Source organism: Abrus precatorius, unplaced genomic scaffold, assembly GCF_003935025.1.
Source record: "Abrus precatorius isolate BTA unplaced genomic scaffold, Abrus_2018 Scaffold6, whole genome shotgun sequence".
NCBI lineage: Eukaryota > Viridiplantae > Streptophyta > Magnoliopsida > Fabales > Fabaceae > Abrus > Abrus precatorius.
In genome coordinates this window covers 19,703,065-19,757,649 of record NW_020874406.1, presented here as the reverse complement: position 1 = coordinate 19,757,649, position 54,585 = coordinate 19,703,065, and the positions used below count along the sequence as shown (strand labels likewise).

At 30.8% G+C, this 54,585-nt stretch overlaps 4 protein-coding genes across 14 annotated transcripts; 2 read left to right on the top strand and 2 right to left on the bottom strand.

Annotated features, from left to right (window-relative positions):
* The first annotated feature begins 5,476 nt into the window (after nucleotides 1-5,476).
* Nucleotides 5,477-7,801, top strand: LOC113869046 (transcription factor HHO3-like). Its single transcript, XM_027505162.1, has 5 exons — nucleotides 5,477-5,879; nucleotides 6,027-6,322; nucleotides 6,658-6,952; nucleotides 7,064-7,140; nucleotides 7,322-7,801. The coding sequence occupies exons 1-5, from the start codon at nucleotides 5,747-5,749 to the stop codon at nucleotides 7,679-7,681; spliced, it is 1,161 nt and encodes a 386-aa protein (XP_027360963.1). The 5' UTR covers nucleotides 5,477-5,746; the 3' UTR covers nucleotides 7,682-7,801.
* Nucleotides 7,802-17,920: 10,119 nt separating this feature from the next.
* LOC113869365 lies at nucleotides 17,921-22,292 on the bottom strand. Its single transcript, XM_027505659.1, has 8 exons — nucleotides 22,066-22,292; nucleotides 21,895-21,988; nucleotides 21,233-21,358; nucleotides 20,961-21,119; nucleotides 20,549-20,667; nucleotides 19,920-20,111; nucleotides 19,329-19,419; nucleotides 17,921-18,308 (listed from the first exon to the last, which is right to left on the bottom strand). Exons 1-8 carry the CDS (start codon nucleotides 22,203-22,205, stop codon nucleotides 18,228-18,230), a joined length of 1,002 nt encoding a protein of 333 aa, XP_027361460.1. The 5' UTR covers nucleotides 22,206-22,292; the 3' UTR covers nucleotides 17,921-18,227.
* A 2,890-nt stretch (nucleotides 22,293-25,182) lies between these two features.
* On the bottom strand, nucleotides 25,183-28,366 carry LOC113869453 (apoptosis-linked gene 2-interacting protein X 1). 2 transcript variants are annotated; one of them, XM_027505775.1, is made up of 7 exons: nucleotides 28,215-28,366; nucleotides 27,383-27,550; nucleotides 26,663-26,939; nucleotides 26,405-26,571; nucleotides 26,194-26,224; nucleotides 26,075-26,112; nucleotides 25,183-25,623 (listed from the first exon to the last, which is right to left on the bottom strand). In XM_027505775.1, the coding sequence occupies exons 1-7, from the start codon at nucleotides 28,257-28,259 to the stop codon at nucleotides 25,279-25,281; spliced, it is 1,071 nt and encodes a 356-aa protein (XP_027361576.1). In that variant the 5' UTR covers nucleotides 28,260-28,366; the 3' UTR covers nucleotides 25,183-25,278. The 2 variants fall into 2 exon arrangements, with proteins under 2 accessions (XP_027361576.1, XP_027361575.1); XM_027505774.1 differs by having other exon boundaries at nucleotides 26,075-26,224.
* Nucleotides 28,367-30,257: 1,891 nt separating this feature from the next.
* On the top strand, nucleotides 30,258-51,666 carry LOC113869535 (mediator of RNA polymerase II transcription subunit 25). Of its 10 annotated transcripts, XM_027505901.1 has the most exons (17): nucleotides 31,439-31,923; nucleotides 32,201-32,435; nucleotides 32,957-33,106; nucleotides 33,893-33,923; nucleotides 34,317-34,380; nucleotides 34,777-34,907; nucleotides 37,548-37,757; nucleotides 37,893-37,958; nucleotides 40,382-40,589; nucleotides 42,778-42,845; nucleotides 42,947-43,771; nucleotides 45,765-45,818; nucleotides 46,019-46,047; nucleotides 49,130-49,198; nucleotides 49,310-49,394; nucleotides 50,318-50,404; nucleotides 50,494-51,479. In XM_027505901.1, exons 3-17 carry the CDS (start codon nucleotides 33,057-33,059, stop codon nucleotides 51,007-51,009), a joined length of 2,493 nt encoding a protein of 830 aa, XP_027361702.1. In that variant the 5' UTR covers nucleotides 31,439-31,923; nucleotides 32,201-32,435; nucleotides 32,957-33,056; the 3' UTR covers nucleotides 51,010-51,479. The 10 variants fall into 10 exon arrangements, with proteins under 10 accessions (XP_027361700.1, XP_027361701.1, XP_027361704.1 ...); XM_027505900.1 differs by lacking the exons at nucleotides 31,439-31,923; nucleotides 32,201-32,435 and adding an exon at nucleotides 30,364-30,792; XM_027505903.1 differs by lacking the exons at nucleotides 31,439-31,923; nucleotides 32,201-32,435 and adding an exon at nucleotides 30,364-30,792 and having other exon boundaries at nucleotides 32,957-33,223.
* The last annotated feature ends 2,919 nt before the right edge of the window (nucleotides 51,667-54,585 follow it).

Below are 54,585 nucleotides of genomic sequence, written 5' to 3'. Positions count from 1 at the left end.
TTAAGAACTAACAAATCTTAGTTGCTCTCTCTTATGAAGAGTGCAATGCTTGCAATTTTTGGGTTAAAAAAATATAGTGGTTAGGTGAATATTAAAGAAGGAAGAAAATGATTTTCTCTCGAAGTGAACCATGAAGCAAACTTATGTTTTCTCTTTTTACTTCTTATTTTTTGTCTTTCTCTTTTTTTGTGATTTTGGTATATGTATATATATAAGTTTCCTATTCAAAATGTTAGTTAAGAGGTAAATCTAAACACTTGCAAAAATTTCTACAGCTGTGGTATTGACATTTTTACTTTTACAAAGTTATAGGTGCTCAAATAGTTAGATAAAAGTAACAAGTCAATAAATATTTAGCTCAAAAAGCAAATATGATATTTGCAATTTGGACAAGTAGGTTTAACATCATATTTTAGTGCAATTTCGAATACGTGTGTCATGATAAATGTGATAATGAACTCATATGAAAGCAAATTTAGCAAAAGGCTTGTATTTTTAAGAGTGAACTAGCTATAGCCAGTTTAACTTTAAACCAAACTAGTCTAGGAGAATAATTTTCTAAGAAGCATTTTCCTCCCTTCTCTATCATAAAGGCACTTTCTAAAGCATGAACAGGTTATGCTATTTCTCCATCCTAAGTCTTTCAAGCCACAAAATCCAATCAGTTCTTTCGCTTTGTTGTGCTATTAATACATCATCTCATACCAAGGCATCATAAATTAAACAGAAAATTGTTTTTAAAACATAAATTAAACATGGTCTTAGTTACTCTATTTTTTTTTTTTCTCTTACTCTTTGTTGTTTATTTTATTTACACTTCATTTGTTTTCACCGTCTCAATAATTGGAAGTTAATAATCTTACTAATTATCATGTAAGTAAGTATTGTAGGATGATATTTTGAAGTTTTAAGACTTGTTTCATTACTTGTTGGGAGACACACTTGTTTGTATTTTGCACAACAAGGGCCTATTGGACCATGACTAAACTAAAAAGTCTTCAATGTTCTCAGTATCTTATTGGGCCATAAACTACATGTATTCAAACCTTGTGAATAAGGTTGTGCTCTTCCTCTTTAGTCAAGAGGGTTTCAGCCAGCTCTTTGTGAGTTGCTGCTTACTCTTGCTAATTTAAAGCAAGTTCTCATTCTTTGGTTTTTTTAACCAATATCTTTAAAGACAGTGATTGACTTTTGTCAATTAATACTTGGTTTTACGACTACAAAGAAACCTCTCTTTCTATTTTATTCTGTTTTTTTGTGGTCTCCTTATCTTATCATATCATATGGGCTTTTCTCTCTTGCTGTCTGTGAAAGCCCAAATCATGCCCTCAAACTATTTATAGGCTTCTGTGCGACACTATCCCTTACCTATCACCAAATGCCTGCAATGTAACCATTAATTAATTTAATAATTTATAAAGAAAATAAACAAGAACCCCTGAATCAACTGAAGGCCATAACAACGATAATATTCAGTAAGGTATTTTTTTTTTTTGACTTAACCGTTCTCTGTCTCTTATATGTCTATTTTAAACCATGCAAAGAAGGGATAGAGAGAATTTTAAACCCCTATAAATTAAGAAACCATTTGACGAGCTTGAAACGTTTTTAACAAAATTGGAACGGAATGTTTTGTTAAGTATTAACTTGATCGTTAGTAAGATTAAAAGTACAATGATGTTTAAGAGAAGCTCGTATGGTATGACAACCACCATCTTGATGGAAAGTTGACCCAAGTGATTGAAGGTAGTTTAAAGGAAGGTAACTCATATTTATAACATTTTTTCAAATTTTTTATCATATTATTAATTTTTTGTATTTAAACAAAATTATAAAAAAGCATTAAAGAATTATGATTTGTCTTACAGAAACGATGTTGAAGATTGAGGAAAGTGGTTGTGAGATATGGAAAATGTGGTTGTGGTTTGGCCATTAGAGGTTCGAAAGGGCAACGTTATCTTTATGACATATACGAAGGTACCGAATCATACGCGGCGTGCAACGCGCTCTTTGAAGATTCCCTTTTACTTTGGAACCCTCAGGTATATTCTCTCCATCTGTCACACCTCATACCACTTTTTCTTATATATGATATTTTAAAAATAATATAAATAATTTTTTTTTTAAATTGTAATACATTTTTATAGTAACTTTGAATATTTTTTATGTATTTATTTTTCATATATGATTTTAAGATAGCCATAAAATGAACTTATAAAAGAAAATCTCCTTAAATAAAGATAATTTTTTAAATGAAAATTTTATTTATTTATTCATCGTTATTGTGAAAGAAAACGTTATAAATTTAACATGTTTATATTTATTTATTTTAATTTCGAGATATTTTCTTTTTCTTGACATCCAAACATTTTGGTATATATGATTAGTCACAAGGAATGACTTTTAAAGGTAAATATTATATGGACTGCAAATACCGGCGAATCTTCTCAAAGATAGTCATAAATCATAATCATAATTGGTCATAGTTTTTTCTTTTATTTATATCGAAATAAAATCCCCAAAATCTAAATGGATAAAGACTGATAATGAAAGAAATTAAATTAAATTAAATTAAAGAATATTATTAAGAATTATCCTATATATGTTAATTAATAATTATTTTACCAAAAATCATAATTAAATATATTAATATATGAAATTATATATATAATTTACACTATAATTTTTTTAATTGAAAATAATCTTATTTAAGTTGGATAGAACCATTATAAATAGGAAAGCTTTCTCTTAGAATATTTGATATAATTATATTTATTATGATTCAAATTTAAAATCACATATTAAGGTGAAATAAGTTTCTATTAGTTGATTCACATGTTTAAGAGTAATATACAAAATTTTATATTATTTAGGTATAAGTTTTGAATTAATATATAATAAAATGGTTAAAGAAGTATTACTTATTTTTTAATAATATCTTTATTTGTTAAAATTAATTTTACTAACTATTAAATTAATTACTTTAAAACTATTACAATAAATTTACCATTTTTAATAAGGGTATTTTAATAAATTTAATTTATTTTAATGTGACAATTGATAAAACACCATCTTAAAATGTGTGTATTGATATTAACTGACATTTAATATAAGCTAAGGGAGTATAATTGTAGCAATAAAAACATGATGTATCTATCGCAAAATTAGATATGTTTGTTGGATTTTTTTTATTTATATCCATTTTCATGTTATAAATGAGAGTTTGTCAATTGAAAAGTGAAATAATTAGTATAATTGTTTTTCTTATCAGCTTATTAAATATGTTTATCTTAAAATTAAAATTGAGTAAAAATAATGTGTAAAATACATTCTTTTAATCTTTTTCACATAATTTTTGTTGTTAATTTCATTCTAAATTTTAGAGATTAGAATTTTTATTATTTTATATAAATTTTACATTTATTTTAAAAATTATTACTTATTTGTAAACTTTTAAATTTTGTATAAATACCTATATTTGTTTTTGTTCCATATTTCTTTCTAAATAGTAGCATCGTAACTTCAAATGTTTTTTCTTTCTTTTTTTTTACGAGCTTGATGAGCAAGTTACATGACAATAGATTGAAATAGAGCTTCTCATGGCAGAATTCCACCTAGGAGAGGAGAGGAAAAAGAAAAAGAATATATCACTAATTGTTAAAAATTAGATAATAACTTAATAAATTAATAAAATTTGCTTATTAAAAAAGTAAGAGGACTAAAATTCAATAGACATAAAAGTTAAAGGACTAAAAATACAATACTTAAAAATATGGATCCTTAATCTTATCCAAGTTACAGCTCAATAAAATCTCACGTGATGTTGTTGATATAAATAATTAAGAAATTGAGATGAAAATTAAAAGCAAAGTTATGATAATAAAATCTTTAAACAAATGAGAGATTGAGTAAAATACTGCATCCGTTAAGCAGTTGTAGTATGTTGACTTCAACGTTTCCCATTTGAAGTGATATCAGTAATGCTTTGAAGATGCATTGGTTTAACCATTTGAATTTGCTTTACAAATGCATTAATATTTGAAAGTGTTAATTGCTATTATTCGAATGCAATGGCTGGACATGTTTGAGAAGGAAATCATATTTTTGAATACTTTTTTTAGGATAAGCCAAACTTCACAGTTTAATAATTAATTAGGAAAATTTGATAGAAAAGCTAACTTATTTGTACATAATTTTAGGATTATGTAAAAAAAAAATGAAAAAGGCATGTTAATTCAATCATTTAAATTTTTATTTATCAGAGGAAACAATGAATGAAATGAAAATTGGCATAGGAGACAAAAGAAAAGATAAGAAGAGAGATTGTAAGAAGAAGAGTCTTTGATCTTATCCGAGGAATGGCATGGCGGTGAAGAGAGAGAGAGAAGACGCATTTGCATTTGCATTTGCATTTGCATTTGCCAGCCCACAATTCACTCTAAAGGGAATCACACTCTCCAATCTTCATCCAAACCTCTCTCTCTCTCTCTCCTCACTTTATCTCTTTTTCAAAATAAAATTATCAAATTACACTAAATATTTTTTTTAAGAATTACTCAATTTAATTTATTTAACGTGTACATGTGTATGTTATGATAGGAAGAATTAAAGAATATTCCCTTTTTATATTCAGATATTCATTTAATCAAAAGTTATAGTATTAATGACAAAACACAGGAGAGGGAGTCATGCATAGTAAAATGGAAAAGAGAAGTTCAACCAAAGTATTCTTTAAGTTTTTTACAATGTTATTCTTAATAATTATCATCTATTTGGTAAAATAATAAATAAATGAGATAATTAAACATAATACAGAAAAAATATAATAGAAAATTGATTTTTTTTTTTATAAAACTAAGATATCAATTATTTTATTATTTTTGTGTAAAAATTTAAATGTTAAAAACAATATTTTATATTATTTAAATATATTTGTAACTATTCTTAACGAGTGCTTAATAAAACGATAATAAATAAATAAATATTAAATTGTCATTAAAAATGTAATATTTAATATTTCTAAATAAATTAAATTTTATGGTTTTTTTACTTTTTAATAGAAATTTATTATTTGTAAATTCATTTTTTAATTAAAAATATTATTCTAAAATATTAAATATTTTTTAATATTAAACTATGTGTAACATTAAATATTTTTAGTTATAATAAAAGTATGTATTAAATATTTTTCATAATTTTAAAATAATAAATGTTTTTATATAATTTTTTAATTTTAACTTCTTAACAAATACTCTTAAATACATTTTAAAAAATAAAATAAATTTTTATTTTATACCTTCAAATATATGTTAAAAATATAAATAAAATTTAAACTAAAAAATTACAAAATCTATTTAATAAAAAAAATATTTAAAAGAAATCCTTAAAAAAGGAATTATTAACATTTCTAAATTGAAAAACAAGACAATGGTAATGTAAGGAAGAATATAAAACGCATCAAAGATTCGTTTTTTGTACGCGACGCCCCGACCTCGATGTTTACCCTGGTATCTCTCCACCCTCCGATCACTTTCTCTCTCTAGAAAGTTTATTCCGAATTTTGATTCTGCTTGGATCCCCTAATCTTTCATTGTTGGATCCATTTTCTGTGCGTACTTCGACAAAACGCCATTCCCTATATATTCTCCCTCATCATCTTCATCGAACTGTTTTCCCTCTCACACCCTCAAAACTGAACAACTCACAAACTCATACCAAAAAAGGAAAACAATAGAGGCTCGTTTTAATGCAATTTGCTGAGAAAATGCAACCCCAGAAAATGGGGTTTCGTGAGTACATCGAAGCATTGGAGGAAGAAAGGAGAAAGATTCAAGTTTTCCCTAAAGAGCTTCCTCTTTCATTGGAGCTTGTCACGCAAGGTAAACCTTAAAAATACGAAAAAACAGACACCTTTTGTTGATGCGAACTTAAAGTTTGTTCCTTTTGTTTCTGGGTATGTTTGTTTTGTGTTTTTTAGATTTGGGTTTTGATTGGTCTGTGTTTTTTTCTTTTTTCCTTTGGTGCAGCCATTGAAACATGTAAGCAGCAATTGTCTGGAACGGTTGCTGAGTACAATTTAAATGGCCAATCGGAGTGTTCGGAGCAGACATCAATGGATGAAGGACCTGTTTTTGAGGAGTTCATTCCTATAAAGAAAAGGGAATCCCCAGATTCTGTTGAAGAAGATGATGATGAAGAAGAAGATAATGATGATGATGATGAAGAGCAACATTCTCATAAGCACAAGAACACGAACACCCAGAAATCAGATTGGCTCAGATCTGTTCAGTTGTGGAATCCCAGTCCCCCTCCTTCCAAAGAGGTAAAAAAAAAAAAACAAAATAATGATACTTTTTTATTAAAAAATAAATACCCAATTTAATTTTTGAAAACTTTCCTCAGCCCAATTTAATTCTTCAACAGTCTTTTAAAATTATAATAAATACAAAATATTTTAGTTTTTCAATTAATTAAATATAAAAATTAAAGTATTTTATCTTGATAAGTTTCAAAGACTATAATAATAGCTACATATTTTTTCAGAAATTGAGGTCTCCAGCTTTTTTTAAGACCGATTTGACTATTCATCGAGAAATAACAGTTATTGAATTTGATTCTTGTGGGTTTATTTATGTTGTTGTATTTTATTGGGTTAAGGATGTGCCAAGAAAAACAAATGTTGTGGAAGTGAAGAGAAACGGTGGTGCTTTTCAGCCATTTCAGAGAGAGGAAAGTGGTGTTGGAAAGGGAAATGCATCAGCAAATGGTAAAGCACCCTCTTCACCACCAGTGGCTGCTACAAGTTCTACAGGGCCAGTGAGAGTAGAGAATGGTGGTGGAAGCAGCAAAGGAGAAGAGAAAGGACAGGCTCAGAGAAAGCAGCGCAGGTGTTGGTCTCAGGAATTGCACAAACGCTTCTTGCATGCACTTCAGATGCTTGGGGGTGCAGATTGTGAGTATCTCACAACAAGTTCTGTTTTTGTTTTGTTTGTGTGTCCTAAATGCAATTCTGACTTTGTGTATTGGTTTTTGACATTTGTAATTTGGTGTGTTTTTGTTGCAGCTGCCACGCCCAAACAGATCAGGGAGTTAATGAAGGTTGATGGCCTCACCAATGATGAAGTCAAAAGTCATTTACAGGTTAGTCTAACACTTGGGTCATTTTAATTTTAATTTCTTCGCTCATTTCTATGATCTTGTATAAATATAATTTCCTTTATTGGCCCTTTTATTTTATTTCATTTTCCTATTGTAAATTTCATGAGTTTTATGATTTCAATCTTGGTCTATCTAAAATACTTTTTTGGTTTTTTATGGACAGAAATTTCGTCTGCACACTAGAAGAAGCCCCATAATTCAGAACAATGGTAATTCACAAACAACCCCTTTATTCCTTGTGGGGAACATTTTTGTGCAACCACAAGAATATGGTGCGGTAGCTACTTCAACAGCATCTGGAGGAGGGGAATTGACCACAGTTACACCTCCAACTGGAATTTATGCGCCTGTGGCTTCACACCCTCCACCTGTCACCCACACACCAATCAAATTTAAGCAATTAGAGGTGTCTCACTCTCAGCATTCACATTCTGAAGAAGAAAGGGCTAATCACAGTGAAGGGGATGTTCATTCAAATTCCCATGCTTCCTCATCCTCCACCCCAACTTCACCTGCCTCTTGATTTTTATAATGCTGTAAAGAAAATTTTGTAACCTATTTGTAGTGGAAAACTAATCCTTTAATTACCTTGTGTGTTATTACTATTCTATTCTTAGTTTTTTTTAATATAAATTTTGTAGTTAAGAGTAGTTCTTCTTGCTAACTAGTAACTATAATAACTTTTAACACTTTTAATAAAAATTTTCTAGCAAAATTAATTTATTTGATCATAATATAGTTATTTTTGAAAATATATGTATGAATTATAAGTGATATTTAATATAATAGTGGAGATATATCTAATTGAGCATAATAATGACGAGTGAGCTGGTAATTTAGGGGTGGGTGGTCCAAATATTTGTCTTGTTTATTGGGGTGTAGTGAGTATGATGGGGTTAATAGGATTGTAGTGGCTTGACGATTCTGAAGGAGAGAATCCGAGAATATCCCACAGAATATGCAATGAACACAATGGCCAAAATTTAATTTCACGTTTGACAACATCGTATGCATAGGACAAAGAAGTTGCAGATATATATCAACTGTGAAAATAACTTCAGCTACCAATATTGCTGGCCACCGCAGTTTAAAAAGCCGAAAGACTCTGAATATGATATAGTAATATGATGTGACCAGATATCAATTATTAAAGATTGCAGCAAAGATTAGTATTGTTTGTGGGTGGTGAAAATTGTGAAAGAGTGTAAAACAAAATAAGGTCAAATAAGGTCCTAGATAGTACTTCATTTCAACTAGGTTTGAATATTAAAGATTTTTTTTACAAATATTAATTATTATTTTTAAATTTTAATTAAGAGATAAAGTATTTATGTGAAAAATCAGGATAAATTACAAACATATCTCTTGATTTAACAAAATTTGGCTTAATACCTTTTTTCTTAATATTATTTTAAGGTCTTTCAATTTATATAATTGTAAAATAAACACCAAAAACATGGATCAACTAGTAGGAAGTTCTCTAACTTTATTTATATAGTCTTAAATTCGAGATTAGTGAATATAAGTTGTATTAAGAGTTTTGCCACCTACAATGGTTTTATCTGATTCGAATATTATTGCTTCTAATAAAAAAAAAATACCTATGATCTAAACCAAATATAAGTACAAAATAATAGTAATAATAATTTGTAATTGAAACTCATAGACTTTAGGTAAACTCTCATAAAAGTCTATAAGATTATAAGTGTCGAGGATATTAATTTCTAAAATTTTAAAATGAGTTTGTTAATTTTGTTTAGTATTTTTTTATCATAATCATGATAATCTTTTCTAATGTATCATGTTACGTGATATTTGGAATTACTGTTGTAGTTAAAATTATCATATTTTACATATTTGACAAGCGTTGCGCTTAAAAAGTTATAAATTTTTTATTCATTTGACGTTAAAAAATAAATATAGGTTATTGAGACATTCAAACACTTCTTTATATCACAAGTCGATGACTTTGTCTTTGGCATTTTTTCTAAAATCCTTTTGAATTGATATAGGCATTATCCTCTTTAGTAACAACCATTGTCACTAACTCTCCTTTCATCTTTGGTGAGATAATTGAACACTCAGTCAATACATTCTCAAAAGCATTGAAAGATGTCAAATTTGTTAAAATCCATTGGTGAATCATTACCAAGTCAGAATCTTTTCATTTATTTTGCGTACAAAAATGAATATAGATTATCGAGACATTCAAATACTCCTTAATGTGACAAGTTAATTACTTTGTTTGACATTTTATTTAGCGTCATTGAAGAAAGCAAAGAACATACATTATGGATTTAACCAATTTCTAACTACATCAAATGTTTAAATCTGATATAGACACTTTCCTCTTTCTTAAGGACCTTTGTCACAAACTCTCATTTTATCGTTGGAGAGAGAATTGAACGCTAAATCAACATCTTTTTAAAAGCATTGAAAGATTCTAAATTTGTTAAAACTCATTGGTGAATCATATCAAGTCACAATTTTTTCATTCATTTGGCGTACAAAAATGAACGTGGGTAACCGAGACATTCAAACGCTTCTTTATGTGATAAGTCAATGACTAGGGAACTTGTAATGACATTGCAACATAAAATAGTACTTAAAGATGAGAAGTAAGAAATAATTATAAGATGTTAGGATTTGAGAAAAAAAAATTAGTTTAAGTAAATTTAATATTTGGCTTGACTAATTTTGTATAGGAGACAATTCAATCATTTTAATTTGTAGGAATTTGAGTAAAAAATGAGATTAAGAATTTTAGGTAGAAGAAAATATATAAGAATTTATTTTTTTAAGAAAAAATTAATTAACTGAAAAATTAAAAACTAAAATTGCATATAATCTATTTTAGAGATAAAAAAAACATACTTAATGTTCGTTATTATTGATAAGGTCCTCAAGTTTTTCCTCTTTGTTTCATTAACTTTACAAATTTAACAAAAGCTTCTCACGACAAGCAATTAAAAAATTTGGAACACATTTTTTATTCCAAATTTTTTAATTGAAGTGGTAGATTCTCCATGGAATGGAATCTAATGTATCGAACTGTCCGTTAAACCCCTTATTTTTGGACACATGTCAATTACATATTAACAATTAATAAGCTGTTTTTTTTTTTATTATTATTACAGACAAATTTTATGTAAACTTTTTTAAGTGCTGTTGATATCTTTTATCATTCAAAATTAAAATTTTATTTCGATAGTATATAAAAATATCAAATACAAAATTTTAATTAAAATGATTTTTTTTTTTTGCTAATTAACGGGGCAAAACGCCCATTAAAATGATTTTTAACTTTTTATTTATAAAATACATTAATAATACTTAAAATACTAAATAAATTTTATTCTTATATTATTCCTTGTTGTTTGTATGTATAACCTATAGGGAGAAATTATATATAGTAAAATTTTATTAAAAATAATAAAATTTAATGTCATAATATTATTAAATATTATAATTTTTTAAATAAAAATTGTATATATAATTTTTTATTTTATATAATGTTGTGCATGAGGAAAAAAATTAAAATAAATTGAAAGTGTTGTGCTTATTTTTGAAATACTTTACAGAGTAATTTGATTTATCTTTAAAAATGATAATAATAAAAAAAGTCGATGAAGAAGCTTTAGAATTTGCGTAAAAAAAAAAAATATGATTCTTTATTTTCTGTTAAAAAAATAGACTATGTAGTTTTACGATGACAAAACAAGAGGAACTTAAAAAGTATTAAACATGTGTTTTCTAAATGTTTAAATTATTAAAATTAAATATTAAATAATTTGAAAATTTTACTATATTTATATTTTTATTAAATATTTTACTTTATTTCCTTAATATATACTTAAAAATGCACTAGTTAATACTATCATATTATCTTTGTCATGTCATCCAATTATCATAAAGTCTTTTTGTTTATTATTTAATAATTATGATGGATCCAATATATTTATTCACTTAACATATAAAAATTTGATTTATTTTTTTAGAAAAATAAAATATTTTTGAAAACATTAAAACTAAAAAAAAAAATTCAATAAAATATGAAGTATACTTTTTTATCTTCACAACAAGATCCAATTCTATACTCCATCAAATATGATTCAATATAAATTTCTAAAATATGTTTTCTACATTTGAAGAAATACCCTTTAAATTTTTTAGGTGTATCTTTTAGATGTGTATAAATATAAAAATATGTATAATATTAAGTTTTATTAGTTCAGATAACTAAGATGAACCAATGAAGGTTGGTCTGAGTGACAAGCGACTTAGTATCGCTTAAGCAAGGTTTTGAGTTTGAGTTTTTATGTATGCAAAATTTTTTTAGTATTAGACTCATCCACCACATCCAGGTGCGCGAGCCAGGTCGAATCTAGATTAAATCAAATGGGAAACTAAAAGAAAAAAATAAAAAATAACCAAGATGAAAATTCTATTCTACTTGCTTTCTTTTTTTTCTCTTATTTTACATGTGTACACAAATACACATATATAATGAGAATAATTTTTATTTTAAAAATATAAAGATCATAAATTTTAATTATTATTTATAAATAATTAAAGATAAAAGTTAGTTAAGAAGTATTTCTTTAAGATTTATTAGGTGTGAAGTTACACAGTTGATGATTGATTTCTAGAATATTTTACAGGATTGGTTTGTCCCCTCTTTTAGTTTGTTTTCTACACTCAACATCCTTTGCACTAGCTGTGCAATCACACTACACTCAACTTTACACCAAATGACCTTAAAAAGCACAAGAAATAAGAAGAATGTAAATGGAAATTGCATAGGCTCAAATGCATGGAAGGTCAAAATTATCAATTGGCCAATCTCACTAAATATATTGCGTGTTAGGTATGGTTTCTTGTTAGATATTCCATTTTAAATTTAATTCCCATGCAACTCATGAGTTACTCCACAGACCTGTAATAATATATGTGTTGACACTCAAATAATAATATTCCCTCTTATCAGATGGCTAAACCCAAATCTTCTCTAATTGATTTCTTACTTATTTTATTAATGTCAATTTATGGTATTAATCAAAGTGAGATTTATTCCAAAACGTGATCTTTCGAGTTTATGTTTATTCCATCCTGCTTCACAGAGTGGATCACCTTGTCTCCCAATTCCAATTTACAAACATTATATTCTTATTCATGTTGTACTTGTAGATAAAACCCCTTTACACAAAAGCCTTTATGTAAAGTGAAGTTCAACTCTTACTAGGGGTTGTGCTGTGTCAACAATGAAGGAAAAATTTCATGCTAGATATAATGGCTAGTGTTTGAACCAAATAGACTAATACTTGGACACGGAATTAAGATGTGTAACTAGTGGTAATTTTGCAATGCCTTAAAGTGTCATTGTTAAAAAGATTTTCCATGACCCTTTTGGCTTCGAGGGGTTCCTTAATTAATGGATTTAACTTTGACAAATTTACCTGTTCAATCTGGTGCTGAGTAGATTCAGATCAGGGTTGGTAATAAGTAGATGCAGCAAGCCAAACAAAGCACTGAAATGAGTATAATCCATCTCAGCCTAAAGAAAACTTTATTTTTTCTAGTTAAGTGCTCATTAAGTTTTGAATTTTGATTTTGTAAATCGTGAATAGCCAGGTATTTTCATTTTTATATATTATTTTTTAATTTTTTCTTTATTATGTATACACAACTGTTGATAGCTGCTTTTGTCTGTATTCTAAAAGATAGACTTCTAGCTTGGGAGTGCCAAGAATAACATTAAAATCGTTTAATTCATGTAATGAACTTTACAGAAAAGATCGACTTTGGTTATCCTGTTTCAGTATCAAGAATATTTCTTTTTCTAAAGAAAAGGAATGGCAGCTATACAATTTTTAACATATTTTTTGAATAATACTATTTTAACACTTGTTTTGAATGCTTATATTAAATATTTTATACTAATTAAAAAGCAGTTATATTATATAGTTGTATAAAATAACATTACTTTTTTTTTTACATTTTTTAATATACTTATAATTATTGACTAAAATTTATCAAAAATATAAAAAATGTTAATTTATAAATAGGAAAGAATAAAATTATATATTTTTATTTTTAATAAAATTTAACATAATTTAAAATATATTAAAAAATATGCACAACTAAGAATTATATATGTGACAAGGAACAACCCTATCATTGCCTCAGTAGTGCAAAGGCATATATATCGCAATCACTATGAAAGATGGAAAAATAAATATTCGGCATGCATTTTGGTTTGAATATTAAACCACTGCTCATTAATTAAATTTTCTTACAATACTCCTATCACTTCAGCATATATAGTAAAGTAGAAATAAGAAAATTATCAATTTTAACTCTAATGATTATATTTTATATTTATATTTTTACATTTACTTTTTTCTTTTGATTGATTTATTTATCACATTATTTCTAATATGTTTTATTTATTTATTTTTCTCTTCTATCTTCTTCGCAATCAATTATTGAATGTATAAATATAATAACCCTTTTAACTCTATTCTTTCAAAACACTTTTTCGTTTTTCCTTTAAATAACTTCTTTTGCTTATATACATACTCTAAAGCCAGACACCAATTTTGATGTATATATAATTCACATGCCTTTTTCCTCTTGTTTTCTTTTCATAACATGACAATAATAAGGAAAAAAATTAAAATTAAAACTAAAGGAAAAATAAGAAAAAAGTAAATAGTATTTCTAAAATTTTAATTTTTTATTATTTTAAATTTTATAATCAGTAAAACATAAAAAAAATAAAAATTCTATCAGTATCCATAATTTTTTCTCTATGTTTTCATTTTTTTGTTTGTCCAAATAAAGCATGCATACAGGTTCCATTGAATTTTAGGATCCAATGCTTTTGTTAAATAATTTATATAAGTTTTGCTATATCTTTTGATGTATTTTTAAAATTTTAAAATTAATTATTAAATAAAAATACATACATTTATTACCATAAAATATAATCATTTTAATAATTTTCTTATTCAACAGTTACATATAGCAGTACTATTATTATTTGCAAGACAATAATTTGCTATGACTGCTTTTAAAAGATGTAAAATCTGGGATCCAACAAACCCGTTGGCTCAAATATTAATTATTCACCTGCTTTCAGCTTAAAGCAATTTGTGCATTATTTTAAGAAACGACCTAAAAAAGAGGACAAAAGCTGCAATTGGAGCCTTCTGTGCGTAGTTTATTGCCTATATATATCTATCTGCTGAGGAAAACGAAGTAACATGACATTGCCATCTAACTCACCAATGTGCTATGGTCCACATCCGAATATTCCAGAACAAAGGGGCATATTGTTTTCTAAATTGGTGAGTTATCTAATGAATGTACCAGTATATTCTCTTTTGTTTATATTATCTTCTTGTGGGTTGTAAGAACCAGCAACCAAACTATTTGATCCGATTTCTCCAACCTAACCTTCGCCCAAGATTCCATATCGTTCAAGAGATTTAGCATAATTTGACTATTATAAAAGTGACACAAATTTGGTGCATGTGATAATGGGGCCTAGCTATTAACTAGCAGCCACATATACACTATATATGATGTGTGTTAAGTAGTTAAATAAGTCATGGATATTCCTAATGAAAATTCCCTTAAATATTTTCTTTGTACGATGTTCATGATTTAGCATAACTATTTTTTTTATATTGTACTGTAGCATGATTTATAATGGAACAGTATATTTTCGTTCATACTATTTAATAAGAGAACTGTTTGAACCTATGTATGTTTATAAATCACAGTGCTGGTTTAACAAAATCTTGTCTGGTTTTGACTATATAGTTGTATAGATCATGTGCTTCTGAGTTCTCAATCATTTCAAGAGAGTGAACTATACGTATTTCAATCATTAATTGAATCACATGCATGTTGGCCAAAGAATAAACATTGTGGTTGAAAAGTTCATGGTATTATATAATAGATGACATTACACGGATCCTTTGTACACAGACTTTTGTACTAAAGGATTGTCGTTTTGAGGTAGTACATAATTGGAGAGACTAGTCATACTAAATCTGGCCCTTGAGTGAATATAGGGTCAGGTGACCCTTATGATTCCTTAAAGTAAGATTATTTATTAAATAAATTAGTTTTCTTTTCAAAATCTTGTAGATCTAACGAATTGGTTATTATTATTATTATTATTTGGAAATTATATATCATCGACTATTTTTTATGGATAAAAGGGTGTTGATCTTCATCTTTTACTTGTAAGGTTATTTAAATGGAAATATGTTTAACTATACTACTTCCCAGTTCAGATCGAATAAGACTTTTAAGATAAATTCTTATGTTAAGTAAAATGTCAGATTCAAATACTATATTTAAGAAAGAAAATGTGTTTAATGTTTAAGGTATTAGATTTGACTCAATTTCATCCTTATCGAAATGTGCTGGTGGGACATTGATTTCCATAATAAGCTGATTATTAAAAATATAAAGATAAAAAATCAATAGCTTTCTAATGTGAAGAAGAGTGATCATATCAGAAGACAACCAAAAAATGTACAAAGTTGCAAGATGACCCTGAGATCTAGAAAAAGGATAGTTTGTACATTGCATTACTGCTGGAGATGGAATTTCATAGTTATTGATCATCAAGTGAAAGTTCCATGTCCCTATAACTTCTCAAGAGAGCCGCACCGTATTGGACCTTCAAAGACTGAAGTAATTTGAATAATTTCTCTTAATAAATACATGTAAGATAATAAATTAACCTTTTCTTATGTATAAGTTAAAAGATAAATTAACACGGATTAATCATATTATTTGTTAAAAATGAAGTACTACAATTATTTAATTATAAAATTTTAATATTAATAAATTTTCAGTTTGGGATGTTATAAGAATAAAACGTGGATTAGTAAACTATATTAAATTCAGCTTCACACATCAATTTGGTCTATGGTTCTAAAATTTTTGGACATGTCCAAGGAGATAGATTAAGTTTAGCTGATAATAATTTGGCAGAAGCAACCGCAGTCATTTAAATTTATATAATAAGTAATGATTAACATGATTATTTTAGTACATGCAACTATATATATAAAAAAAGGTGCAAAGTCGGATTTGTATAAGATATGAACAATTAAGTGTTAAAGAACTAGTGCATTGGTTCTCCAAAGTCGTGGGTGAACTTTTTTTTAGCCATAAAGGGTAGATACGTACAAAAAGACATTTTGACATTCAACTTTGTGAAAATTCCAATAAGGAAATGTGAGTATCGGGAGTGGTTTTATACTTGAGTGAGTTGACTGCTATGGAAAGAATACCAATTGTAGGTTTGGAGAGACTCGTTTAAGGATTCTTAGTTGTGCAAGCATGGAAAGGTTGATTTGAGAGTACTCTTATGTAATATTTGTTGAATAGAATGAAAAATCACACCTAATGTGAAGATTGAATACAACATCTTCCTTTCCTTTTAGAGGTAAACTAGAATAAATTATTACGCGTTGGTTTGTACTCTCTACTCTAATTCATTTTTCATTCATTGAAAACCTTTAAAGAAATCACACTATCTTTGTTCTCTTAATCAAACTCTTTCTTAAACATATCTTTTGATCAAGCTCATTCTTCAAAGTGTATAACATTTATTTTCTTTTAAGAAATCTTTATTTATATATATTTATAATATATATTTGAATCCAAGATCAACATGCTAATGTAACTTATTGATCTATTAGGCTTGCTAATCTTACATCAATATTTAGGCTTTTTTTTAGAGTTTGGAACAAGAGAAAAAGAAAGAGTTTAGGGATGAAAAGTAAGAAAAGAGAAGAGAAGAATGACTAAAAAAGCATTCAATTTTTTTTTAAAAAAAAACTAACAATATAAGTTTAGTACCTTTATAGAATTTATAAAATCCTTCTTCATATTTTAAATGAAAGTAATTAAGAAAACATGATTTAGGATGGCAATTTCAAAGTACAATTGTACAAATTTGTATTCAACTAGACCACTCTGTCACTATGGTCTATGATAGCTAATTTTGTCTCTGGGTAGGATTCACATCATACTAGCTCCAAGACTACTTATAATTGAGCGTTTCTCTACTAAAAAAAATCATGCATGCCATCAAACAATTTTATTTGACTCGAATTAACTTTTGGTCTTATAAAAGTTTCTATATTTAGAATTGGTTCTTTAAAAAATTTATTAGAGCTCAACCTCTCACAAATTAAACAAGTTGAAGATTTGTCATTATTGTCAACCTCTATATGTTTATTAAGTATTGGAGTTCTAATTCAGCATTATTGCATATTGAATACTTATACAGTATACCGTTATTCTAATTAGTACGTCAATATCCTATTTCATATACCATTATCCCAATTATCAACTTAACACTCCCATATCTGCACATGATTATTAAAGTTTATAGCTTATATACTAAATAGGATAAGAATATGTTGAATACTTAGACCCATAAAAAAGCTCAACTAAAATGTCATTAGCCAACTTATTTCTAACAAAGCTTTTAAAGACTAATTTCAAATACAATGACTTTTATAAGAACCAAAAAATTATTTAAGTTTGTATTTTAAAACAATTTCAAATAGCTGACTAAAATAAAGGTCTCTTATGTGACAACTCTAAGTTAGAATTTCATTGATCAACTCACCACTAAAGCAAAAATTAACAATAAAAATTAATTTTTTACTCACTTAACTTGTTAAGAACTAATCCTAATTAAAAAAAACAATTCTAATTAAATAAACTTCTATAGATACCATAAACTTAATTTAACGACTTTAATATATCATAAAGGCTTTTATCCTATTCAAATAAGCAAGAAAGCTCTATCATCAACATATCACATAATCAACTAACGATAATTTAGCTCTAGACTACCTATCACACATATACATAGTATCAGGGGGAAGGGGTAATCATCGGTATGTTACAATAAGTGTCGTTATTCAACCACACAATATATCCCTCGCCTGAGAAAAACTGTGGTAACTTTTGGCCCCCAAAGAAAAAGGGAGGAGGTGGGGGGAAATGGGCAGAGAAGAACTACAGCATTAATTTGCTGAAATTTCTACTGGCACTCCCGGAGTAGGTTCTAAAACCTTTGCATCCGGTAATTCTTTTGATAATAGTTCCTGCATTTATAACGGTTTCAAGATTAGAATCATTTAGCATACAACAAAAAGAATGATACTTGAGAGCAATTACAAACTGTGGATAAAATTTAATATTAGCTTTCATCCCACTACCACAACCAAATCATTAGTAATAGACTGACTCATTTCCCAGTTAGTATTAATAATTTAAACGTCGGACATTAGAAAAACTAGCTTCTGTTGGTTAAGATTAACAAAAAATGAATGTAAAATCACCGTAGATTTGCCTCATCTAAAGTAAAGAGGTATATAAAGTTAGAGAATAAATGTGCATCTAAGCATATTGAGATAGATTGGAAAAATATCACAACAGGTCTTATATCCATAACACCCCCTCCATCCCCTGCCTTTTCGGGTCTTCGATTCCACCTTGTTTTATTCACAATTCTAGTCTTGGACTAGATGAACTCTCTGCACTCCCCACAACACATAACTGTCCTGCACTACTGACTATACTGAATCACCTTTTATGCCACATCATTTGCCCTCCTCAGCCCCACTTCCAGAATTAAACCTTTCCATTGTAATCTATAAAGGTATATATTTTACTAATAATCCTTTTTTCATTATATTAATATCAGTTATCATTGTTTATTTCCTTTCTATTACACTTATCTTTCTTCTTTGTCTTCTATTTCCATTCCTAAGTCTACAGGTAATGTCTTTGCCCATTCTAGCTAAAAACAAGCTATAATTGATGAGATGAGTGTGCTTCAACACAGTGGTAACAGGAACCTCGTTCCTTTTACTCCCAAAAAGTCAGTCTTTAATTGTTGATGAATCGAATAAAACCCTCCTTGTAGCAAAGGTTACATCCAATTTTTCTATCTAGAATATGGTGACATATTCCTTCTTGTAACCAAAAAATTCTATATATTCGCATGTTCTTATTTATGGCAACCATTTGTCATTGGTCCCTTTATCAATTGGACATAAAAATGTTTTCCTACACGGAGACCTTTTAGAAGTATATATGGAGCAACCTTCGATGATTCTAACCTTAAATGATTCTACTGTTCCTTCCGCACAAATTATGCTTGCGAGAAGCCCTTTGCTATCTAGGTCTCCATTTCTCATTGGCACAATGAACCTATCAAACATGGAAACACCAATGTTTATACATAGAGAAGAACTATGAGAAACAATTACATTTAAACAAGAAATTATAAGGTCAAAGTCACTAAAATGAGCCAAAGTTTAAATGAATTCTTCCAAGGGAACCAAAAAGGACTTCTTGGAAAATGTTTCCAATTAGGAACAATTAAGTTAATGATATTGGGGTTAAGGAGTAACCACTAATTGACATAATCACTTGAGTGGTTAATTGCTCCTAAATTGGAAATGCCTTTGTACTAAGAATTTCCTTTAGGCCCCCAAAAATTGACTCATGCGAATACTTTGCTTTTTGTTTCTATTTCATAGCAAATGTAGTCATGTAGTTGTTCTAGCATCAGAAGTTACAAATCTTTTTTTTGTATTTAAGTCTATGCTGTGAATGAAACTTTTTTGGGTCTGTTACAATGGGCTCATTTGAATTCATCAGCTTTTATTTTTTGTTGATGCCTGTGAATACTAAATACAGAAGTTTACTTGGCTTGCAGCAGCTTTGCAAGTTTCACCGCATCTTCCTGTCCAGAAACCAAGGTAAACTTTGGCAAAAGCTGCTTTATGACTGGTGTGATCACAATATCTGCCTTTTCCTTCTCAATGAAACTTTGATTATATACACAGTGGGGTTCATAGTAGAGAGACAATTGGCCTTGTGGGGATCTAACAAGATACCTATGACACATGCAGCATAAAACCATTAAAAAATATGTTAACTTGCATTTCAATGAAAATATGAAAGGGTAATACGACAATAAATAAGGTGGTTATAAAACCTAATGCACAAAGACAAGGAAAAAAATGCTAGAAAAACTGACAGTTGTTTAAGTTATGGTGTTTTAGGTATAGAGGGAGGAAGGGAGATAAAAGAGAATTGATATTAATGGAGTTGTATTACAATGTGAGGGCAAGCTCACGAAGCCTAAAGGAATAATCCTTATTTAAGCTAATTATAATCCTGACTAATGAGGAAACAAATCACGAGCTAAAATAAGAAAATAAGCTAACCAATTGTAAGAAATAATTAGAAAATACATAAACTAATCCTAGAGCATAATCTAAGATATCATAAGATATTTTTGGATATTTCCATATATTCTAACAACATTTACCCATTCTCAGGGCGTTGCCATGGAGGTCCAAGGACTGGTCCTGCAGTAGCCTTAACGCTAACCTCAGAACCATAATTTGTTTCAATATCAGAGCTCTGCCCAGGTTCTAAATATGTAACCTGAAAATAACAGAAACTATGTGAAAACTTGAGTGGCAAACTGATGATTCAATTATGAGTCATGACCCAGTGCTTCAATTACATGCTAAATGTTGAAAGGATACAGCACAAAGAAGAAGCGAAGGGGGATGTTCTTCAAAATCCTCAAACCAAGTTTTATGTGCAGTCAAACTATATCGACTAGATATATAAAGATGAAGTAATTAAGGCAAAGGTTCAAATTCAAATACACAGACACACTCTAGAATTTTCACCAGCCAAAGGAAAGAAGGATAGAAAGAAAATATGCGTACATTTCTGAAAAGAGGATCTAGCAAACCCTTGGCATTAGGAGTTGCTATAACTCTAATATCTGGGAATTTCTGAGAGAAGGGCTTTAAGGTCTTCAAATGGCAGTGATCATCAAGGCTTTGAGTAATGAGTAAGCAATCAATTTCCGGAAGATCACTGAGCTGCACTATAGAAGCAAATGGGTTATGGCAAGATCATGAATTTCATGACAGCACAGAAGCATAACAAAGAGGTAACTAGAATCAACAAGTAACTAGCATCCAGCAAGAGATACCTGGAACTTCTTTAACACTTTCTTAGCAGCATCATATAGCCAAGGAATTCCAAAATCCAAGTTACCTACCAAAATTGGATCAACCAATATCTTTGCCCCACCCACATTCCACAGCCAACTGTTTCCCTAAATCCAAAACTTCACCCATGTCAAAGTAGAAAATAATCAAACTAAATACAGTTTATGGGTTTATTGATATGAGAAAAAGGTTTTCTTCACAAATTTTTAAAAACTTTAAACATATGAAATTTTAAAATTGTTTAAGAGAATGAAATTAAAATATATATATATATATATATATAATCTGTGTTCAAAGGTTCATGTTAAAAATCATTAAATACTTCTAATTACTTGTAAAAAAACATGTATTGAATCGCTTTTAATTTTCACCTTTTACATGCGCGCATCACAAGCACATATTAAAAAAGAGTTTATTTTTTATAGACTATCACTATAAATATTTTTATACTATTAACCAATTATAAATTACCTTATATACGACTTTTTAAATAATTATAAAAATCAAATTTCAATTACATGAAAATTTATTATTGGATAGCAGTATAAAAATGTTTATACTAGTGTATTCCAATTAAATTCTTAAAAAAGAAAAAAAAAATTCTGGAAACAAAACAGAACTAAGGATTAGAACCATAACACACCTCTAAATATGTGAGTTTGAAGACATCAATTGCAGAGAAACTGGAGCCAACAGCGTTTTCTTCTGACACCACAGCAGAAACAGCGCAACACCTCCTGCAAATGAACCACATCATTAATTGACTACAACACCTTCAACCATAAACCTCAAACTACAGAGACAAATTTCTGACCTGGAATTTGTGCAAATTGAAGAAGTGGCAAGACTTGAAACAAAAGAGGTGGATGAGAGAAGTGGGTGCAACAAGGGTCTTCTTCTTCTCGAGTGACACGGTCTGATGAGTGCAAGAGAATTGCACTGTAACGTGGCCATGGTTCAAAGATGCTCTTGATTTAGTCCCCACTCCTACCACACCTTATGTTTTTCGCTTTTCAGCAAACGCTTTTTCTTTTTCAGGCTATTCAGTAAAGGCATTAGTAAGTTAAAATAAATTTTAAATATAAGATTAAAGATATATATTATATGAATTTTAAAAGTTTAATAAATTTTATAAATTAAAATGTATTTTATTATTGACCATATTTATTACATTAAATAATTAAATTTATACAGTAAATTAAATATTCTATTAAAAATTAAAATTCAATTAAATAATATTTTTATTAAATTAAATTTAAAATATTATTTAAGAAAAACGAAAATCAGTTAAAAATTAAATACTTAATATAAAAATTACATGACACGTTAAAAAAGTTTATTTAAATATCAATATTTAGCTTTAATATACAAGTATATTATTATTATTATTATTATTATTATTACGGTGGCATATGATATGATACTGGGAGTGCCACTTGTCGCATGCTGACCCTTTAATTTTAATTTCCAACTAACTCAACTCTGTTATCGTCAACGTTGTCCACTTGTCTCTGGGCAGCACAAACACTACAATTTCGAAGAGATTGAAAAAGAGAGAGGTTATTTTAAGTTACAAATAAAAATATAAATTATTTAATACAAAATATTTACTACTTTTTAATTAATTAGAACAATAAATAAATGTTATTTTTAAGTCATAACATGTGTTTTAAGACTGTATGTACTCTTTCTTAGTTTTGATTTCGATCAGCATTTTAGAGTAAAAAAATATTTTGATAGTTTTATAAGACAACTTTTAAATAATGAATAAAAATCTTGACCAAACATGTGTTTAAGTCTTCCAAATTATTTTATATAATTTTCAATAAAATATGTGAAAAAACAATTGCATAGTTTTTCAACTTATTTTTTTAGACCTTCGATTGAGATTGAATATTATACAATTTGTATGGCATAGTAAGGGTAGCATAATCCATGGATCAATAGCATTTTGTAGTTTGTATTGTATTTGGAAAGGCAATTGGGTTTGCTCAAAAGATTTGACAAAAGTAAAATGAGTTAATGCTGTGTTTGGATAATTTTTTTTAAAAAAAATATGAAATCAATAATAAAGAGATATTTTAAGTGAGGAATAAGTATGAAAAAAATTAAGTATAGTAGTGAGACTTTTAAATTCTCTTTAAAAATAAGTTAATTGAAATTCTTTTTGTTTGACATCAAAATTATTTAGTTAAAATTATACAATAATTTTAAAATATTTTTTTTACCGTCTAAGTGCATATAAAGGAAGAATTTTAAATTACTTTATTCAAACAAACTTAAAAATTTATTTTATAAAAATAATTAAAAATATTAGTGTTTTTTTAATTCTAAACTTAAAATTAACGATGCTTGTATTGGTTATTTTTGTATTTATAAGTTAGTTCAAAGGCTAATAAGTTAACTTTTCAACTTTCAATTTTAAGTAAACTTTTTACTTTTTAACTTCGAACTAGATTTAACGTGTGTTTGATATATTGTTAAAGTCAACTTAATACACATCACAAACATAAGAAATATTAGTTGCTAGTTGGTTTAGGTGCATTTATAAAATTCTAATGCTAATCTAAATTTATTTGTTACTAAAGCCTTAGACACAAAAGTATTTATAACTCTTAATTATTGTAAAATTTTGGCCTAATCAATCTCGATGTAATAAATGAAGAAAAATGATAACCACAAATACACTCGATATTAAACTCATATTTACATTTTTTAATGCCCAATAAAAGAGTAAAAAGAAAATATCCTTGACAAGACCATTTTGGTCAAACATACTTAGATTTGCTTTACATGTTTGATTATCTCACATCATATTTTTTTATTCTTATGTTTCATTGAAAAAGAATCTTATACTCCTTTTCTTTGTCTTTGTCATCATGTAATTTCACAATTTTCAAAAGGGTGTAAAATGAGATGATGTTAAACAATTTCTTTTATTTTTTTCCTCTAACCTTTAATCCTAAAATTAAGTTGTCTTTCTATATCATTAAAATTTTAAATTCTTATAAAAAATATTTTTATATTCTTTCTTTCTTTTCATTCTTTTTATCATTTTTTCTTTTAATTTTTATTCATCCGAATAATATATCATTTTTACTCTATTTCCTTTTTGTTTCAATCATTCTTATTTCAATTCCCCCTATTTCAAATTATAAAATTTATGAAAAAAATATTACATATTTTTTCAACTTACTTTTTTAGAGCTTCAGGATTGAGATTGAATATTATAAAATTTGTTTGCCACAGAAAAGGTAGCATCAATCTATTGATCAATAGCGTATTGTAATTTAGAGTATTTGAAAAGGGAAATCAAATAGTTTAAAAGATTTGATAAAAATAAATTAGTTTTAAATGTATTTTATTAGTTGAAAAATTTGTTTAACAAAAATAATTATGTTCAGTAAAATAGCTAAAATATATAGTTACTAGTAATTTTTTTTAGTTCTAAACTAAAAATTAATAATGTCTTTATTTGTTATTTTACATTTATAAGTTAGTTCAGTATTCAATTTTACAAACCAATTACCAGTTAACTTTCTAGTCTTCACGGGAGGTGTTTAGTATAAACATTAAATTCAACAAACACAAGAAATTATAGTTTCTAGTGAGTTTTACCCACTTTAATAAAATTTTGTGCCAATCCAAACCTGCTACCAATCACAGCTCATACATCTTAATTATAGCAAATCTTTGGATCAACCAATCTCTATTGGAGAAAAGATAACTACATGTGCAATTGGTATTAAATTCATTTTAATTTTTAGATGTCCGATAAAGGTGTAAATATTAAAATACCCTTGATGAGGCAAGACCATCTTGGTCAAACAGACTAGAGTTTTGCTTTACAAATATTTTTTTCTTGGAATTTGATTATCTCACATCATATTCTTTACACTTATCTTTATATTCATTGGAAAAGAGTCTCTTGTACTCTCTTTCTCTCCTTGTTTTTGTCATGTGATTTGGCATTTTACAAAAGGGTGTAAAATGAGATAATGTGAAACAAACTCTTTTTCTTTTTCCTCTACTTGAAAATGAGTTGTCCTTCCCATCTTTTTGGACTATAAGGTATAAAACTGACTATTTTGCTACCCTGAGACAAGGGTATCTCATATCCTGAAGGGATCTTCTCACGCCAAATAAAATCATTCTCATGCCCAAACTTTCTGAGCACTTCAGAAGCATCTTGAATTTGCTTTTGGTAATTAGATTTCCAAGGCTCTTCTCTTGGTATCTTCTTTTTTACATCAATCAGTGCAGAACTAAGAACTCCAATAGCAGCCCCTATTTGGCCACATGCCTTCAGGCTCTCTGCATGATATTGCTGACCTTTCAACCCATGTAAACATTTGCAGAAACACATAAATTCCTGCATTCATTAAAGAAGAATTTAACAACACCACAGTGGCAATGGAAAAACAAACATAAAATGATTAACATAGGCGAAACAAGAGAGAAAGGAGACTACCATCAACAAAAGACTTTCATTGACAAAAATACTTGTAAAATGGTGTCTTATACCTTTAGGCTATACATCACATGTTAATAATTTACCCATTTCATTACTACTAAACCAATCCTCTCTTCATTTTCACCAAATGCTACAAAAGCATCAAGGTTCATTAGTTACCTTTGCCTCCTACAATTCTTTCTTTTGTTGAGGCCAGGAAAAAGATTAAAATGAATTAGGAGAAATACAAAAACAAATCATGTGGAAACAATAGTGCAAATTAAAACAAGATTAACAGAAACTATAATGAGATAAGGAACAGATATTGATGGTGATTTCCACCAATATGAAAAAAGGTAGGTATTCATACCAATAAGCATGGCGAAATGTCCTTGCACTGTGTGACAACTGTATGAAAAATCCCAATAGCTTCTTCAAGAAAAAGGGTAACACCATGATGTAACTTTGCTAGGAGACTTGAAGAAGTACCTTTCTCTTCAGCTTTTCTTATGGTTACTGCCTATTAGACAGTTATTACATCCCAGTTATTAACAACTAAAAAACTTGCTGAACTTCAATTTTAGAAACTAGGACAAATAATATGAAGTTTTAAGAAATAACGTAATCAAGTTTCATGATATGACAGATTGCAATGCAAGCCATAAGAACTAAACAACATGAAAAATAGCATAACACAAACCTGGGCCTCAGCCAAGCAAATGAGGCTCATAATGGTGGATACTGCAGCAAGAGCTTCTGGTGGCTTTTCTGGTGGCAACTCGGGCTGTAAGTGGGGAAGAACATCTTGTGCCAGGTGATGATAAATGCCTGCAGCTTGTCTAAAAATGGTGGCAGATTGAACCAAATCTACAGATCAACCAGTGATGACATACATAAGCATATTTAACATGACAAATTTATCTTATGAAGTGGGATTTTTGAGTTTTTCAACATATACCTGTCGGTAAAACTTCTAAAGCCCTCTCTCGCATTATTCCACCACAAAGAAAAAGGATCATACCAAGCTCAAATCGCAAATTGTTAATTTGGAACAATTTAGGACCCATAAAATTGAGGAAAGAAGATGATCTCAGAGCACTACTCCAGCATATCTTAAGAGTCATGGTGTTAAGAACCGCGATCCATTGAGCTATTTGGTTTTCGTTGCTTGTAGCATCAGCATAGGATAAAAAACTTTCCAGTAATGGTAGATACTGCTCTATTTTGTGAATATCCTAACTCAGACAAAAATAAATAAATATATTCACAGAGAATCACAAGAATTCACCAGTACTACTAGAGTGATTTACCATATACTGATTATTACTATTAGGTCTAAACCATTATTAGCCACACAAAAAGAATGTACAGAAAATAAATCAGTTCCATAAAACCATTCTTAAGTCTAATGACCTAAAAAGATTTACAATTGCCCCAACTAAGAGGAATTGAAGTTTGGACTTCTGTTATTTCCTTCGCTTCCTATGAGGTTGATGTTAACATTCACTTTGTGAGCATTATTTATCTAAAAAACAGACACAATTAACACAATTGGAATCACATGGACAAAGAGAAAAGCACAGTTGGAATCAAAGACCAAGATTACTGTCATTTGCATACCATTCAAGTATAATGGGAATTGAAGGGCTCACACAGACAGCACAGCATATGCAGTTACCTGTTCATAGCGAGATTCCAATCCTCCAAACATTTCTCTTGCAATAGCCTCTGTAATGAAGCTGCTCTTGTTAACAGAATCTTCAATTGCTCGACGCTTTGAGCTTAATTCCTTAAGATGCTCAAGTGTTGCAGAATCACACGCAGCATATGCATCCTCAAACACTATCTGACAACATGAAAATCTATAATCAGTGCTACTAACAATGATGAAATCATCAATCCTGATGCAAGACATAACCATTCATTTTAACATGGATTTGGGTAACAAACAACCCAAAAAACCGTCTAATATAAACCGAGGAATATGTAGACCAAATTAAAACAGAATTACTGCCAGGGGTGAAGCTACATTCATGTCTACACCCAAAGTTGAAAATTTTTCCTACATATCAATAGTTATATTACTATTGAAAATTTTCATTATATTAATATATGCAGTACTTGTCCTCAGCTCCTGACAGCTGCGAGTAAGCATGTCAACAACAATAACATAAATTTGTTACAATACATTCATAACTTCTAAACAAAATGTAAGTCCCTACCTTTCAACAGTAAGCCTATTTTGCGCAGTAAAACAATGTCAACACAATACAGTTAGTAGAATTATGCATACTCAATTGCTCACACTCATACCAGAAGACAGTATCAAGGAAAGTTAGCCTAATTTTCAAAGTATTAAGACTAAAATTTCTCCCTTGGTATCTTTAACAATTCCATAGTACTTAGTAAACTATATACTGATAAAAAATAAAAAATCAATATCACTGACCCAGAAATCAAAATCATATAAAACACCAAACTATATATAAAAACCCCTTTATACAAAATACCTTCTTAGTTTTCAGCTTTGACAGGTATTCAAAATGCAACATCATTTTCAACCCCTTCAACTCTAGAAACCACGGCAATCAATACAACAAAGGGCAATCAATCAAGAACAACTCCAAATGTTGTTGAATGTCCACAAGCACATAATAGGTGCCAAAAAATGACAAAAAATTGATTTTTTTAATCTAAAAAATGAAAATTTGCAGTAAATAGAAGAATGATGATGACAGTCCAAACAGTGGTTAGATTTTAACGTAGTCTAAAACTTTAGAACGAACCACTGAAAACCCAGAACCCAAAAATTGATTGAAGAAAATGGGAACCAAGTAGATTGCAGAACAGTGGTCGAGGATGTAAGAAGTGCAACTCCACCACTACCATTTATGGAAATTTTTTATTTATTAATTAATAATAATCAAAATTTAAGGCTTAAAATTTATTTATTTATTTGGGTGGATTAAGGTCATTCTCTGGTTCATTTCACGCTTTCTTCAGCATTGAAGTTACACGAAATGGATGTGGACCCATGGCCTCTGTTGGAGGTTCATCTTCATCCGTTGAGTTTGACTTGTTCTTAACGCGGTTGGGTTTTCATTTTTCAACAGTGTATTGTGTCAACCATTCAGGGTTTTCCTATTGAAGAGGAATGCGTGGGGTTTGCAAGTTCCATGAAAATTATTTATGCTTTGTTTGGATGTATGGAAAATGCAAGGAAAGGAAACTCGCGTAATGATTTTAGCGTGAATATAATATTTTTTTTAATTGCTTGTTGCATTTGTTTTTCAGTACTTAGAAAGAAAATAATTTCGTGGATCCCACGAGAAAATAATCTTCCACCCCAACTTGTGATAATGGACGAGAAAGTTAGATTTTTATTTTATTTTATTTTATTGTAGTATCAAGTAATTTTTAAAATAATATAAATAATAAAAGTAAAATTATTAAGAAAAAAATTACTTTGTTAACTTTTACTTACATTTATTATTATTATAAAAAAATTTAACATAAATTTACCTTTTTTTTTTCATTTATTTAAACAAGTAAAAAATCATTTCTTTCTTTTTTATTTTTATTAATTTAAACAACGCATCTCTTATATATATGTATAATATTTAAATAAATTATAAAAATAATGAGATAAAACAGTTAGAATTTATAAAGTACTAAAAATTGTAAATAAAATGTCTATAAAAAATATTAAAACAAACATTTATCAATGATGATTTTTAAAACATAAAATATAAATTTTAAGTACAAAAGTTAAATTTTTCATAATTTTTTTTAAATTTTTCTCACATATAAAAACTTCTTTCTACCTTTTTTTACTTATTTTTCACATTTCATATTCTTATTTCTTTTCTCAACCAAATAATGTCATATGTGAAATGAGTTTGTTAAAAAAATAAAAAAATAGAAAAAATAAATAATAATTAAAATGATAAAATTATAAAATATAACAAATTCTTGATAGAGGAAAAAATATTTAATTAAAAAATAAAATAAATAAAAATAATATTACCAAACACATGAATTAATCAACATAGATTTATTATAATTTAACATGTGATATTAAGTTTAAATTATAATAAATATAACTAAATTAAATACTCAACATTAGCACTCATGATTTTATCTAACTTAAACTTAATATTTCCAATGAAATATATAAACTTGTGTTAATATTATTTATCTTATAAATTATATTTATTGTTCTTCTTACAGTAATTATTATTTTAAAGAGTTATGTATTTAAGTTTTACAATCTTTTATTTGTATGATTGTATTATTTTTACAATTCAGCCTCCAAAGCTTTTTATAACAATAAGAATCAATTTAAGCTTTAATCACTTTTAATCTGGTTCATTATATAAATTTTTTATTTAGTTTAACAAACTGTAATACTTATATGAAATTTATTTTTATTTAGATTTAAAACATTCATACAACATAAAAAAAAAAGGGAATTGAGATTAACATTGGTGGTAATTTCCTCGAATTGACCAACAAAAAAACGTTAAAGGTGATCCCTTCTTCTAAGGTCCTTCAGACAAAAGCAAAGAAATAAAAAAAAAAAAGGGAATCCACTTACAGTTACAATGTATTGGTGGAAACTTTTAATAAAGCTATCAATTTATTGACAACAGTCTTCTGAAGCATTTGGGCAAATCAAATTCAAAAGAAGGCAACACCAAAACCCAAACACTCACTCTCCCCGGGGTGGTCACTGCACTAGCTACCATAATCATCCCCACACCGGAAAAAATCCTCATAAGAAAAAGAGTGTGATTCTACTATTTCATTTGGTTTTGCTGTTATGGTAATCCTTTGAATGCACCCTTCCAAATTTCCAACTATGCAACATGATTGTTCAATTCCCCATATAAATTGAAACTGAAGCAAGATACGTTTCATTCCCAATCCCAATCCCAAAAACGACAACGACAACAACAGCAGCAGCATCCCAAACCTAGAATTTTGCCAGATGGCGGAGAAACAGCTCATCGTTGCTGTCGAAAGCACCGCTGCTATGGGACCCTATTGGCAGAACATTCTCGTGGATTACCTTGATAAGATTATCAGGTTCCCCTTCTCTTCTATTTTATCTTTCCATATCAATTGCTTCTTTTTTTTTTTTTTACAATTCGATAAGAATTTCGGATTAACTATTTTTAATTTTTTTGGTGTGAGTTGGGTGGGATTAAGGCTTTGATTTCTGTGCCGTGCGTTAATTGTGGTTCGTTTTGGTTGATTTTTATTGATTTCGAAAAAGAAATATAAATGTTGTTGCTCTTGGCGAAACGCTTTTTTTTTAATGTGTTGTTGGTGTTCAGGATTTGAGGTGGTGTAGTCCATAGGTGTTGGTGATGTTAGAGGAAAGTTTTAATCTTTTTGTTTGAAATAGTTTAAGCATGGTTTGAATTTCCAATTGGATAGGCGTCTACATTTAGTGGTGAAATCCTACTTTTTTATTATGTCAAATTTGGTGTGATGGTGAAGTTAGATGTCAGTTTAAGCATTTGTTTGAAATAGCAATTTTAAATATTTATTTTCTTTTGGGTGATTGAAACATGTAGTTGTTTCTTGTAGAGCTAGTAGCTACGAGACCATGTTGCTGCTCGTCGTTGTTGAATTTTTTTGTTTAATGGTAATGAGTTTATTGGAGGGAAACTGTTATTTATGGGCATTGACTTTTACTACTAGATTTGAGTCTTGTTACTGATGTTTGGCATCGTGCCCATTTGTCCATAAAGCTCTGATGCATTTTTTTGTCTTTACCACTGTTGTTGAGAAGACAGGCTCTTTTGGTGATGTCTTTCTCTTGGTTATATGAACATGAGAAGTCTATTTGGGCTTGCTGATAATCTTTTGCAAGATCCTTGAGGAACTATGATTCTTTCTCTATTGTTTCATTCAATTTGCTTGGAGTGCAATGCTCCGAATTTTGGGCTAAATACTTCTGTATATTGATCCTTCTGGCTCTGGATTAGATAGCAGTATTAATAAGTTTTGGGATAGGGGAGGTTACCCAATTCCAAATTTAGTCATGCAACAAACCTTAAGGAGGGTTACGGTGGTACTTATAGATGCCCTACCTATGAAGGAGCACCATAAGGAATCAAACCCAATGCCATTTTGTTGATGCTATTTGATCCTACTAGTTGAGCCAATCTTTAGTGGTAGTCATTACAAGTTTTCCTTACTCAAAGCAAGGTAATTAAAATTGGACTTTTCTTCAAATTGTAAAGGGGAATACAAACCACAAATCAAATTGTAAGATTTTACAAAAATCATATATACATGCATATAAATTCATTATGCTTATAAAATAGCATAAAGTTTTTAAAAAACCATTAAATCACTCACTAAAAGCACTTAAAAAAACTTGCATTGATAGATCATAATCCATATTCCATATGATTGTCATGCATAATCCATATAGTAACAACGCAAAGTGGCACAAATCACCAAGTTTTTGTTTTTTGACAAGTTACAAGGCATAAACACAGTCATTTTCAGAGTTGAACAAGATAAGAAAAACAGAGCAAGATGAGAAGAAAACCCAAGAGAAGAATAGAGCAAGATTGGAGTAAATGAAACCACCAAAAGTTTGTGCAGAAGCCACAATCATGGCCGGCTGCAGACCAGGTCACGCATCGTCAGACTGGTTGTCACCAATGTTGGCTAGGGTTTGAGTAAGAAAGAAAAGAAGGACGGATGACTAGGTTAGGACATCAGGACTTAGGGTTGGAACAGAAATATAAGTCAGGTCCTTCAAAATTGGGCCATATCCATTGGGTTATGAATGAACTGGGTTGAGATTTGGATCTGAATATGGGATTTCATGAAATTATTGTGAATCCCAATTTTATGATTTAGCTCCCTATCTCATTACAATTTCACCAGGGAATAATTTTTGCTGCGATTTAAATCATTTAGGCCTCCAAAATCGTCAAATTGTGCAATTTTACCATTCAACTCCCAATTTTAACTACCATGCTTGAAATAATATACAAAGGAAAAGCAATACCAATTATTGGTTCCTAATCATACTGTAAAAGCAAAACCTTGTCAAGCATATTGTTAAAAAAATATATTTGCATATGAATTATGAGATTTTCTGACTCTCAAAGATATAAATATTATTAAAGGGCCAAGCAAAAGTATTTATTTATTCACTTAGAAGAAGTCCTCTTGTACCATAGGCAACTGATAACACCTTTTTTTTTATTGATGGCAATTGAAGGTTTGTTGGACAGATGACTATTTAAAAGAGATGGTGGGAAAAATATCCCTCTGGAACAGAGGGACAAAAAGAAAACAAAGTAAAATGAAGCAAGCTGTTTATGCTGTCATCTGGTGTATTTAGTTGGAGCAGAATGCTCACTTATTTAGGGTTGACTTCTTGCCCTTAAACTTGTTATGATTTATATTCTATTTGGGTCACTGTTGCTCCAAGGAGGTTGATCCTATGATGTAGTAGAGAGATGGTCAGCCTTGTTACATTCTTAAGGTTTATGTCTTTGTTTTATCTTGTCTTTTGTTTTTTCTTTTGGAGGATTTCTTATCCTCCCTTGGTTATATTTTCTTATCTCTCTAATAAAATTTCCTTTTTCTACAAAAAGTATTCAACAATACAATAAGGTTCTCTGATCTTGTCCCTTAGAGGCCATAAGCAGTGAATTGAGGAAGGTCCTGAGGCAATCCTACAATAAATCTAAAGATAGGGTAGAAGACTTAAATATTCTTACATTCTTTTCCTGTCAAATGCATCAATAGGCAGCATGTAGGCATAAAACCATCATCTTTTTATTTCTGCTGAAACCTGAAAGCCCAAAAGAAACAGCTCTAACCCAGAGGACAGTGAACTGAATTCACCAAAAATTGCAAATGACCTTTTTTATGAATGAAATTGGCTTCTGTGCTATGCTTACTTGGAATTCAAGTGAAGTCTTAGCTTAACATAGCTAGTGTTGTTCCCTATCAGCTTAGGACTTTGGTATTCAATAGAAACCATGCATTGGCCAATATGACTAAAGGTTCTAAGGTTCTCTTTTTGTTTATATGTGCATTTCAGTTTTCTCCTGCTGTCTTACTGGTCAAGTTATTTTAAAGCTTGTATATTGTCATAGAGGATGTGATGCACATGCACTTGTTTTAACCTATTATGGTATTTGTACAGGGGTTTTGGTGGGAATGACTCAACAGGGCAGGTAATACACATTTTGCTTTGATGAAAATTTCACAATCTTTGGCAAAAGGAAAGGAAAATGCTAGTATCTAATGTGTCACTGCACATTACTGATTTAGTTGTCGTATATCATATTTGGTGAATAGGTGTTAGTTATTTTCATGGACTTTCCAAAAGAAATAGCTATGCTTTAAGCCTAAAATTTCTCTCTACATGGAAAAATACTATCATATATATTAATATTGTTAGTCACTATTCGAAAATGGTTTTGTTAGCTCATTGTTGATTGATTTTTGAGATGTCTGAAGTTTACTTATTGAAATCATGCTAGTAGATGTGATGTTGTTTCTATCTTGTCTGATGATGATCATATGGTTCATATATTAATGTTATGTTTCCCCCCTTTGCTTGTCAGAAATCTTCTGCTTCTAATGTGGAGTTTGCTCTAGTCACCTATAATACTCACGGATGTTATTCTGGTATAGTTTTGCAAATTTTCTTTCTTCATGTTATATGAATTATAGATGTTTATAAACTGTTCATCCAGAAATTTTTGCAAAACTTCAGAACAATGCTGTTTCAGCTGTTTTGTACCAGTTAATTTTTTTTGTTATTTTTATTTACACCTGGTTTGCATCTCAAATAATTTTTTACCTTACTTGCTAGAAAAAGGACAGATAGATATAGTTTTTAAATATATAATTTGTGCAACTTATGTGTTGTGCACTATTAAATTTATCTAATCACTGTTTATTGAAAATATAACCTCTTGGATTATGCTGCTTAAATTCTTCCTAGCTTTACACTAACAAATTTATATGCAATTGACTACTCTACGAAGTCTATTTTATTTAGTTGAGCATCATCGGATGCAGGTTTCCTTGTGCAACGGACTGGTTGGACAAGAGACCCAGATGTTTTCTTCTCGTGGCTATCATCTATACCCTTTAATGGTGGTGGTTTTAATGATGCAGCAATTGCTGAAGGGCTTGCTGAAGCTCTGATGGTATGAATGTCTACATTTAGTTTCCTGTTTGCTTGTAGTCTTTCAATTTTCATTGATATATATCTGATCCTTATTATTCCTTTATATCGCTTCCTTTTATTTCTTTTCTCTCTCTCACTCTCTTTACATACATATGATGCTTTGCTTTGTTACTCTATGTGTTGGGTATATTTTATTTTGATCATAATATTGTTATGTAATAGATGGAATGTAGGTAAACTGTAAACATTTGGGGGATGTAGGACAAGGTCTGGATCAATGTGATAGTTATGGTACTTGGAAATTTTCCCATGTTTAATTATTGGAAGTGAATATAATATTGTGGTTGAGTATGTGAAAAAAAAATTACCTACAAAATTATTCAAGTAATTATGCTAAATTTATGGTGGATGACAGTGATAGTTATATTGCAGTGCAGTTTTAACTTTTAATGGTGGATGTTTGTATTTAAGCTAAACTTATGGTGGATCACAGTAAGGAAAACCGACATTTCCAACCTTTATCAGAATATTCAAAACCCTAACCCAAGTAATTTCCCATGTTTCTCATCTCTTCTGTTTGAGGATTGACCCCACTTTGTTCTCTTTATTTTTGTGCAACCAGAGCCACCCATCTCTGGCGGTTTTCTGGTGCTACCTATTCTTCACTCTTCTTTCTTTTTGAAACTCGAACACTTGACACCCCCTGTTTTGTTCTCTGTTCTCTCCTCCATGCAACAGTGGGCAGCCTCAAAAGAGTGGCTCTTCCTGGACTTTTGTTGTTATTTACTATTAGGCTTTTCTTTACACTTATTGTTGAAGTCCCACATCAATTACAATAAAGCCAAATAAGAGCTTATAAAGGTTAAAACAATCTTTACCTTACGAGTTAGCTTTTAGAGTTGAGTTAGACCTTAGCCTAAATTGAAGATGGTTAATAATGATATTAGGTCACCCTTCACTGAAAAAAAAAATTGGCCCCGCAAATTTTCCTAATGCAATTGACTTGGTCCCATGAATTTTTCAGCACAACCTACCCAGCCTTGTGGCTTTTCAGTGCAACCTACCTGGTGCACACCTTTCCCCACACAATATTAAAAAAAATTAGTCCTACAATTTTCACGTTCTAAATGTCCAATCTTGAGTGTAAGAGAATGTGTTGAATTCCATATTTAGTATAAATATGATTAAATAAGAGCTTATAAAAGTTAAAACAATCCTCACTTTATAAGCTAACTTTTGAGATTGAGTTAGGTCTTAGCTCGACATTTGAATTTTTTATTGTTAATTACTGATATCATGAATTTGAGTATCTTTTCATTTTTAAGCATTTGTGTGTGTATTTAGTATAAATTATATAATCTATAGTGATATTATAGCATTTTGGGGTTGGCTGTGCTGCTATCACAGAAACTAGAGCCAAGTCAAGAAAATTTAAATGGATTAAAAGGTCCCTAGCCTGTCTTTTTCTTTTCCTGCTTTTAATCACTGTTCTTCAGGAGCCCCTAGCCCCCCAGCTTTTATACTTCTTTCTGTTTCTTTCTTTTAAATTTATTTTTATCCAAAAAAATGCATCAAAACCGTCCAATGTTTTTCCCTATTAGATAGAAGTCATAGAATGCAGTTATGAGTTATAACAAATATTGAACAGCTTAATTGGTAGATATGAAGTACCTACTGACATGGGTATTGGACATGACATGGACATGAATACTCAATACAGCTAATGTCTAAAATATAAGATACTAGGACACACACACAGACACACAATTTCCTATAATAATAAGTCTTAAAAAAGAATATTAAGGAATATTATTTTACTATGTAAGCACTTGTTCTCTTTATAAAAATTCCCAAAACAAGAAGATGAAATTATATCTTTCAAAAAAGGTGTATTCAGCTCAAACCAACATGCTAGGTGTTGTATGTTTTATGATATTGAGCCTTACAGAAAAAAAGGAAGAGGCATGATTTCTTCATATTTTATATTGTATTTAAAGCTAACTCTTCTAAAAGTTAAAAAAATGAATTTTTTTAATAACAATACTAGTGTGTATCCATTCATACTGAAAAGTGTGGTCAAGTATCCAAGCTGTATGGAGGTGTTGAGTTTAAGTGTTTGAGCCGACAAAAAATATTTTCTTAATTAGACACTTAATGAATAGTGTTTGACATGGGTTAAAAAGGGTCTAGGAGGCATTGGTGTCAGAAATGAGTTCAACCCTAAGACTGCATATAAGAGAGGTGTGTATGTTTCGTAATCCCTTTGGACTGAAACGTTGTTCTTTGTGGCTGCTACTTTGTTCAAGCTTCTGGAATCTGTGCTTTTCTTTTCCAAATTCCAATTATGGAGAGTCTAGGCTATTCAGTGGATGTATTCGTTTCTTTTAATGTCTTTTGTTCTGTCATTACTCATGTCATCAGTGTACTAGAACCTGGACCTCCATACACTTATTTTGGACATCTTTTCATAGCTTGAATGCATTTTTGTGCGTGTAGTCTTTAGCAATTTCAGTGTGATATGTCCTTATAGTTCATAACCTATAATAGGGTTTCCTAAATAAGTACATAATTTATAACTGTTGTTTAGAAACTTTATGGACATCTCTTTGGCCTCAAAAGGTGGATTTTGATGCTCACACCTCACTCTTGGAATGCTTAGATGTTCCCAAATTCTCAAAATGGAAGCCCTAATCAGCAGAATGTGGATATGCATAAGCATTGTATCCTTGTTGCAGCAAGTAATCCTTATGCCTTGCAGACACCAGTTTATGTTCCGCGACCACAGAACCTAGAGCAGAGTGAAACCATTGACTCAGACGCAGGGAACCGTTTATATGATGCTGAAGCTGTTGCTAAAGCATTTCCTCAGGTATTCTTTATTTTTATTTTATTTTATTTAATGACACACTATGTTTTTTGTTTGCTGTGAACTTAATTAATTTCTAATTCTTTTCATTTTTAATTGTTCATTTATGATCAATGGAATGTGATCTTCTGCATGCAGTTTTCTATTTCTATGTCAGTCATCTGCCCGAAGCAACTTCCCAAAATTAAAGCCATCTACAATGCGGTGAGGATGGCATATCACTCTTTACTAAAATGTTAATGTCTTTATTAGTTTATTTTTAAAAGGATGGCAAACGAAACATATTATATGCATGCTGTCTAAAATTAAATAATGGGTTTTTATTTGGCAATGAAAATTCACTACTGAATTTTGACGTAGAAGAATTTATGCTGTGAACTAGTAATGTTTGTACAGAGAGAAATATATGAATGTTGTGGGTCTTAGATGTCCACACACTTGTATTTATAATCATATATTAGAGTACAAAGAATCAATCAAATCCCCTAATTATGATAATGACTGTACCTTAATTATAGTAATTGCTATTTACAAATATTAACACATGATAAATATGCTTTCTAACACTTCCTTTCAAGCTGAAGCACATATGTCATATGTTCCGTTTTTCTTAGAAATGTATTCAAACTGAGTATCATCAACATAGATAAGATAAATGCACTTGCTGGATGAAGAATGAATGGAGAAGGCAGAGTGATCAGTCTCACATTACATCTAGTACAAGGGGATTGCTTAAAACCATAGAGAGAATGACACAATTGACAAACAAGGCAAGAATCACTTGTGGTAAAACTAGGTGCTTTGTCTATGTAAATCACTTCTTGCAATTTACCATGCAAGAAGACATTTTTAATATCTAATCGGTGAAGAAGCTAATGATAAATGGCAACCAACGCAAAAGAGGCACATTGAAGTGATCTTGGCCTTGGGAGGAAAGGTGTCTTGTCTCCATAGTTGAGGCTGTAGATTTGTGTATATCCTTTAACTACTAGGCAACCTTGTAAATCATAAATATGATCATCAGGTCCAATCTTCACTCTATGAAGCCAATGGGCAATGACAGCCAACAGTAGTCTTAACTAGAGGCAAGGGGACAAACTCCTAAATGCCACTAGAAAGAAAAACAGTCATTTCATCCAACATTGTCTGTATCTAATTGGGATTAGCTAAGGCTTCACTTGTAGTCTTGGTAACTAACATAGAATCCAAGGAAAAAACAAAAGAAAAATAGAAATGAGATAGATAAATATAATTGTAAGTGCTAGCATATAAAGTATTAGGATTGTAAGAAGACTGAAATACCTTAGCATAAGGCAATGGGAAGATTTAGTGTAGGCAATGTTCTTGGAGTAGGACATTTGGAGTGTCAGAGGGAGGAGAGATGAATTGAGGGTGAGATTGTCACTCTTAAGTGATCAAGGGAGGTGGAGTGGGAGCAATTATTGGAGCTGCTGTCAACGGAAGAAGAGAAGAAGAAAAATGTTTAAAAGAAAGTGATATTAGTGGAAACAATATATCGTTGAAGCAACAGAGAGTAGCAATGATAACCTTTCTGCAGCGGGAGTAGTCAAGAAAAACACACACTTATAATTTGGCGGAGAGTTTACCTTTATTTGGAGTGAGATGATAGACAAAAAATGTACTAAAAAAACCATGAGGAGAAAAAGAATAGAGATTCTGGTTAGGAAACAAGAGAGTATGGAACTTGATTTTTGAAGACAAAAAAAGACATGCAATTGATTAAGTTACATATCATGAGAAGTGCATCACCTGAGAATCGAAGAGGGAAATGATGATGAAGAGTAGGGGTATGAGCTTGTCAATCAAGTGTAAATCTTCCTTTCAGCAATACTATTTTGTTGTGGCATGCAAGCATATAATGTTTGATGCATAGTTATCAATAATGGCTAAGTGAAGCAGAGCGGTCATAGTTCGCTACAAATTTGAATAGTAAAGTTATTTTAGATAGTGGTTATAGCAATGGTGTTGCAGCATTATGGTAAAATTTTTTTTAAAAAATCACTTTTATGACAAAAAGGCATTGTTTTGGGGTATTTTTTAGGAGTAACATTGATATTTCTCTTCCCTTTTTTAGAATTTAAAATTCCTTATTGGAGATAGTTTCCCATGCTCCTAAACCGACATTGCAACCAACAATATTGTTTATATGTTTTTTTTTTCTAAATTTCTGAGCTTTTATATATATTATATAATTTTTATATAAAATTTTAAAATAGTGGCCATTCCATGTACTGTCCTGCTATAGAGTTTTTGGCTTTGGTCAATATGCGCTGCTTTCAGAGATTGATAATTATGGTCTGATGAATAATGCCCTGTGAAGTAAAAAAAAGATTGGAACAAAGCAGACTAATATTAATGAGGATTATCAGTGCACAAAATTTTGATAGAGGTAGCAAATTAATTTTGAATTTTAGAAGAGAGAACAGAGAACATGAAATATAGTAACACCAGAACATTTTTTATTAAAAATAACCAACTTTAATAAGAAAATCTGTTCATAAAAGTAACAACATTGTTCATACAGTCATTCTAAGAGACCAACTATTTTCTTTTTATCTGCTATTGAGTTTTGTCATGATATTGATCATATTCTTTTGGCATTGTAGGGAAAACGAAATAGCAGAGCAGCTGATCCACCAGTTGAGGCTAAAACCCCTTATTTTCTTATTTTAATATCAGAAGGTTTCAGGGAAGCCTGGGGTGCTTTGAGTCGTTCTGGGATCACAAGCTTACCTTCAAATCAAAGTCCTGTTAAAGTAGATGCAGTTTCTGTCACACCAGTTACAGGGGCACCCCCAACTTCTATGCCATCAGGTTGTTTATACATTCTGTATACACATCTCTTAATCAAAGACTATTTCAGACTATTTCAGTGTCATGTTCTGAAACTAAATAGTTTGCTGGCTTTTTTTTTTATATTTCTTGATTATCCTTACGTCACATGTATATATCTTTAATTTTCTTCAGAAGATCTGTTTTTGTGTGTGGCTGCGGTGTGTGTGTGTGTGTGTGTGTGAGAGAGAGAGAGAGAGAGAGAGAGAGAGAGGGAGGGAGGGAGGGAGAGTATTTTAGTACATTATGTAATTTGTTTCAGTATCTGAACTTGTAATAGAATTCTCATATTTTAGTAAATTGCAATTTCTAGGGCTATAGGGATAGTCCATTTATCACTCTGTTGTCTTCATGACTTTCCTAGGGAGATTTACTTTTTTGTCCGAACAGAATCTCTTAAGTACATTGAACTTGTAGAATCTGGCTACGTTGATGGATTTAATTTGGCATTCTGTCCCTTATAGCATGTCCAGGAATGATTAAATCTTAGAAAAACAAATGCCAAGTTTTCGAAAGCTCTCTAACGGAGTTAATAAAAATAAATGATTATTTCTTCAAAATTAGCTGAACCAAACATGCACTTAGTCTTTTCAGGGTATCCTGTCCTCCTGTCTGTGATTATCCATTGCCTTTCTTCCGGTTGATTTGTTTAATTCTATCATTTTTTGAAACTTGTAAGTTGTAACATTGTAATTCTGATAACCAATATTAGAGATGCTGTTTTTTTTTTTTTTTTCCAGATTTCCCCCTTAGTTTAAGGTTTGGTTTAATGCTTCATAGTTGTGGGCCTATGACCCACAGATCCTTTAATCAAAACCAGGTTCTGATACTATGTTGAGTAAGGGAAAAAATGAGAGACATGTGATAAGTTCCATGTGTTTCAATTACACAGCAGTGAAGAATGTTATAAATATGAGGATTTACAGTTACCATAATTACTTAGTAATATATAACATAAAATCAGCCCACAATTACCTTATTTATTTATTTCTAACACTGAAATTAAATATCTAACTGCAAAACCTACAGCTGCTGGGGTTTTTTCTTCAATTTTAAATTGTAGTCTCCCCCCCTCCTAAAGGTGAGAAATATATCGGCTAATCTTAAGGTTGTGGAGAATTTATGTACTATAATGCATTTCTCCTATTCTTATAACTTCTTTCATAGTAGCATAAATGTTGCAGCAGTGAATTTTGTAGAAGTAATTGATCTGGAAATACTTATTCATGACATTGTTATGCATCTAAAAGTTAAGGGCCTTTTAGGGATGGTTGCAAGTTTTCAGTTTTTTTTTGTTTGCTAAAACGGCTAAAATGGAGCTGAATTAGTTTTTAACTCAATTTGAAAACAGTTTTACTTCAGTTTTTAAAACCAAAAAAAGTAGTTTTCGTTTTTGGTTGTAAAACAAATCATTTGTCTCATCTGTCCTAAAATATACACCATCACTACCACCACCATCATTGTCATTGCTACCACTAGTTAACTGCTGTTACCACCCACCACCACTAGCCAAGGACCATTGTTGTAAGTACCACCATCATCACTACTACCATTACAGCATATATCATTGTTGCAGTCACTACAATTATCATCCCCGTCATTATCATCATCATTTGTGCTGCTACCACCCCCATTGCCATCACACTAAGTCTTTGTCACTACCACTAACATTTTCGTTACCACTATACTTGCTACTACCATCCATAATCACCATCACCACAAGTCCATCTTTGCTATTGCTGCCACCAGTCCCTCCCCCTTATCCTTGCCCTCATCCTCAAATTGTCATAAAATAAGCATGGTTTGAGAATGCGTAATTTGTATTGTTTACATTTTAAGATTTGGTGTTAAAATTTGAAAACAAATATTGAAACTAAAAATTATAAAACTGAAAATTGGTTTTAGTTTTTAAAATTTTCTAAACCTAAAACTACCAACCACAACAAACATGGCCAAATGAGTAGGATTCGTTCTCATGTCAATATGGATACTACTGTCTTGTCTGTTTGATTGAAAGGTTAGTTAGGAAAACAGCTGTTAGGTGGTTGCTTTGGGGTAGTCCTGTTTGTTTGGTCACTGGTCAGCAGTTGATAACAAATGTAAGTGGTTTATTTTGCTTTTCTGGTTGGAGATTTACTATAGTTTACATGATTTTTCTGTGGATTTTTAGTTAATGGATCTATTGCAAACCGGCAATCAATTCCTGCTGGGAATGTGGCTCCTGCTACTGTAAAAGTGGTAAGCCCTTGCCCCTAGCATATCTAAACAATGGGGATTGGTTTTAGTTTTTCTGACTCAATATTTTCAAATGAACCTGGACTTGCATAATAATTCTTCAGGAGCAAGTTCCTGTAACTTCCATGGTAGCTGCACCTGCTTTTCCTAATAATTCATCTGTTCCTCGTGCTACTAGTACTAGTCAAGGAGTTCCAACCTTTCAGACATCTTCTCCATCTTCTATTTCTCAAGATATTATAACAAATAATGAAAATGCTCAGGATACAAAGCCTACAGTGTCAATGTTGCAGCCCTTACGGCCAGTGAATCCTGCCCAGGCCAATGTGAACATTTTGAACAATCTCTCTCAAGCACGGCAGGTGTTAAGTGGTGGAACCTCAATGGGACTACCATCAATGGGTCAGACTCCTGTTGCTATGCACATGTCAAACATGATATCTAGTGGGATGGCATCTTCAGTGCCTGCAGCTCAGAATGTATTTTCATCTGGACAGTCAGGAATAACATCAATAACTAGTTCTGGACCGCTTACTGTTCCTACACAGGTTGGACCAAACTCAGGTCTTAGTTCATTAACTTCAGCCACTTCTAATTTGCCTTCAAGTTCAAACATTGGCATGTCACAACCATTGGGTAATCTTCAAGGGGCTGTTAGCATGGGACAACAGGTACCTGGTATGAGCCAAGGAAACCTTTCAGGGCCCCAAATGGTGCAAGGTGGAGTTAATATGAACCAAAATGTAATTAATGGCCTTGGTCCATCAGTTGTCTCTTCTGGAACTGGCACAATGATTCCGACTCCTGGAATGTCTCAACAAGTACAATCAGGCATGCAGCCACACAGTGCCGCACCCAATATGCCATTGTCTCAACAAGCATCAGGGGGTATGCAATCTGCACAATCCAAATATGTGAAGGTCTGGGAGGTATGTTCACTTCCTCCTTTAATCCACATAGAAGTTCATCCATCAGACGTTTACAACATTGCCCTTCTCTTTTCTACTGAAAATTTTAGTCTGTTTAGTATAAATTTTACCTAATATAAAAATTATTATTTCATCATTTTTCTGTTATTAATTTATTTTGTTTGGCATGATGGGCATCCTATTATCTTTATCATCATTTGCAATACATGTAAGAATAACCAAGTGCTATTTCTCTTATATCTTTTAAAGCTTATATATGAATCTTAAGAGTAGTGAGGTGGGCAAAGCATCACTGGTGTTTACCGTTTCATCAATTTTAACTTTTATTGATCGGCATTCAATTTTGGAGAAAGTTAGACTTATTTCCAGATTGCAATTTCTGTTTTTCAGTGCCCTTTCTATTATGGTTTCCCTATGGCAACATTTTGGCATCTTATCACTTGTTTGAATCTTGCCTTTACACATTATTGTCTGTGTGTGTATTGGATGTTGAGAACTTCAGCCTGTGTGTTGCAATTATCTACTGTATGTAGATGCTTGCTGTTTTTCATTTTACCCATATTTTTTCTTAGTACGACATTCATTGCATAGTGCCAGAGCTTTATCTAATGTTAAAACAAAACATTTTTGTTCCTATTTATCATAATTACATTGATTTCTTTCCTTTATTTTTTTTTCATTATTTATTTGATATAATTGTCTTTGTCCAAAAGTCCTATTTTGTGATATACAATTATGCCTCATGTATGGAAAATATAAAGGTGGTTCTATGAATGCAGATGGGTGGAATATATGTAAATATATTATTCAACCCTTTAATTATGGGGATTAAGATATTAAGGATCCTTGTAATTATTGTATCAACAGTATATATTGCCTCTGCTGTGTCATTTAACATGGATTTTCACATTTCTTTTTTATCTCATCTCAACATGGTACCCAGAGCTTGATGTGAGACAACTGTCAGCTTGCTGGACCCACTGCCAACCATGTTTTCAAATCCAGTGCGAACCTTTTCAATGATTATGTTTTAAAAGTATTTCCAATTCATATCGAAAATACGAGGGGACCTATCGGAAATTTACATATGGAGCACCAAGGAGAAAATGAAAAAAATGGATGGGAAGGAAATAAATTATAAGAAAACTAAGAGAACAGATATACATAACTAAATAAGTTAACTTGTAGCATCTTTGGTTTTGATTTAATTTGGGACAGTAATTTTTTTTTCTATAGCTTTATCTGTAAACTTTTGCATACTAGCTGTTTTGAACACTAAATAATCTAATCCAAACACACTTAAGAGTAGAAATGTGTGTGGCTGAAGCAACATGCTTTCCTATTTTTAAGTTTTAACACTATTATTATTCAACTGTATGTTTAAACAAGGCTTGTGCTACACAAAATTACTCTTCTAGCTAAAAACAGCATCCCAAACTGGAACTTACAGAATGTTATGGTTGAAATTAGCGAGAGTAACATGGGGGGTTTTTTTTGTGAAGAAATCTACTAGTGCTATCTAATTACCTGAGTGACATTATTTGTGGAAGCTTTTCTCAGAAATACCATCAAGTAACTGCTTTTGTTCTTTAATGAGAAACTGGTTTTGGTGCAATGTTATGATACATGTTAAGAGTGAGTGGCGGAGAGGGAATTCATTTGGTGAGGTTTACTAATAATGTATCTTTCTGTGTATTTATACTATTCTTGTATATACACTGGGTACACCTAGTCTAATATGCCCTTAGCTTAGGGTGCACTACAAGTTTTCCTTAGTTCTTTCTTCTTTGAAATTACCTTAAATAAGCACTAGGAAATCTTCACATATCTCATCAAAGTGATCTTCATAAAATGTTGTTATCATATTTATGCTGACTGATGGTTGTAATTATATCTTCATAATTCTGAATTGTTGAATAATAATTGGGAAGTGCTAAACTGTTAGCATGCTTGTGAATTAGTTCTATGTATTTAACAATAGAAATTTATGCAGGGAAGCTTGTCTGGCCAAAGACAAGGACAGCCGGTATTTATCACCAAACTTGAAGTACGTTCTCAAATCCATGATATTTTTTTTTTCTGATTTTGATTTATTTGAGTTCTGTTTTTCATTTGGCCAGCCTATGGTCAGATCCCTGTTACTATGGCCTTTTCAGTCTCATTATTAACTATGACAATTGATGTAATTTTGTAGCAACTGGTGAGTTCTTTGTTGTTTGATCCTGATGCATAATTTCTTTGTCACAGGGTTACAGGAGTTCTTCTGCCTCTGAGAAGTAAGTTCCGGAAGTTGTATTATCTCTTCCCAGAAGAAATCTGGAAAATATTATATGTGGTTGAAGTGTATGACAATATTGTTTTTGTCATCATCATCATTATCATCATTTGCTGTTGACTTGATTTTAATCTTTAAACCTAAGTTTCAAAGAAGTTACTGATTTCACCTGCCTTATTTGTTTTGTCAAAAGGTTTGAATTCCTTGGTGATGGTTTTCAGGAGACAATTCTCTAGTACTGGGTTCATTTTGATTGATAAATAATTTATGCTATGATTTTTTTAATAGAAAAATAAATATTATCTATTAAGACCCTGAAAATGCAACAGAGGATAAGTTAACAAAACCACTATGCTGAATTTAAAAATAAAATGAATCTCTCGTAGGAAACGACAAAACAATGTCAGCAATTTATGTTGAGTGACAGAAAGCTGATTGAAAGGAATTTATACTACATCAGCTTTTTATCAGAATAAAGATTTATCTATTTTCAATTTATGCTAGGGTGCAATCATACCGCATTTTTGCACCAGCAAAGGAGAATCTATTTGTGTTATGTTTGTTTTTCCCTTCCAAACACAGATGGACCTGGGCCTTGATGAAGAGACGAGTTTTGTTTGGTAGTCAGCCATCGTCAAACTTTGTTTAATCCTTTATGACCTGGATCAACAATGCAACTGGGCTAATACTTGACTGTTAAGTGTAACTAGTGTCCTGTATCTGTACGACTGATGTAGAGTGTTAAATGAACTATAGTTTATTAGCTTCTACATCAGCACATGGCTGTAATGCAAAGTAAGCAAAATATGGGTCGACAAGTTTGTAGCTGAAAGTTGGATTCAAATTTTTTAACTAAAGATACAGAGGGATCAAGATCTGGCTAGATCCTCACTATGAAACTGAAGGAAGAGTAATGATAGAAATATAAATGGTGGTAACAATGAGAAAGTCAAATCACATGGGGATAGTTTGTTGAAAGGGCTAGACAAGGACCTAAGAAGGATTTGGGAGAAACCCTGTTCTAGATTTTTTTTCACTGAACTTTTGTGTTTTTGATAAGAGTCCATTGCCATTCATTCTTCTATTTAGCCAACCTCACCTAATAAGGTAAGGTTTGATTGTCGTGTTCATTTATGGTAGTGCACAGACAGAATTTCTAGGTTTACCCAAGATAAAAAGAAATCAGCAATATGAAGTATTTGGAGCTATTTATGCCATAGATTTGTGCTAGCTAGTCTTGGTATATCACATTCAACACATTTTGGAATAATTTTCAACTATGGATAATATTGTTAATTAGCTCTAATTAATTCTTGGTTGGACTGGTTTATATTATGTACCAACTTAAGGGGGAGCATTAAGTATATTCCAATGTGCTAAATTTGCTAATAAATTCAAACAAATGTTGTAATTGGGATTGGAGAGCTCTTTTAAACTGATTATTATATTCTCATTTAGTTGTTCTCAAAGTTATTAATAGTGCGCTTCAACGGTATAATGGTTTGGAGTGTCATGAGCAACTAGAAAGTTTGAATAGCTGTGTTTGAATACTGGCTGTAGCAGCCACAATCGCACCCAAAAATACTTTCCACAGTGGCACTAGAGTGAGGTGTTTTGAAAAATTCATTTTACCCTTTGAACAATATCTTTTTTCTCTGGGGAGGGGTGTGTGAAAAATTGAGAAATCTGTTCAGCTGTCCCTGTTTTTAGAATTTAAAAAATCCCTAATTGGATGTAGTTTCACATGCTTCTATCTACTATGTGACACCCGCACCATATGACCAACACCCACCCACACTATTTCCAGCAACACATGCCCTTCATTCTTTCTCTACTCTGAACTTCAAATCACTTCTCTTTTGAACCCTGAACCCTCAACCTTTATTCTTTTCTCTGAGCAACACCCGTCTTCACTTTTTATTGAATGTTTAAGATGTCTTGTAGTTGAAATTGAAATTTGAGTTTGTGTTTTGAAATTTATTTGTTTCCTTTACTTTTTTGTTATTTACTTGTATATTTTGTTTAAAACGTTTGATCTTTTATTGTTAATTATGACCATGTCTTGAACAGTGATTATTTTTAACTCTTGAGCATGTGTTTAAATGGTAACTTTTGGGCAGCATGGTTGCTTTCGAATAAAAGGCAACTTTTACAGAAGAATAGATGCTATCTTTTGTTCCATATCTTGGCAGTTAATATTTTTTTCTGTATTTTTTGTTTCATAAAATTAATGATGCTTGATCAGGATGAGTATATTTTGTCTGTTTGAAGCTGAATTTAATTGGGAAAATGAAAAAATTTTGGCCAATTAATTCAGTGGTGTTAAATGCATGCCTTTAGTGATTTCAAATGAAAAAGTGAAAATTTTTATTATACTCGAGGTATTCGGCAAATGTCCCTTATTCAAATTGTTAAACAAAAATTGTCACTTATGGTATGGCCTTATTTGTTTCATTAATGATACTGCATACTTGTATTTAATGCATGTGTTGCTCTTTTAAAGCATATTTTCAAGCACTCAAATTCTATCCTAAAAGTCAGCTTTATCAAAATCATTCTAAATTAAGTTTAAGATTTATATGGAAACTTCTCTTGCTTAAGTGTTGGAGTGCCACGCATGTTTTCGACTCTAACACCTGTATGACACTCCTCAATAGTTGTTTAATTAAAATTTTAATTTTTGTGGACTCGGACATTTGAGCCAACTCCTTCATGTAGATGGACACTAGTATTATGAAAAAATCTTTCTTTTTTTTCAGATTTAAAAAAGTCAAAATATTAAAAGATAGTCTCTATTTTTTTCTTAGACTTGTTATCTTAGAAGGTGAATATGCAGTATACAATTCTTGATTATTGATATGGATATTTTTTATGTTCATTTTTAATTTCATTTATTGTGAATATGTTGTCTCTGTGGCCTATATTTTTTACATTAACTGGTTGTTGCATCAATGCTGATGTGAGTCCAAGCTTAATTGATTTTGATGTTGTTATTTGACTAAATCATCATTAGATGCCTTATATCTTCTGCTAAATTCATTAATTTTCTAGATTTACTAACATATTACTTTATTTGATCTCAGTCTTGCAGCAAACTGGCCCCCTGTGATGCAAATAGTTCGGCTTATATCTCAGGACCACATGAATAACAAGTAATTCTTTAATTCAACTTTTGACATGCTTATCTCTCTCTCTCTCTCTCTCTCTCTATATATATATATATATATATATATATTGGTCCTAACATTTTGTTTTGCTGCCAGACAATATGTAGGAAAGGCAGATTTCCTAGTTTTTCGGGCAATGAACCCACATGGATTTCTTGGGCAGCTACAAGAAAAGAAGTTGGTGAGTTATCTTTAGGTTTCTAATATTAGAGGCCCCCTTCTCTTAAATTTTGATTAGTTTTTCTTTCTCGCATTGTCAATGCTTTCATGAATACTTCTTTTGGCATCGTCCCTCCAGCTTTTGCTCCTGAATTTTAGGTCTGGTATTATGAGCATTTCAACTAAACAACTTAATCCCAGCTAGGGTTGAATTAATAATAAAACTTGTCACTAATAAAAAGATTAGTGTAAGTTACATGGTATTCTTATCTGTCTCACAATGATTTGGCTTAATGACCAGTCAAGGCTTAAGCTGTTTGGATAACATCCTAGGCTAGTTTTGATTTTTATCTATATGTCCCTTGGGTTTACTGGGGAGCACTGGGTGTGCCTCTACTTGGAAGATGGTTTGTTTGAAGCTTTGACAAAAAAAAGTAACACCAATAACTAAGCTTTATCTCACTATATATGGATCATATGATGCTATTGGCGTTGATCAAACACCAAGTTCTTTGAGAAATTATTTATTGCCAGATTCCTTGTAATAATTTTTTCTAGACTTCTTTTGAGTCTCTCTACACCTTTTTTTTACCAAACTAAAAGTCATATCTCCTCTTTTCACTAGTGTCTCCTGTTTACCTTTGCATATGTTCAAACTATCTTAATTGCTTTTTTATCATCTTTTTCACAACAAGTTACCTGGTTTACGTGTCTATTGTGGAAGTATTTCTTTAAATATAGGTTACATCCTTGGACTCGGTATAATGCAAATTTTCTGTGGTTTTCAATTAGGTTGCTGTAACATTGTTATCCGAAGAATTACTTGTTCCAACTTTTATGCCTTAACCTGTAAACCTTTTAAGTCTACCCTACGTCTGTAGACCAATGATTTCATTTTTTGCAGGAGGGATTTGTTATGATGATGACTTGGTTGTTTGATTTCAGTGTGCAGTTATTCAATTACCATCACAGACGTTGCTACTCTCTGTTTCTGACAAAGCATGCCGCTTGATTGGGATGCTTTTTCCTGGGGTAACTTTTAGTTGCTGACTTTGAGGCTCTATTGTAATTATGGATCAATTATACCTTGCCTACTTACTTGAATCCTCGAATGCAAGCAGGACATGGTTGTATTTAAGCCACAACTGTCCAGTCAGCAGCAGCAACAAATGCAACAGCACCAGCAGCTGCAATCACAACAGCAGCATCTTCCACAGTTGCAACAGCAGCAGCAGCAGCTTCCTCACATGCAGCAACAGCAACTTTCTCAGCTGCAACAACAGCAGCAACAGCTTCCTCAGTTGCAACAGCAGCAGCAGCAGCTACAACAGCAGCAACAGCTTCCTCAGGTCCAACAACAACAGCTTTCCCAGCTACAACAGCAGCTTCCGCAAATCCAGCAGCAGCAGCAACTACCTCAACTTCAACAACAACAACTCTCTCAACTACAGCCACAGCAGCAGCTTCCACAATTACAGCAACTGCAGCATCAGCAACTTCCCCAGCAACAACAGATGGTTGGGGCAGGAATGGGTCAAGCCTATGTTCAAGGTCCTGGACGGTCACAGTTGGTTTCTCAGGGACAAGTTTCATCACAAGGAGCAACAAACATTGGTGGAGGGGGCTTCATGAGTTAGCTCAAATTTTCATATGGTTCCCCCCACAACTGACCCTATAATGCTGTTGCATCACTGTGAACATGAAACTTATATGTTAGTAGATTTCTGGCATCCAGTCACAGGTATTTAGCTCGTACTTTGTGGCTCTCCCTGAGAGGTTCAAATCACAGATTAAAGGTAGTTTGTCCATTTGATTTCTTTAGTAATTGAGCCATTAAAAACCGAAGCTAAAATTTATATTGAGAACATGCTAGAAAGTATTGGGTGTATGGTAGGTACAAAGCCATATTAAAAATCGTGTTTGTAAGACCCTGATTAACAATAATCTTAGTTGCATAACTTTCACAAACCAAGCTCAAATTATTGCCTCGTGAGTATGATGGACGGAGAGATCTAGTGGAACCACGTGCTTTGATGTAGCACAATCTATGAGGATGAAATGCATTGGATGATAAATGCCTTTAATTGAAACATTTTCATTAACGTTGACTAACAAGTGCTCTCTCTTCTCTTTCAGCATCTTTTTGTAACTCCAAAATAAAACATCTCAAGCTATCCAAATGTCCATTACAACTATTGATCGCTAACATTGGTCTCATCATTTGGTTTGTGTTTGCCCTTTCAGTTTTATGTTTTGTGGGCTTTTTGGTTCGCTTCATTTAAATTACTTTTTGCGCTACAAACTTTTGTTAATTATATTTACCTTTTTATTTTACTTTCAAAATTTATTTTTTAAAAAGTGTATTTGATACAATACGGAAATTAAATTATAAAACTCATTCATAAATCACATCTGAAATTTATTTTCTGAAAGTATTTTTTTATATATCTAAAAATTAAATTTTAGATGTGTACAAATTCTGGAAATAATAATAAAAATGGTATAATAATTAAAAAAATGGATAGTGAAAAATGTAATCACATCGCTTTGTCTGTTCTGCAATGTTAAAAAAAAAAAAAACTGTAAAACATGGCAATCATATGTTGAAGAGAAACATATAAACCGGCGATCTTTACATTTTCAGTGAGAGCAAAAAGAAATGAATTATTTTCCGTTTGAAAAAAATGGATAGGCTAAGAAAAAGATAGATCTTTGCTAAAAAGTATATTATAGATGAGAACATAAAATAAAAATGGCTCGAGAATGCTAAAAATTCCCCAAATAGAGATGCATCTCCCAGGAATTAGAGAATGCACCTGGGAACTTGGTTAAAAATGGTGAGAATTGCCAGAGTCTATCAGAAAAATGTTGTGGGCTGTTAGGAATCTTGCTAGATTGAGCTACCCTGGTTTTATTTTGTGTGTAGGAAGTACAAAGAAGATTTTATATGCAAAACCTGTAAAGACAAAAATTTTAAGATTTAAATCATAATACTCCAATCACCGCACTAAGTGTGACACTATGGACACCAAGGGAGTGCTAAGAGTCTATGTCGTGTCGTGATGGTTCTACGGCATTGTTATTGTGTGCGATAGAATTTTATGTATAGTACTTAGAGATCAAATAGTTTATTACAACTACTTCTCATTCCTTCCAATATTTAGGAGAACCTTTCATTGATGGATTTTATCGCTAGTCTCTCTTCTTAGCACTAGTATACAAATACTTTGGTGGTGGTTAGTTAATTTTCCAAAGCAATTCATTTTGGCGCCTTTCCTCTCATTTCATAGCTTACAAGGTGGCTAAATTTTTTCTTGTAACTATTCATAAAAATCATGAACTACTCATTCAGAATATTATTTCATATTAGAACCTTATTTTCATAAGCCAAATTTGGATTAACCTATTCAAATTTTGGTGGCACCTCGAATGAGCTCTTTATACCATCCACAAACCAATTGTCAAAATAATGTGATGGGTCATATCAATCAGCAAAATCTATGAGCATTTGCACATTATAGGTCATCTTTGTGGTTTTGATTCCTTCGATGGGATGAATTTCCTTACAATACATTAGTTTGTTCACACTTTAGGCCTATCTCCTTTTCCAAGTTATGTATGATATCTTCTCCTTCTATTCCCAAAATATGTTGCATGATTTTCTTTATTGCAAAAGAATTTATCTATGGAATACAACTAAATGAAGGTTTAATTAAGTGGACAAACATCACTGAGGAGAAGATTTTTTTTTAAAGGATCTTAAGTCCATGATCGTATTACAATTATTTTTACATATCTCTCTTTCTGGTGTTAAGTACGATAAATTATTATTGAGGTTTTATGAATTATATCAAATTGTTAGAAAATGTTATTTCCTTGCCTATTTTCTTTTGTAGGAGGTTTCCCCTAGTCTCAAATTTAGAGGGTTGTTCTTAACATGTTGCCACTAGTTGTTAGTTTATTTAATGAAAAATTTTCTCTATAAATTGAGTAACAAATTTTAAGGACTATCTAGGGTCCATTAGATATGCTAGTTTACTTTCCAACTACAAAGAATCATAATCACCAGCTCACACTTCTCATGCTAAGAGCTTCTTGACAATTCAATAGTTACAAGGCTCATTCCTCACTATATTTATCTCAAAGTAAAGTTCTAGTATTGTGGCAATGGCTCATACGTCTCAGCCACATAAGGGACATGCATCACTTTATCAAACAAATTGTCATTTCATTTAATATTATTCTACTAAAATATACATTAACTTAAGCGTCAGATATCTTTGTAGGAACCCTCTCCTCTTCTTGCTCGTAATTCCATCTTTATCATCTTCAATATTAACTTGAAGATAGATCCAATAGACCTACAATTCACAAAGGGTTTAGCTAATTTACTTCCTCTGAAAATTGACTTGACAATGATATATAATTTTTACACTTATTTGCTATTTTATGTGTCAGTGGGAACCTTAATTTCCTGTATGACCCCAAGTAACATTTAACAACTTTCTTTAGTAAGGAAGATAATCTTTTCTCTTTTTATAAGAGATACTGTTAATATGTATTTTTCTTTAAAAGATAATAAAATGAATATTAAATTTGAAATTTACAAAAATATAATATCAACATAAATTATTTCACATTATATTATATAAAAGTTATGTCAATGCTAAAAAATTACTTTGTCAAAGTTATCTGCAAATCGAGAAAGTGTACGTAGGAACACTTGTCCTTTATTTATTCCTTCAGATATATTAAGTTGTAGCAGTTGCCCATACTTTACGGGGTTTCAAGAACAAAGAAAAGCTACTATTTTGTGGCTTGCAGTTTTTTGGTGAGTTAATGGTTATGTTTTCGTTTTCTTTCCTCCTCCGAACGACAAAGACATTCTATAGCATAATGCGATTAGTGTAGATAGTACAAGTATGTGGAAGATAAGGGATGAAGTGGTTTATATCTATTTCAAAAGCATTCGAGTAAAAGGAAGACTATACATGTATGGTCAATAACTCTTTCCATACATCTTGTCCTTTCTTTTCTATGTGAAAGATTAATTAGAATCATCTAATTGGGTAAGATTTGAAATTGATTATTTTCATAATGTCACTATGAAGTTATTGTTTGACAATCATGAAAATTACATATTGCTACGTATCAGTATAATAATATTCTTATTACCATGAACAAAATTTATTATTATAATCATTGACATAAAT

What these genes read in the sequence shown, in the direction of transcription:
- LOC113869046 (XM_027505162.1), top strand. Translation starts at nt 5,747, where the DNA reads ATGCAATTTGCTGAGAAAATGCAACCCCAGAAAATGGGGTTTCGTGAG. An exon ending in GTCCCCCTCCTTCCAAAGAG is followed by an intron (nt 6,323 to 6,657) that starts GTAAAAAAAAAA and finishes TATTGGGTTAAG; the next exon opens with GATGTGCCAAGAAAAACAAA. An exon ending in GATGCTTGGGGGTGCAGATT is followed by an intron (nt 6,953 to 7,063) that starts GTGAGTATCTCA and finishes TTTTTGTTGCAG; the next exon opens with CTGCCACGCCCAAACAGATC.
- LOC113869365 (XM_027505659.1), bottom strand. Translation starts at nt 22,205, where the DNA reads ATGGCCACGTTACAGTGCAATTCTCTTGCACTCATCAGACCGTGTCAC. An exon ending in GCAAAGCTGCTGCAAGCCAA is followed by an intron (nt 19,420 to 19,919) that starts GTAAACTTCTGT and finishes CATGTTTGATAG; the next exon opens with GTTCATTGTGCCAATGAGAA. An exon ending in GAACAGTAGAATCATTTAAG is followed by an intron (nt 18,309 to 19,328) that starts GTTAGAATCATC and finishes TTATAAATGCAG; the next exon opens with GAACTATTATCAAAAGAATT.
- LOC113869453 (XM_027505774.1), bottom strand. Translation starts at nt 28,259, where the DNA reads ATGATGTTGCATTTTGAATACCTGTCAAAGCTGAAAACTAAGAAG. An exon ending in TTTGCTTGGCTGAGGCCCAG is followed by an intron (nt 26,225 to 26,404) that starts GTTTGTGTTATG and finishes ACTGTCTAATAG; the next exon opens with GCAGTAACCATAAGAAAAGC. An exon ending in ACATTTCGCCATGCTTATTG is followed by an intron (nt 25,624 to 26,074) that starts GTATGAATACCT and finishes TAATGAATGCAG; the next exon opens with GAATTTATGTGTTTCTGCAA.
- LOC113869535 (XM_027505899.1), top strand. Translation starts at nt 30,695, where the DNA reads ATGGCGGAGAAACAGCTCATCGTTGCTGTCGAAAGCACCGCTGCTATG. An exon ending in AATATGTGAAGGTCTGGGAG is followed by an intron (nt 43,772 to 45,764) that starts GTATGTTCACTT and finishes AAATTTATGCAG; the next exon opens with GGAAGCTTGTCTGGCCAAAG. An exon ending in CAGGACCACATGAATAACAA is followed by an intron (nt 49,199 to 49,309) that starts GTAATTCTTTAA and finishes TTTTGCTGCCAG; the next exon opens with ACAATATGTAGGAAAGGCAG.